Here is a 72089-nt window from a genome sequence, read left to right on the forward strand (position 1 = left end):
ATTATTCAAAAGTGTAATTCAGCTTTATGCATCATTTAGGAACGTACACATCAGTAGTTCTATGTTCTCCAAAGGAGACAAAATTACTACATTTTTAGTGTTTAATATAATCATATGGTTTGTTAGCAGCCATGAAAGAACTGCAAAATGTAGACAATATTTTATTTCTTTTTTTCTTCTTCTTCTCCTTCTCCTTCTTTCTCCTTTCTCCTTCTCCTTCTTTCTCCTTCTCCTTCTCCTTCTTTCTCCTCCTTCTCCTTCTCCTCCTTCTCCTCCTCTTCCTCCTCCACCTTCTTCTTCCTCTCCTTCCTCTCCTCCTCCTCCTCCTTCTCCTCCTCCTCCTCCTCCTCTTCTTCTTCTTCTTCTTCCAGGGATCTGGGTCTTTTGCTAGCAGAAGTCATTAAAACAATGATATATTCTTATATAGTAAAGAAATGCCTGAGGAGAAGCTTTAAAGACCGTAGATGTATTTAAAGTGTTATCGTTAGGTCAGCATGCTCGGTTTGGTGACGTTGTTCTGTGTAAATGCTTCCAACGATTACTCCCTGCTAACTCTTTGCATCACCTTTGTCAGAATGACCTTGTGAGTACAATTGGTGAAGCGGTTGCACTGGGGACCAGTGGAATTGTAATATGGGATTCTCTATATATAGCACAACGTGCACAGGTGAGTTATCGGTAGGAAAGAGAAAATAATTCTATCCTTAATGCTCGTCAGGACTTTGTGTTAAGAAAATAGCATTATGCCGGGCGGTGGTGGCGCACGCCTTTAATCCCAGCACTTGGGAGGCAGAGCCAGGCGGATCTCTGTGAGTTCGAGGCCATCCTGGGCTACCAAGTGAGTTCTAGGAAAAGGCGCAAAGCTACACAGAGAAACCCTGTCTCGAAACCCCCCCCCCCCCAAAAAAAAAAAAAAAAGAAAATAGCATTATACTTGGCAATAAGTAAATGCCTGGTATTTGCCAGATCCAGATATGCTGTATTTTTTTTTTGTTGTTGTTATGAAGTAGAAAATGTTGAACCTGTCTTCCAGTGAGGAATCAGATGCTCGATGAGATTAACTGAAGTCCTCTAGGCTCCATAGTTTGTAAGTAGCAAAACCAGGACCTACTATTTCAGTTTTCTGGCATGATGTTTAATGTCAGACAACAGGTCTCTATAATTGATCTCCCCTTATCAAGTCCTGTCCTCACTTTTACTAGTCTCTTGTATAAAAGAAAGAGTTTTGTGCATATATGTTGTGCGTCTGTGTATGTGTGTCAATGTATGTGAGTTTAACATGGCTACGCAGAGGCTGAAGGTTGTGTGTATGTGTGTGTGTGTGTGTGTGTGTGTGTGTGTGTGTGTGTGTATGTGAATACAAATGATGAATACATCATGGAGATTCTCAGAGAAGCTCATTGCCCAGGAGTCCTGTCCTGCTCTTGTAGAGAACAGATGTTATATTCTAAGGCTAAGACAGGCTGTTGAGTAGCATAACATTTGTCTTTTAGAGAACATAAATATGTCATGTAAAATCACTGAAACAGCTTCATTTGCTAGATTCTTTCAAGTCTTACTTTTCAAAAACCCATCTCATATAATATTATTGTCTTTAGTTTGATCATCAATAGAATGTAAGTAACGGAAAATGCAAGTCAGGGAATGGGATCTATCTCTTGGTAAAATCTTTTGAGTTGAAGAAAATTATCTTAAAATCATAACCTTCTGAGATATATTCCAAATTCTTGCTGTTGTTATTGGTGAAATTATTAAGGCCACTCCACGTAGTTAAAAGGGAGGTTTATTTTGTGGAGTATCTTACAAGTGAAGGGATAGGTTACAGGGTCTGGGAAAGGTGTAGCGCAGTCCAGCGGTGTTCTCTGGAGCACTCTGCTCAGTCTCCTCCAGCGTCCAGGGTCTAGGAACCAAGAGAGCCGGCACATCTGGATCTCAGGTCTTCAGGGTCCTTGTAGGCATGACAGTTACCAAAGCCTCAGTGGGGGTTGGAACTTCCAGGTCAAAGCTGGAATGGCTCCCCACTACATGTTGTTCTTCCAAAACTATAAATACCTTTCTCAAGGATATTAATTTGGTGGTGGGTCTGTTTATGATCTCTATATACTACCTCTTTTAAAAATAAAAGAATTGAGAACTCCTTCCTCTGAGGAGGAATCAATTAGGCATCCACAGTGAGTAGGTTGCGAGGGTCACTCTTCAGCTGTCACATTTGTTTTTAATGTCACTTTGATCTCAGCTGTCCATTGTTTTACCATTCCCTGCAAAGATCTACCATACGATTTATTCAAGGGTAGGCTTCAACTTCGATGTCAATATTTTCTATTTTAGGTACTGTTTTAGTATTGTCTCTTATAGACTCTCCATATTTCAGTGACTTTCCCCAGTTTATGATGAGCTTTACTTCCATCATCACACTCCTTTGTTTTGTGTCATTTCTGCTCAGGATTCTCATGAATCACTTTTCATGTTTCCTCAGATTCCCTGAGAAAATGATGATACCAAGTATAAAGTGTGTGTGTGTCTCTCTCTCTGTGTATGTAGACACAGAGGCAATATTGAGTCTTCCTCTGTTGCTCTCCACCTTATCTTTTAATGGAGGTCTCTCACTTAACCCAGAGTTTAGCAGTTCAGCTCTATTGACTGGCCAGAAAGCCTAAAATATTGACTTGTCTCTGTCTTTCTAGTGCTAGGCATATAATCAAATGACATTCTACTTGGTTTTTGGAAGTTAGTTATGACAATAAATTCCAGGTTCTTATACTTCCACATGAAGCATCTTTTTAGTCTTCCTGTTCATGGCCTTTCCCCAAGTTGTTAAAATTGATTCACAAAAAGTGTCAAGTAAGCCATCTCCTTCTACTCCACTTTATCTGATCCAGTGGTGTGATGAAGCCAATTCGACCAACCCTACTTAATGAGACATGCTTTTTTAATATTTGGGATCCTCATGAGCCAGTTATTAAACATGGTCATTAATAAAAATTGAAGGATAAATAAATTTCATCAAGTACAAAAATAACTAATGCTTAGAATACATGAGCTATTTTGCTTCATGTGCACCCCAGTACCTGAGATTGTATATGCACTGGGGGAACACCCTAGAATGGATGTTATTCACATCATACTCTTATACTGTGAAATAGTAGCTTGCTCATTCTCAACTTTGCATTCAGTGTTATTGATGGGCAACTTGAAGTTGGCCAGTGTGGGTTTAATTATACAGTATCTCTTAGGTTTCCAGCTTAAATCTTTCCATAGAGAAGATGAAAGATGATTCTCAAATCATTCTCATTCTTGTAATCTTCCTTTTGTCTAATCCTTGTCTCTGCAAACAACTTCAATACTCCTTAAACTTGGTATAATTTTTAATGTATCATTAATACTGAGAATGTAATATTAAAGAATATTGACACAATCCATAAACACTTAGAATATAATAGTGTTCAGGAAAAACTACATAGAAATTAAAATATAGGTGTTTTATAAGAAACTAATACAGAGATATGAGTCTACACAAAAGTATCTTGGATGGTTACTTTCTAATTAAATTACAACCAGAATGACAAGAAGTAAATCACATTTAAAATCTAAATATACAGCATTCCACATCAATGGAATATCAGAAGAGCTTCATATGAACCTGCTAAGTTAGTTGTTCTTAGTTTGGTTTCTATTGCAACAAAACACTCTGATCAAAAGTAACTTATAGGCGAAAGCATATATTTGGCTTATAGGTCCTGATCATAGTCCATTGTTGAGGGATTACAGGGCAGAAACTCAAGGCAGGAACTTGGAAGTTGGAACTGAAACAGAGCCATAGTGGAAGGTTACCTGGCAGCTGGCTTTCCAGGCTCAATTTCACCTACTTCCCTTTTGGGCCTTTGAACATGCTTCTAATCATATCTACAGTCTCCTCCACTGTAAACTCATTCAGTCACAGGCTTTGGGGACAGAAGGGCACATATTTTTGCCAGGCCATTATTGAACCAAAAATAGAGTCTCACCACAAGGAAAATAGCAAATAGACTCCAATCAGAGGTGCCAAGGTCCTTTGCTTTTCCTGCCAATGTGCTACCACAGTTGGCTCATCCAGTAGAACTGTTGATCATGACAGATCTTGATCAACAATGTTTTTTAATGGCCAGTGACCAAGTGTTAGAGCACAGTAATGTTAAGATGGACCACTTCTGCTCTTTCTCTCTCTGTCTACACAGTTTGTTAAAGAATTTTCATTGTGCACACCTTAAACTGTATATCACTTAGCTAAAACATACACAGTTGAACATATTTTATTACTTTGAGACATCAATTTTGAATCTGTTTAATTATGTTTAAATCATCTGACAAATGTGACTTTTATTAAAATTATTTATGATTTATGGAGGGTTAACTGAAGAAATGGTAGTTTCCATATACATCTTATCATTTGTCTTCACAATAAGCCTATGAGGCAGAATGCAACATTATCCCTAATTTTCAAGTGATGAAACTGAAGCATAATCAAATTAACCAACTTTCCTTATGTGATCCCAAGAGTAAACTCAGATTTACAAATTTGAGCTATCTTAGATTGGCAGACATGATTATTAACGAAAGTGATACTACTATTAGGCAAGTTAACCTCAAATCCCATAGTCTAACAGTTGTAAAATTCCATATTCTTGATTAATCCATTTATCATTGGGAAAGATGAAGTCTAGGATAGGTTAAGCCTCAACTAAACAATTCTTCGGTGGCATGAAATGGCCTACAAAATTTACAAATGTTAAAATACAGTTGGAATAACTTTGCTTGTTGAGTGAAAAAGAGTATTTCCTATCATTATTCAGTCTGATGCTTCCTTTTTCTTTAAGAGTTACTATAGTATATCTGTTCACATAGGAACTTGTACCTTGCTACACTGACTGTCTTATTATTTTACAGACAGGTTGTCAACCCTCCATAAATACATGAGGACTACCCTGAATCCGTACATAATCAACGTCACCCTAGCAGCCAAAATGTGCAGCCAAACACTTTGCAGTCATCGAGGCATCTGCACAAGGAAAGATGTGAATTCGGATCACTATATTCAGTTGAATCCAAAGAACTTAGAAATTAAACTTTTGAAAAATGGGAGTTTTGAAGTAGTTGGCAACCCCACGGTTGGAGACCTGAAGTACTTTTCTGAGCACTTTAAATGCAACTGTTTTACCAACATGGATTGTAAAGAGAGATCTGACATTGAAAATGTGGAAAATGTTAAAGTGTGCACTGCAAACGGTATTTGTATAGATACCCGTGTAGAACCAGACCAAGCATTCTGTCTCTTACCTGGAAAAAGCTTTCTCTTTTTCATAGCCATCACTCACATACTCTATCATCTGCTCTAGGGGCCCTTGAATTTCCTAGGGAAGCTATCTGTGGGTGCCCCTTAGTTATATCTGCTCCCAATATTTTTTTTTGTTATACTCTTGTGCTAACTCAAATGCAAAATGGGATTCTATTTTACAAAAGTAATTCTATTTTAATAATTGAGATTATATTTTGATATTTAAAGGCAAAATGTCTATTCTTCTAGGAAAGACTGGTAGCAAACAAGGCAGCCATACTTGGATATTAGTTTTTGTCTCAGGAGAATGAAGATTGAATAAAATCAAATTCCTGTAAATGAGTGCCTTTATTAGTAGTTTGTCATAGTTTAAAAAATGATCAAGGAAGTATTAAAAACTCCTTATGTAAAAAAGTATGCTAAAGTATTCTGAAGTGTGCTAGGCAGCCCAATTATAGAACTGTGAATTTTGTAACTTTTTAAATAAAATTTGTATATCTTTATTTTATAGTAAGATAAACTTTACAAATGACAATCTTACATATTTTTACGTTTTCAGAAACCACTTTTATACTGTAAGCTAATTATTTTTTCATTCCTAATTGTCAAGTTTAATTTATGTTTCCAAATGACCATTTTCATTTAATCACTCACATGATCATTCATTTGTTTCATAACACATTTATTGACTATTTATTTCTCTCAAGCTTGCTATTCAGTATTGCCAAATGTGACTTTGTTGTTTGAAGGTGAAAGAAACGGAGCAGGAATGGATCCGGGGGAGGGAGGGGGTTGCTGGGAAGAGTGGAGGGCGAGGAAACTGTGGTTAGGATGTATTGTATGAGAGAAAAATCTATTTTCAATAAAAAAAAAGAAAATGACAACAGTGTGTTTTAAATGCTCTAATAAGTTTAGCGTGGTCTGGCATGCAGATAAAAGTTTGAGGACATTAGAGATTTCTGAGAGAGATGAAGTGAAAGTTATTTATTTACTTATGTTTAATTTTATTGTTTAATTAAATTAAAATATAATTACATAATTTTCTCCCTTCTCTTTTCTACCTCAGACCCTACCAATGCCCTCCTTGCTTCCTCTTCAATTCAAGGCCTCTCTTCATTTAATTGCTATTGTAAACAGATTTGCAATTTCAAGCTGATTTTTTTATTTAGATTTATCTATATTTTACTTGTATGTATATAACTTTAGTACGGACCAGTTGGTAGTGGATAACTAGTTAGGAGGCTCATCCATGGGAAAGACTATTTCTCCACTCTCAGCATTCCTTGGTTGCCTGTAGTTATTTGTCTAAGGTTTGGGTTTTTTAGATGTGACTGTGTTACTTTCTCTTTCAGCTTTCAGTACTCTTTCTTTGTTCTTCATATTTAATGTTTTAAATTGTAATATACTAGAGTGAATTTGTTTTCTGGTCTTGTTCATCTGGTGTTCCATGAGCTTCTTGTGTCTGTTTGGCTTTGTTTTACTTTACTTGGGGAAGTTTCCTTCCATGAACTTGTTGAAGATATGGTCTATGCCATTGATGTGGAATTCTTCTCTCTCATCCATGCCAATAATATGAAGTTTTTGTCCTTTGATAGTGTCTCCCACTTCCTACATGTTCCTCTCCTGTGCTTTAAAAACTTTTCATATTATTTCTTGTGTGGTTTAATCCTCTACTTGATCTGAATCTTGGATATTCTTTCTTCTACATGGTCCATTCCAGTAGTATTTTCCTTGAATGCTTTAGTTGGGTTATTGATTTTCTCAGTCCCACACCCACTTCAGTTTGAATTCTCTTCAGTATTCACACCTTTTTATTTAATTACACTATCAAATCCTAGATTGTCTTCATTACTTCATTCAGTATTCTGCTTATGATTTCTTTGGCATCATTCAGACATTTATTCTCTTTAAGTGCTTATTTTTTTAAGTTCATTGAACTGTTTTGTTGCATTCTCTTTAAAGTCTTTGAATTCTTTGATGAAGCTTATGGTTGTGATTTTAAATTCTGTGTCTGGGGGCCATTCAAATAATTTGCACTGAAGAATATTTCTATAGTACTGGGTAATTGAAGGGTGCTGTGTAATTTGACCTTTCATATTATTTGTGTTTTTATAATTATACTTGGGCACGTGGACGTGGGCAGAGCACAGAATGAGTAGGTGGGGCTATGCCTGAAGGTTGGAAACGGCATAAGTGAGAGAAAATCAGGTGGACCTAAGTCTGAGCTCACATACAGGATGTGTTACGTGGTTTAAGCATGGAGGTTAGGGGTGGCATGGGCAGGGCTAACCAGAGTAGGTCAAGACACTGGGTGTGGGATTTGGTTAGATCTGAGGATCAAGGAGGACACATGGAAGGAAAAATCTGATGGGCTTACATGGCTTTGCCCTAGTACAAGATACACAGAACCAGATTGGACCTGGAAGTTGGATGAGGCATAGGAGGAATGAAATCAGGTGGTAAGAGGGGGAATCTGGGCTGCTATGCAAGGTGTGTATCCTGGCCAAAGCCTAGAGTTTGGGTATGGTACAGGCAGGGATGATAAAAACACCAGCGTAGGCTATGTGACCTGGGATAGTTGGGTGATATGTGGAGGGGAGGATCAGGTGGCTCAGCTCTGGTACATGATGTGTAGGACTGGAATGAATGAAGAGGTTGGATGTGTCTTGAGAGATGAAGTCATGTGGTAGGAGGAGTCCTGAGCTGACTTGAAGGATGCATATCCTGCCAAAACCTGTAGTTTGTTGACAGTGGCAGCACTGTTGACCAGACTAGGCTGGAGCACATGGAGGGGAGGATCAGGAGGACTTTCTTGCCTGGGCCCTGGTGGAACATGTGCTGGGCCTAGCTGTGCAGAAAAGTTGAATGTCTTGTTTTATGTTTTAATTAGTTTATTGATTAATTGTATTTTATTTATATATTTGTGTGTATGTATGCCTAACATGTGTTAAGAGTTTATAGAGGCTGGAAGAGGGTGTCAGATCTTACGGATTTGGAGTTATAAATGGCTATAAGTCAACCATATAGATTCTAGTAACTGAACTCCAGTCTTCTGCATGAGCATCCCAATGTTCCTAACCACTGAAGCATCTTTTCCCATCTGTGGAAGTTGTTTTACAGTGTGAATAGTTAATAAGTGGTATATGAGAGAAAGAACTTCAGAGAAGGAGATTATTGATTGTGCTTATTAGAGTGGTGTGAAGCAAAAGATAACCAAGTGATAAATCCTTTAATGACCCACCTTGAGAACTAGGAATTTGCAATAGAGACATTCACTCATCTTTAGGTCTGTTCTATTTTTCTCCACTCACAATATACGGTATCTGCTTTTGCTCCTCACTCAACCTAAAGTTTCAGCACCATGAAAATTGCTATTTGGTCTGTTTTATGCATAGTTGTATATATAAATGTGACAAAATGTACCTGGGATATAGGAAGAGCCCATTAAATATTTGTTGAATAAGGAAATCTAATGGGGATTCTGTACAGGCTTTTGATATTTACAAGTGGTAGTGGTCATTTTTGATAACTTTCATTATGGGCTATCATGTTGTAGTAAACCATATTATTTTATTTTCATGGATGGCATAACAGATTTGTGATGAAAGAATGCCAAGGTTTAAGGGCACTTACAGATCTAACAGAGGACCTGAGTTCAAAGTAAATCATCCGTATTGCATGGCTCACAACTGCTTGTAACTTAAGCTTCAGGGGATTGGAAAGCCTATTGTAGCTTCCAGAGAAACATCTATACAAATGTCTGACACACAGATATATGCATGAAAAAAATTCTGGAGACAGGCTAAACTTGTGCTTTGTCCTTTTTCTTGGAGGAGGCCTGGGGAGTAAAGAGGGATAAGGGGGAGGTAAGGTCGGGCAAAGAGAAAAGTGAAGGATCAAAGTCCAAATGTTGGGATAAGAGGTATGTATAGAGCGGCTGAATGTAAAGTTGTGGAGTTGGGGCAATGGATTAGGGCAATCAGAAAGAGGTTTAAGAGGAATGGTCGAAGAAGCAGAATTAGTCCAGGGGCAAAAGTTCATAATGGCCCAGACGACAGTGCTTAGTGGCCAGAATGGAAAGGGGAAGGGAAAGAGTCGGTTATTATTTACTAAAGACTTGGATCTGTAACCTGTCCTTGGTGAATATATTCTTCTTCAGTATACAGGGGAGACTTCATTATTTCTGTAGAAATATTTGCTTCCAATGTTGGGGGCCTCCTTGAGCTTACAATTCAGTTGGAGGCACTGGTTTACTTTTTTTTAAGATTCTACCTTTAGTGAACAGAAGGTATCAGTTTCTTCTTTTCTCACACTTGATTCAATTTTCTGCATGAGTTGGTATTCATATTTGATCTAGATCTTGCTGTTCTAACCTTCTACACCCTGTTTACTGAGTCAGTCTTCAATCCCAGGGCTTCCATGATGCCTTTTCAGCCCTTTCCAGGCTTCACCTGGTTTGTCTGTCTGACCTGGTATGTTTCCTTGTACTTCCTCTCTTCTCCCAAAAATCTATTTTGGTGTTTTCTTCTCCCCATTCTCTTTCTCTTTTACCTACAACTCCAACCCCAACATTGCCAAGATATGTGGACTCTTAAACTAATTTCTTCATTAGCCATACAGAAATCAACTTAATGAAACCATCTGCCTGCTTCCTGACATTTTATGTTTATCTGGGATACTGGGAGGTAAGAGAAGTTAACATGCACCCACACTATTCCTTGTTTTGGTGGCCTCTTCACTGTAGATGTAATTCAGTGTAGATGTAGCCAACGGTTTTATCAGACAGAAAACACAGAGCCGATTCAGAGAAGAAAGCCAAGAGGTCAGAGCCAAGAGCCTCACCCTTCCTGATTCAGGGATCCTCCTCAGCCAAGAGAGCTCTCCGAAAGAGGAGCCCTCCTTCCTGTGTGTCTGTCTCTATAGTCTCTCTGTTCTGGCTTCTGATTGGTTGTAAACCCAATCATGTGACTGCCTCGTCACTGCCTGTATGTACCGCCCTCCAGGTCCTTAAAGGCGTACACCACCACTGCCATGCACTTGCTATGGCTCTAATAGCTCTGACCCCAGGCAACTTTATTTATTAATATAAAATATCACCACACTTCACACTGTAAAATATTTCCAGGAATAGCTTAAGAAGGTTGACATTGTGATATAACTAAAGTTTGCATTTGATATATGCAAATGACACTTGAATTTGATATAACTAAACTTTTTTTTTAGCTAAAATGGGCAGTAACAAAAATGGAAAACTTTCATTATACATTTTCTATGCATCAGACACTATTCTGAGAATTTTCTATCATTTATATACCAATCCTCCAAATTATTCTATGGTGCCAGTACTATAATTAGCAACAATTAGAGGAAGAAGAACATCAGGTATAGAGAGCTAAGCAACTTACCTATGATATTTGAAAATAAGTCCTGTTCTGATCTCTGTTGTTCAATGTTGTTGTAGTTTGCTGCAAGTCGCAGGAAAATGTAATGGAATCCAGCTGCTATGACAAAATCTACTACTTGGAAAGGTCAAGGACTTTTCTGAAGGTCAAGCCATGGCTTAAGAAGTCTTGGTGATATTTTAGCTTTTAGCTGGTTCTTACAATGATTTTCTTATATGCTATGTGTGCTTCCAAGAACTCCTAACAGTGTATTTATCTAAAATACCTATCAAGCATCCAAGGCCAAACAATCTCCTGAACTAAGTAACACCCTTATGCAAATAACGCCTGTCCTCTAGGTCAGGTGGATTGCTTTATTTCTTGTGCAATTTAAGCTGAGACCCTCCTTTCTTATACAGCCTTACTAACATTATAGACTCCTAACATTTTACCTAACTACTTCTAGGAACGTAGTTTGAGCACACAAATTCCCTTTTTCTGATATATTAACTGATTTTAGCTTTCAGTTGACCTCTTCCTTTACCACTTCCTTTTTAATTAATTAGTTAATTAATTAAATGCTGAATGCCATTTATTGAAGGAGGGAGGAGGTCTTAAATACAGGCTTACAGTACAATGGGAGAACCCTGGAGGGCAGAAGTTCGCCACCGATGTTTTACAATCTTGCATCTAAGCTGTTAAGCCCATTAAACTGTTAAGCCCATTATGCAGGATACACAGACAAGGAACTTCCCTTAAGCATTCAGGAGGGTGGAACCCAGCAGGGAATTAGCATAGGGAGGATATCAAGATCAAGGTCAGCAAGCAAGGCAACAGTTACCCAAAACAGGGGCCAGGGCCCTACAGGTCCCCCTTTTACTAAAAAATGAGCTTCTGACTTAGGTTGCGTGAGACATTAGCAGGTCACCTTACTCATCATGGAGACACCTGCCCAGGTCACACAGGCGCTCTGTCTTAGGTTGCTGAGCGCCCCCCAGGCATTATCTGTCTCTGAATACTCATTATAATACAGGCTCAATTGTGTGTGAGCTGCAGAGTTAACTGCTGCCAAAGATCTCAAAGTGGCACTGGGCTTGCAATCTGTGTGTTCAACACAGAAAAGACCAACAGAAGTCCTATCCCACCCATAGCCAGTAGGCTAAAGGCAACTGAGCCATTACCTTCCTTAAATTACCTTCCACTTCCTTTTTGAGTTGTAAAAGAAAACCTGACAGTCATTGACTGAGGAAAACTCTTGTCTGCCTTTATGACCCTGTTAGAATTTAAGCCTGGTGACCTTGCTTTGGCTAGAACATTGCTATTGCATAGGTATATAGTTGTAAACCTCGGAGACTTAGAGAGGATTTTGACTGGAGAGGATTTTGACTGGAGAACTAGATGGGAACTAGATGAATGAGATGGAAGATGAGGAAAAGTCAGATGGGTAAGAACGAGAGAAAAAAGACCAAGATGGGGCAGAATTAAGATGAGAGACTTAAGATATAACTTAGAGGGGACAGCAGATAAAGTAGAGAGAAATCAGGTAAGAAAAAAGCTAGGCATGAGAACAGAACTGAAGCTGTGTCGATAGGATTTTATCCCAGAGGAATAGAGTAGATGGACTGAGAGCTCAGTGTACCTAGATTCTTTTCCTAAAAATATTTCTCGCCATTCAAAGCTTCTCTTCTGGGTCCCTAGGAAGAAGATTACTAAGGCAAGTCCTTAATAACATTTGAGAGTAGTTAAATAGGAATTATAGTAAGATATCACTACAGCCTCACAGTGTGGATAGGATAAAGTGTCCAGTGGCTGTTAAGGTATGGAACAACTTCTTTGTACAGATTTGCTTGTAGGAGTTTAATGCTACCACAACTGTGGAAAAGTGTCTGACCCTTTGTTATAAACACATTTCCAAGTGCTTACTCAAGAAAGAATAAAAATACATCCTCCTGCAAATAATTTTTAAATGTTCATAATAGCAATGCACACACACACACACACACACACACACACACACACACAAAACTAATAGGCCAAATGTGCATTAATTGATGAACATACAAATAAACTGAGATATAAATATACAATGGAATATTCTTTAGCAGCATGTAATATGGATAAATATCAACTGAATGACCTCACCACTGATTTTTTCCCTTGCCTTATTATAACTCTATTCCTCTCCCAGATCATAGCTTGGGATTGACAAAAACAATATACTTAATGTGTGCAATTTGATATTTTGAAATATGCCATTGTGAAATAGTTGCCATCAAGCTAATTAACATGCCCATCATCTCACATAGATTCCATTATCTTTATTTTTGTGTTCAGAACACTTAAGAACTAATCTTTTAGCAAATTTCAAGTATATCGCACAGTACAATACCAGCCATAGTCACTTTACTGTGCTGAAACTCATCTGCCATGATTGAAACATTGTACACTTGGAGCAGCATCTTTCCATTGTACCCCCACTGCTCAGCCCCAATTCTCAGAAACCACTATGCACATGAATTTAACCACTTGAGGTGTCTCATCTAAGTGAGATCATGGAGCATTTGTCTTTATGTGTCTGGCTTAGTACACTTAGCATAATGGTCAGGTTTCTCCATGCTGTTGGAAATGGTAAGATATTTCTGTTCTTTTCCTATTCTTTTGTCACAGGTCATTAAATTTGTTTTCATATCCTAGCTCTTGTGAATACTGCTGTAGTGTTCATAGGAATTCAGAGTTTTTTTAAAGATACTGATCTACTACATATTTTATACAACTAAGGATATATTTATCCAACAAGTGCATTCTTCATTGGAGAATGTAATTTTATTTTAAGACCTTTGGTTTCTTCTTTTATGTTTCTGTCAACTAAAATAGTACTTTGCAGCATTTTTTGTCTGGCTTGAACTATTATAACAAAATATAATATTAGGTGCCTTTTTAAAAACAGAAATTTTTCTGTTTCTAGAAGTTTGAAAGTCCAAGCTCAGGGGGACAGCTCTTTCTGCTCAAAAGCACTGACTATGTCATCATGTGGTGGAAAGATCATGCCTGATCTCTGGAATCTCTCTCATAAGAACACTAAAGCCATTTACTAGGGTTCTACCAGCGTGATATAATCATCTCCCAAAAGGCTTATTTACTAACACCACAGAATCACAACACAGGGATTGAGTGGCAACACTAACTAGGGAAATGAGATTTAAGAATTTTCTATAGCTGTTCAGCATTTGGTCTACTACATTCTTATTTTTTATGTCTAGAGAGAACTACATGATGTAATTCCTCCTAGTTATTAGGAAGTTATGTGATATCCACCCAAGAGTGAAAGTTGCTACTCAGTTAACTGCTCAGGATTAGTGTCTGTGGTTGAAATAAGTTTAATGAAAAGAAAGAGGGAAGACACAGACCATGGAGTCCTCAGCAGGAGAGGCAGCACAGAAGGATTCCAGTGTACTGAAGTGATCACAGCTAAAACCAGTTTCCCAGCTCATGTGCATTAGGAGTCAGCTCTTGTTGTTGTTTGGGGGTTTATACTCTTTTAAGGGGGTCCGCCACTTAGATACCAAACAAATCACACAAAGAGGCTTATTTTTAATTATGAATGCCTGGCCTTAGCTTGGCTTAGTTTCTAGCCAGCTTTTATTAACTTTAAATTAACCTGCCCATCTTTTGCCTCTGGGCTTTTCCCATTCTCTTCTGTAAATCTTACTCTTACTCCGTGGCTTGCTGTATAGTTGGGTGGCTGGCCCCTGGGTCCTCCTCCTTCTCTGGCTACTTCCTTCTCTTTACTCCTCCATCTCTTTTCTTCTCCTTCTATATCTTCTCTCTGTCTGCCAGCCCCGCCTATTCTTTCTCCTACCTTGCTATTGGCCATTCAGTTCTTTATTAGACCATCAGCTGTTTTAGACAGGCACAGTAACACAGCTTCACAGAGTTAAACAAATGCAACATAAATATAAGTAACAGACCTTAAAATAATATTCCCCAACAAGCTGTGGTTCTACCAGGTCCAGTTGGCCTGGCTGAGTAAGACATCATCAAAGCCATCTCTGAGAGCTGTGAGGAAGGCTTCTTTTGTATCATCAGTAACTTCATACCAAGCAATCTCCTTGGTATCCCTGAAGGCTAGAATGAGATGGATCCATGCTGCCTGGGACAGATACATTTGCTGCTTCTCACCCTGTCAATTCACTGAACCTGAGGTTTCAGAGGTACCCAGTGTCAAGTGACCATTGTTCTGTGACAGGAGACAGGCTGTTTTATTTCATTGTGTGATAGGGCCATTCCTGGATTGCATGAAGCAGGTGATGGGGGTTACTGTATGACCTACATGTAGGCATGGATGCCAGCCTGGTAGAAGATACTGAAGGGAATTGGGAATGCTAGTCCATCAAGACCCATGTAAACTCAGGTGAGCAGCTGTCAGTCATGTTGTCAACTTGAAGTGTGTTCTGCCCTTGGCAACCCTGTAAAGCACAATAAAATGGGCTTCCTCTCTTCTAAAATATTGTGAAAATATTATCAAGTTGTTAAAATCTTGATGATCAGAACAAGACTGTCAGCTTGGTGAAGTGGTATATGCCTGTAAGCTAGCAGTCAGGAAGCTGTAACAAGACAATGGTCATGACTTTGAGGCTAGTCAGGAGTACTTAATGAGTACACTGTCAGCCACAGTTATATAATAAAACTGTATTTTATACAGCAAATAAACATAATGGTCACAGCTAGTATTTATTTTTAAAAAGTATTTTTTTAGATGTTAGATGCCTAACATCTAATGTGTGTGTGTGTGTGTGTGTGTGTGTGTGTGTGTGTGTATGTGTGTGTGTGTGTGTAAAACAATTGATGAAAGAAGTGGTCATGAGGGGCATATGGGAAGTAGGTGGTTTGAATAAGAATGGCTTCCACAGGCTCATATATTTGAATGCTTATTCCCTACTTAGTAGAACTGTTTAGGAAGGGTTAGGAGGTGTGGCCTTGTTGGAGGAGGTGTGTCACTGGGGATGGGCTTCGAGGCTTCAAAGCCCACACCAGTTCCAGTGTCCTTCTCTCTATCCTATAACTTGCTGATCAGATGTGACCTCACAGCTACTGTTACAGCATCATGTCTGCCTGCCTGTAGCTTGCTTCCTGCCATGATGATCATGGACTAACACTCTTAAACTGTGAGCATTGCAGTTAAATGCTTCCTTCTATAAGTTTCCTTGGTCATGTGTCTCCTCATAGCAATAAAATAGTAACGGGGTTTGGAATGAGTAAAAGTAAGAGAGAAATGATATAATTATGTTATAATCTCAAAAAATAAAGCAGATAATTATACAAGTATTGCCCAGAGCAAACAAAAAAATCATCGTTGTCTTCACCATGTATTTTTATCTTTCCTTGTTCCCTCCTCCCTGCTTCAACCACACCCAGATATTGAAGGTGACACAAGACTTGAAATAGAAATGAATGAGATTTGTTTTGTACAAAAAAATAAAGGACACAGAGGGAAGAAACTTGAAAGAGCTACAGACAGCCAGATGTGGTAGCACATATCCATAATCTTAGCACTTAGGTATTAAAGGCAGGAAGATCAGGAGTTTAAGACCAGCCTCTGCTATATAGTGAGTACAAAGCTAGCTTGGGCTACCTGAGGCCAGTTCTCAAAACAAAAACAGAAATAAAAGACTAACTAAAATATCATGAAAGACCTTTCCTCCTTCACCCCTCCACAAACAAAAGTAAATCCATGGACAGTCTGTTGAGCATATAAGCAAAGTGATTACAAATTTCAAGGTGCCCTCTCTTGGTTCAGCATGGCCAACGGATGGTGCTCATGTCTCTGAGAAAACTGGGAGAAGCACTTTATCAGTCACCCTCTTGCTGAGGCTACAAGTACGGTACTTATGATGATTTGATACCTTACTGTGTGTAGAAAACTTCCAACCCTGACAGAAAAGACTGTCTAGCTGAATAATCTGTTCATGAAGAAAATAATCTCCAGTGTTGTGCTTCCCTGATTTCTACAAAATGAAAAGGTGTCATCTTCCACATTCCAGATTTCCTACCAGGTGACAAAGGAGCCTACATTCTTCATGGAAATTACAATCCCCAGGAAACACTGAGTCTTCCAGTCATGCCTGAAAGCACACCCTGAGTAGACTCTGCCCTATGACATTACAGCCCTGGCTTGGTTCTTCTCAGAATACAGACCAAGACCTAGGTCCCATCAAAACTTAACTCCCATGTGCTTCACCCATGACTCTCTTTGGTTCTGAAATTTAGTGTAACTCAACAGGTCTTTCTGGGGTAATTTTAAGAGGCCACATAGGCCTATGGCATGATGCGCTGTTGGCCTCTTTGGGGAGATGAAACCTCTCCTTTGCTAATTAGGCAGTCAAGTGGTTATCAAGACCTAGAAAGCTGGTCCCCCGGGCCAACAGGAAAGTTCCTATCACTGTTTTGCTTTCCACCCTCAGCAATTGTGATGCTTAGGCTCTCCAGCTGAATTGTTCATTCACAAGTCAAGTGTTACTCCCCTCCAGCAGACCCATAGAAGTCCCACCACAGTCCTCCAGGAACTGTGAACCCACAGAGGATTTAAAGTGCCTCATATAAAACAGATATGTGGCCCCCATTAAGAGTGGAATTCTCTACCACAGCATAAGTGAGCCTCAGTTCACGGCCTCTGTCTGCTTGTTGGGACCCTTGTGCTTCCCACTCAGCTGTCTTGTCTGCGTCAGGAGCTGACAGTGAGTTGCTACTTATTCATAATGTTCATCCTTCTGTCTGTGTTGTGGCTGTTATCAGGTTCATTTGAAACCCATGGCTTCCTTGGCCCTTTCATAAATGAAACTGCAGATTCTACAGGCCAGTAAAAGTGTTGGGCATATCCTTAAATAACCTCAAAGAGTATATGTGTTTATTGTTCTCATTGTCTCTATCAAAATTATGTCAAAAACTGAGTTCAGAATATTTAGGATTTTCATATACTTTGCAAACTGAAACAACCCAGTCAGTGATTGGAGGGGCCTAAGTCCCTACAGATGGTCAACTTTGCAGTCCCCCATCTAGTACTGATTATATAGCTCTGGCCAGGAGAATTGATGCCAAAGCCTACCTCTGTTTTTCCATTTAGAAGGTTCTAGAAATTTCAGGGATTTCTTGTGAGTCGTTTGATATGGGTCCTGGTATCTGAGTGCTAATCTAATGCTCTTAACCATTCATCCCTTTCTCAAGCTCCCAGAATAATTCAGATATTCTTGTAATTTTCCTTATGTAACTACCCTACTCTATAAAATTAAGTCATTTAAATTTAGGAGGCTTATAAGGACTCAAGTATTGACGTGTACAAAATGTACCATAGTTTTTTTTAATTATGATTTTTTATTAAGAAATCTTTTATTCATTTTACATACCAATCACAGATCCTCCTCTTATCCCTCCTCCTGTTCCCCACTCCCCAGCTTCCCCCCCAACCCATTCCCCATCCCCTCCTCAAAAAGGTAAGGCCTCTCAGAACCAAGCTAGTGGGAACTCACACACTTTAGACCAACAGCTGTGGAGCCTCCATGGGACTGGACTAGGCCCTCTGCATAAGTGAGACAGTTGTGTAGCTTGATCTGTTTGAAGGGTCCCTGGCAGTGGGATCAGGATCTATCTCTGGTGCATGAGCTGACTTTTTGGAGCCCATTACCTATAGTGGAACACCTTGGACCATAGTTTATAGCGGGTCCATAATAAAAGCAATGAAACTAAAATTACTTTCAAAATGTCTGCCCCCAAAGGAACTGTCTTTCTTGAGGGATGTAAGAGTAGGCTTAGAACTAGAATGTTCTATAATGTAACTGAAAATTTTACTCCACATGCTCAACCATATCTTCTAATGTAGCACATATTCATAAATTCCCCACACCTATAATTCATCTCTAAGAAATTTTACCTTTCTATGCATTGATGATTATGTTTTGGATACTCATATATCTTCATTTATTCTTTAGAGCCTCTGAGATCCTCCAGTGCTTCAGAAACTTACTGGTATTCTCAGCAGCCATGCCTATATTTGGCTCCACTAGGAAGTTTCTTACCTGAGACTATGTGATGTTTCTTAAATAGGAAGTTTTGCCTAAGCCTCACCACTTGTGAAGAGTAGCTACACTGTGGTCAGTATACTCCCAGATACTCAGGTTATTGACTTCATTGTTCTGCCTTCCTTGTGGAATATTTGCAAGCTGGATTATTTTTTTCAGTTGGGCCCTTAAGCATAAAAAGAAAATTTTTTCTTTTAACCAATACTTCCAAATTTTGGAATTTTACCTGTATATAACCCAATTCTGGACTTTGGATATAGCAAGACAAGATTTCCCAGAATTTAACCCCTTGCCTAGAAGATCTGGGCCCCCTTTTATTAGTAATCCAAGAGGGTAAGGCATCTTCACCCCTTCCTGACAGGGAATCCTTCAGGAGGAAGTTGTTATAGAACAAACTCAATGCTCTTACCCTCAAAGATTTGAATTGCAAATCTTTGAGAACAGAAATTCAGAGCAGGTAGGCAGGCAGGCATAAGCATGATAGTGTCATATATATCTACCCTTTCTACAGATAAGTACAGCCTGGTGTATGAGTTGGGAGTTGTACATGAGGTAACCAGGGAAACAACAGTTGTTTCATGACGGTTGTGTCTCTAGGTAGTTAAAATGCACTTCATGGTTAACATCCTTGAAACTGCAGTTAGATTGTTCCCACTGCATCAAAAATCAAGGTTCTCCAAACACTCTCAACAGCCATTCATGCACATCAATGAATATGCAGATTGAGAGCATGGAAAGAAAATCACACAGTCATCTTGGTCCGAAATCAAGTGCAGTACAATTGGACACAAAAGATGGGCAATTTAACAATGGCATCACAAGAGGGAAGGAACTGTAACAAACTTCTTAGGAGCTCAGAACACAGAACCCAGCAGGACACCCGACCCACACCATGATTCAACCTTCTTAAGCCTCTGGAGTACACTGTCACTTTGTTTTGCTAAATAAACTTCTGCTTAAACTGTCTCTGTCTCTGTATCTCTGGCTAGATTCTTTCCTTCCAGAATTAAGGAACCAAGAAAGACTTCTGTCCAGTTATAAGGTGTCACTGTCAATGGAAATTTACAGACTTGACCTTAAGTGATTAGTCAAACAAATATTGTGTGCAATTACTTTTAGCCTATGAGTATAAAGGACATATGAAATGAAATACATGAATTTCAAGTTTAGGTTTGGATTTCATTTAAAAGCATCACATTCTTTACACGCAAATATTTTAAAAAACAAAAGCATAAAATAAAATTTAGAAATATAAAATTTTATATATAGGCAGAAATGTATAAATTATTATTTCAGAAGAGTATGGAAGTAGATTATAGAATTGGAGTTAAGGAAAAAGTTGTTTTAACAAGGATCAAGAGGATATCAGAATCATAAAGTAGAATTTAATTAATTTCAAACTAATTATATATGAGACCTTGTCTCTAATGTTGGAAGTCCAACTTTGCTTATAGAGTGGCTAAAGGGATTATTAAGTAAAACTATAGAGAAGAAAACAGACTGCCAAACAAAATAGGAAGGGTAGTCACAGTACATCAGACCACTTGAAGCAGAGAAATGAAAACTATGCCACAGAATAAAACTGATATGAGAGGGGTAGAAATACAAGCAGACCAGCACATAGGCTGTGGGTGCAAGGTGATTTGTGGGAAATCGATAGCATCATTTCTGTGTGTGAGGAAGTAAGGCATTTGAGGTATCAGACCCTTTAAATAGTCATATGATTATATTATTCCTCATTTTCTATCAATAAGTAAATGAAAGGGACTCTTTCTGAGAATATTCTCTGTTGTGGATCACTGGCAACTGATTTTTTTTTTTTTTTTTTTACAATTACAATGAACCTCAGCTTTTGATAGATTTTGATGGTATAAGAAATCTAGAGTTCTTGGGCACATCTGGTTTTGGCTACAACTCTGATTCTGGTCTTTGGTGTCTATTTTTTTGGTGTCTCTAACAAGACTTCTTCATGTTTCTATCTTACCTGACTCCACTCTTCACTTTCATGATTTTTAAATTTCTCTCCCTCAGAGCTTAGACCTTTCTTTAAATCCTTAAAGCTAGCTACAAGACAGTCCACATATCACTCATCTATAGTAGCCCCCCACAACCCTTATTTTGAGATAATGTTTCTTCACATTGTATTAGCTGGTCTGGAATTCACTAGGTAGATCATACTTGCCTTGAAATTGATGCAGTCCACCTGTTTCTGAGTCCCAAATTTTGGGACTACAGGTATATGTCACTATGCATGATGAACCTAGCCTTTTGATGGTTCTGTTCTCTTGAAGTTCTGGCCTCACCCAAACTGGTTTGCTTTCCTCTCATGAAGTGCTGAACTAAATTCTTTCACCACCCCTACCCCAAGCTTTACCAATGGAGGAGATGTAGCTCTGAAGTTTGGAACCATGGGGTAATATAGATTAACTTGTCTTGAAATCAGAAGGAGTGAAGAGTCACCCGTAGAGGGGGAGATACACATAAAGAATTAAGTATTTTGATGTTTGTAAAAATGTGGGAGGAAAGAGAAAGTAGGAGAAAGAGAAGGAAGAAGAGAAGGAGGAAGTAAAAGAAAAAGTTAAAAGTCAGTGACTTGTCTTAGTTAAAGTTTCTATTGCTGTAAAGAGACACCATGACCACGAAAACTCTTATAAAGGAAAACATTTAATTGGGGCTGGCTTACAGTTTCAGAGGTTTAGTCCATTATTATCATGGCAGGAAGCATGACAATGTACAGGTAGACATGGTGCTTGAGAAGGAGCTGAGAGTCTTACATCTTGATCCACAAGCAACAGGAAGTGAACTGTCTTGCTGGGTGTAGCTTGAGCATAGGAGACTTTAAAGCCCACCTCCATAGTGACACACTTCCTCTAACAATGCCACACCTACTCTAACAAGGCCATACTTCCTAATATGTGACATTCCCTTTGGGGAACATTTTCTTTCAAATCACTATATTCTACTACTCCCTGGACCTCGAAGGCTTGTGGCCATATCATATTGCAAAAATGCATTCAGCTCAACTTCAAAGGTCTCCATATACTATAACAGTCTAAAGTTCAAAGTCTCTTCTGAGATTCATGCAATCTCTTAACTGTAATCACCTGTAAAATTAAAATAAAAAAGGCGGGTCACATACTTCCAACATATCATGGTATAGGATATACATTACCATTACAAAACACAGGGAAGGGAGCAAAGTGAAGAAAAAACAGACAAAGCAAGACAGAAAAGAAGCTGGGCAAACTCCAAACCTTGTATCTCCATATCTGATGTCAAAATGCTCTTCAGATCTCCAACTCTTTTTTTGTTTGTTTGTTTGTTTTTTGTTTTGTTTTGTTTTGTTCTTTGAGACAGGGTTTCTCTGTGTAGCTTTGTGCCTTTCCTGGAACTCACTCTGTAGCCCAGGCTGGCCTCAAACTCACAGAGATCCACCTGGCTTTGCCTCCCGAGTGCTGGGATTAAAGGCGTGCACCATCACAGCCCGGCCAGATCTCCAACTCTTATCAGCTTTGTTGACTGCAACACACTTCTCTCTCTTGAGCTGGTTCCACTCCCTGTTAGCAGATTTCCTTAGCAGGTATCCCACTGTTCTGGCATCTCTAATATCTTTGGGTCTCCAAAACAATCCAGGCTTCACCTCACAGCTTCATACAATGGCCTCTCTGGGCCTCCATTCAGGGACACCCCTGATATATGTTTGGACTCAGCAGCTTTCCTTAGACTTGTATGTTGCAGGATATTTATTTGCACTGCCACTCTGTGACTGACAATAAAATTTACCTTGAATCAGAGGGTGGAGTCAACAGTTGATTGACCTGAATTTGGTTTTGGGCACAGGAAGATATAGGAAGGGGATTAGAGAGATTCATGGTCCTTTTTGATCTGAGAACTGTGAAGAGTTAGGGTCAGCTGATTGTTCCTTCATTGCTCTTTGGATCTGTCAAGTTTTTACTCCAGTATCTGACTCGAGTTTTTGTCGATATTAGAATAATTTAGGTAAACACATCACTTAGAGGCAAATTCCATAATCCCTTTCTTTTATCATTAACTCTAAAGCCAGAATCATGTGGCCAAAGCTGCCAAGTTCTGCTGCTTCCTGGGGCTGGAACATGACCCCCCTTTTCAATTACATCTTCACCAGCTTTCTGTTTTCCATGGTGTCCTTCACTGCCTAAGACTGATTGTTCTGGAACTTGCTCTGTGGACCAGGCTGGCCTCAAACTCAGAGATCTGCCAGCTTCTGCCTCTAGAGTGCTAAGATTAAAGGCATGTTCCACTACATCCATCTCTAAGCTTTTCCTTAATTCCTTTTCACAAGCTGGAAATTTAGCTGGGTAGGATCTTGCCCTGAGGTCACCACTCCCTTTATTCCATTTCTTGATCTGTTTATCTCCTTGAACACAGGACTTAGCTCCATTCCACTTCCTGGTGCCTTTTTTCTCCTCAAAGTGTACACTTTATAGTTTTACTTGTTCAATTTGTTCTTTTTCATTTTAAATCTTCATTAGAGCTACCACTAATAACCACACGACAGAGTCTATACTAGGCTGTTTTGAGATTTCCTTTGCTAATGGAACTAATCTAAAACTCTTCAATTTGAACTCCAGCAGACTTTTAAGACAAGGGCAAAAAGCAGCCACATTTTCACCAAAGTATCATGAGAATGATCTCTAGGCAACATACTAAAATTCTTCTCTTCTGAAACCCCTTGAGCCAGGCCTGAACAGTTCAAATTACACCCAGCTACACTGTCTTCCATGCTCCTGTTAGGATGGCCCATTAAGCAGTGCTTAAGGTGTTCAACTGCTTTTCTAATCCACAGTACCAAGGTCCATATTCCTTCAAACAAAAGCACAGTCAGGCCTACTACAACAACACCTCAGTCCCTGACATCAACTTCTGTCTTAGCATTTCTATCGCTGTGAAGAGACACCGTGACCATGGAAACTCTTATAAAGGAAAACATTTCGTTGGAGTGGCTTACAGTTTCAGAGGTTTAGTCCATTATCATCATGATGGGACATGGAGGCATGCAGGCAGACATGGTACTGGAGAAGGAGCTGAGGATCCTACATTTTGATCCATAGGCGACAGGAAATGAACTGTCTTACTGGCAGTATCTGGAGCATGAGAGACCTCAAAGCCCACCCCCACAGTGACACACTTCCTCCAACAAGGCCACACCTACTCCAACAAAGCAACACCTCCTAATAGTGCTACTCCCATTGGGGGTCATTTTCTTTCAAACCACCACATGATTATTCAACTCAGATTTTGGAACTGAGGCTAGCCATAAGCTAATACCATTTGTCATGTTTCCTCATTGTGTTTTATATGACAAAAATGAATATGGTATTGGAATTTTTTGCTTGTTCTTTTCATTTATTTGTTTATTTTTTGAGACAGAGTTTCTCTGTGTAGCTCTGACTGTCCTGAATCTTGCTCTCTAGACCAGGCTGGGCATGAACTCAGAGATCAGCTTTCATCTGGATTCTGAGTTCTGGGATTAAAGGAGTGTGTCACCACACTCAGCAAGGTATTTTAATTATTCTTCAAATTTATGTGAGAAATTATATAATAAGGTTTGGCCTTACATAATTTTGCATCAATCACTTGGCCATAATAACTAGATAGCCAGGAGAGAAAAGATTCCTGTAAACAAATGAAATTTACCTACTCTATGTCTCCTCTGTCTCTCTATACCAGTGTTTGTGTGTCTGAATGTGGGTGTGTGGGCATACAGGTGTGGCCACCCAGGGAGGCATGTGTGGAGGCCACAGATTGCCATCCAGTCATCTTCCTCACTGTTTAAGGCAGGATCTCCACTGAACCCTGAACACTCCGTTTTATCTAGACTCCCAGGATTCTTTTGTTCTTCACCTCCCAGCTCTCAGATTAGCATGTGCACTGTGACACCTGGCTTTAAAGCTGGTGCTAGGGGTCCAAACTCAAGTCCTTATGCTTATGTAGCAAACACTTTACCCATTGTCCCATTTCCCTAGCCTTGAAATTTAATTTGATTAGGTAAAGTATTGGTCTCAGTGCAAAGGTCTTAATTCTGATTCTTAAGCCCCACCCACTGTAGGAACAGTGTGTGTGTGTGTGTGTGTGTGTGTGTGTGTGTGAATGTGAAATTCTATTTTTCTGATCATTAGTGGCAACTTAAAACACAAAATGTAACTTGATTGTTGTACTCAGACTTCTTATCATGTAGCTAAATAAAACCTATTGTTACGTGGAAATTCAAACGTAAGAGTACTATATTGGAGTCTAAATTGATATCTTTGAAGACATCTAGATATAGGCTTAATTTCTCTCCTCCCTACTCCCTTGCCCAAAACAACTAGATTCTAACTCCAAATTTTTTGGTTACTTGTACGAGCAGAAAGATTTCCATCATCTACATGCTGCACAAGACAAACCATCCAGTCTGAAATACGTTGGTTTCAGTGTTACCTCTGTAACAACAGAGACTCACCTAGGGAGATGTGGCTGGACCTAGATTTCTTAATTGAATTGGGAGGCAAATCACTGAAGTTTTTTCTAATGCTTATTACCCCACTTGGAAAAAAATGACAATGATAATTCTACCCTAGTTTTGTTGAAAATTCTTAAATGTTTCTATATTCATTTATACATGGTCTGTTTTTAGAGATTTGATACACTTACTCTGTTGTTAATAATGTTTCAATGAAATCTTATTAAAAAATTGCGGTATTTTCTCAATTTTTGAAATTATAACAAAAAATCTCAATTTTATTAAAAGTGTAGATTATCAGAAAGTATGACTTTTAGTAGTATTTATTTTACTTAGTATATTTTTGGAAATGTAATGATTGCATGCTAAGAAATAAAAGCAAATAAGCCATATGCAAGTAAATAAAAATATCTGTTGTGTCAACCATAACATTAATCATGCAGCTAAAGTACTAATTAGATGTGACTTCCAAGGCATTGGATGCTTTGTAATTATGTTTACAATGGAGTCTGTGCCTTTTGAAGTTTCTTTTTAAGTCTTCAGAGTTATCAATTTCTCTGCTCTGGGATATTTTCCTATGTTTTATAACGTTGTTACATTTGTTTTTTAATCAAAAGAGTAGGTTTTATGAAGGTCTTGTCTCTATCCCCAATCTAATTTTGGTTTAAACTCATCAAGCATTCTGAAACAGAACAGCCCCCACCTCCAGAAACATTCACGGGTATTTTTGCATCTGATTTCCCAGATTCTCTCAGAGTTCTTTTCTTTCCTGTACCTGAGACTCCCCTGGTCATTATGTAGCCATATTCTTGTTTTCTCAGTGGTGCTCTAGCACTGAGTTTCTGTTTCTTTGTCTCATATGAGATTGCTGGAAGTTTTCTGCTTTCCTTTGTCCTTGGTGATGAGACAAATACAACTGTCTGGTCTTCTCATCTGTAAGGGTAAATGTCTGCAGATGTCTATGGAGTACAGAGAGGCAGAGAGACTCTACTGACATATTTACATGTGTGGCATGCTGAGTTGAAGTTTTATTCCACTTTCCTGCCGTACACTTACACTATGCTGCAATAATGCTTATTGATGATTGCTGGTATTATATAGATGCAATGAACACACTAATAGCCAAAGAAAGACTATCATTGCTTTGATTTTTGATAACCATTCTTCCTCTTTTGTGGAATAAAAGCACAATCAGCTTGTTTAACTAGACTAAAATATAATCTCCTGACACTGGAAAAGTGTCTGGATTTTGTATTAATCATATAGTGCGTTACTATTTCATTTAAGTGTTACTTACTTATATATAATTTATTCTAATAATCTAATTCAAAGGAGTAAAATTTTCCAGGGAAGTTGCATTTTGCTGGTTAGAAAACCATTTCATTGGATTAAATGGAAGCAACTTAAAGCCTAACTTTGAATAGGGTGTTTTCTGATAATGCTCAGGATAATGCTCCCTCCCAAAGAGCTGAAGCCAGAGAAAGCAGCCCACAAAGAGGCTGAGTCCATTTGATATGTTGATAGAGTCATGGTCCATAAAGGTTTCCTTGTGCAGGTTGTCTCTCCGGCATCACAAAGTTTAGTTCCTGAGAATCATCACCAAGGCAGAGCATCACCAGATCTGTTGCAGCACAAATTCTGGGAGTGTTTCATTTCCACCAAAACAGTTTCTCCATGGTTTACATATTTAGATTCCTTTTTTGTTTTGGGGGATTTTTAGTGCCAATGGTTATACAAATCATTAAATGGGCTTGGGATTTATTTCTCTTTTCGTACCTGCTGCTACTGCATTAGTTATAAAAGGAGTGGGCAAGAATCAAAAGTATTAATGATAGTAATAGAAAAAACTTAATTTATTGTTTTCTTATTTTTTTATACGATGTGTTTTGATCATGTTTTCCCCTCTCCTGCTCTTCCCAGATCCTCCCTGCCTGCCTTCCTACCAGACCTTATGTTCTTTCTGTGAACTTAAAAAAAAAAGCCAAAACAAACAAAAAAAGCAAAACAATGGTACACACACACACACACACACACACACACACACACACACACACACACCCCAAACCATGGAATTCACTTTGCCTTGTGTTGGCTAACTATTCCTGGTCATGAGGCCTGTCCTGGAGTGTGGTTGGTATACTCCAATGACACTCCACTAGAGAAAAATGTTTTTTGGTTTTTTTTTTAATGTATCAAGTATAAAGGAAAACAAACAAAAAACCAAACCAAAACAACCAAATCTTATCTTTACTCTTTTTAAGTTCTGTGTATCTGACTGAATAAACCAAAAGGCAGATTAACAGAGAACATACATTTTTATTTAATAATTTTACAGATACAAAGGAGACTTTGTGAGTTAAGGAAGACCAAAAGAAGTAACTAGTCCTAAGAACTTCGAAATTTTAGAGGTAAAGAATACTAAACTGTGAAAATTGATAGTACAAAGGGAAAAGTTAGTTTTAGCTTGTAAGGTATAATAATTTTTGAGAAAGTAAAATATATGTTGGAAATTAATTAAGGGTTCAGGTCACATTACCAGGCTTGCTTATACTGATCCATTTCAGTGTCCACTCAAGCGTCAAGTGTTCAGAATAGTCTCATCTCCCTACTTTGGGGATGGTTTTGCATACATGAGGGATTTGCTATATTGTGGAAAGTTGGAGAGTCCTTTCTACACTTATTGTTCCTTCATCATCATTAGCTCAAATGCCTAATATGCCTAAATGACATATTTTGTGGTAGAGTGTTCTGAAGCCATTCATTTCCTCTGTCTAAAACTTCAGTGTAAGTTATTTTAAAGTAAAAGCAGAATTGGTATCTGTTGGGGAAAGAATTTGGCCAGTATCTGAGTAGTGAGAGCTCTGCAAAGGAAGCAGAGAAGGTACATTAGGAGAAAATACATGGAAAAGAACAAATGGAAGCACACTGCTGTAGCTGTAGAATTTTTCTACAGCTCCCACTGCCAAGTCCCGCCAGTCCTGGAGCCCACTTATAAAATAAACACACATACTCTTACATTATTTAAACTGCTTGGCCATTAGCTCAGGCCTATCATTGTCTAGCTCTCACTCTTATATTCAGCCCATTTCTATTCATCTTTACTTTGCTACGTGGCTCATGGCTTACCGGTACTTTACATCTTCCTTGTCTTGGTGGTGGCTCCAGCTGGTCTCCCTTTCCTTCCTCCTTCCTCAATTCTCCTCTCTCCTTGTCTCGCCTATACTTCCTGCCTGGTCACTGGCCAATCAGTGCTTTATTTATATAGAGCGATATCCACAGCACACTGCCTCAAATTCAATTAAATTTATCTTCTAACCTTGTGAATATGCCAGTCCAATCAAATGGTTGAATCTGATGGGTAGTGCTGGTGTCTTCTGTTCACGTGTAAAATAGACACTCTATGTCATATAATTCTTAGTAAGCAGCATTTTCTCACAGTGACTAGAAACACTTCTCTTTGTACAGTAGTTGTGTATTTACAGGGTGATAACTTTGAAGAATAATAGACTATAAACAAGAAACACTCCATGAGTTTTTTCTTAGGTGTTAGGGTCTCACCTGCAGGGAGGACAGCAGGATGTTCTTGTCTGGTTGTAGATGTTATCCCTTCACTTATCCATCTGCTACCATGAGTCTACTTGATGATCATACTGGCAGAGACTAATGTAATTCAGATTTTTGATATTAACTAGATACTGACATTACTAAAAATCAGACCGATTAGTTAACACGACAATTTTGGACAGCTGTTGTAAGGCACTATAAAAATTATGCCTCACTTAGGAAAACAGTACGGCTGATAGGAAAGACAAGTTTGAAACCAAGCCCTCCCAGAAGACCAGAGGTTGAGCAGGATAGATTGAGGAGAGAGGAAGATTTGTATTAAGAATATTTTCTCCCTCAGGCAAGTGAGAGGCTAAAAGAGGCAAAAGAGAGACAGTAAAGTTTGTGGATTTGTGGTCTTGGGGAACAATCTGTCTACTTTGTGATGTCATCAGCTTCTAGGACCTTGAACTGACTCTGAAATCCTTTCTATGAGGTCACCTGTGGAGATGGTACTCCAGCTGTTCTGGGAATGTTGGTGAGTCTAGTTAGGCCATGGTTCACTTGAATGTAGGAGGAGTGTCTGTTATTATAATGGAAGTGCAGGTGGTGAGGCGTTCCTCATAAGGCCCTTCCAAGCAAGGTAACAATGCATGATATTTCCTAAGCTTCTTGATATACACTTGACTTCTTGACTGAAAGTGATGAAAGGAATTGTTGTTCAATGGAGGCCATCCTATGTTCATATATATATATATATATATATATATATATATATATATAATTTTTTTTCTTTTTTCTTTTTTCTTTTTTGGGGGACCGTGCTAAGTATAAAGTCACCAGAAGCATTTCTGCTCAAAACCGAAGTTTTTATTATTATAAAGGCAGGTCCATTTTAGTTATTTAAGCCCAATTGCTTGACTGAAATTTGTCCCTAAGTATTTTTTTAACTTTTATGTCTTACTTGTCGTGATTATTAAGGATGTTATCAATTATAAAATTATTTTGAGTATAAATACTTATTGTGAACAAATAGCTTATTTATAGTGAAAAATGAGTTTCCTGATCAAATCCAGTCTATCACGGAATGTCAAGGTGAGGAATAATCTCAGTTACTAATATCTTTGCACTGTCATAGTGTCGGCACAAAGACTCGGATTACATTCAGTCCATCCACTGAACACGTGGTGTATAACTTAGCAGTGTGAACAGCTGAGGGCAGGAGACAGGTCTGGAAGATCACATGGAGTGTCATCAGAGCACTGTGAGACCTCATAAGGGCAGAATGGTTTCTTCCTGAAAGTTTGTAATATTTATAGTTAGTGAAACAGGAAAGAATTTGCTCAGGGTTCTAATGCTCGGGTGGAGTCAATTCCATTTTGGTTCCTTACTTCTCACTCCTTGTGTGTGTATCTTATCCGGTGGGAAGTAAGTGCAAACCAGTGAAGAAAACAAAACAGACCACAAGAACAGTTTCCGGCCCAGGGTAAGAACCACCTGCTAATTGTTCAGTAACCTTATATATTTCCCCCCAATTTCCTGAATGTAAATAATATTAATCAGTATAAAGTAAGTGTGCAAACGGGGTGGAGGAAGGAAACCAAGGGTCAGTTTTCCAGCTGCGTATAATAGCAAATATGTCAGTTTATTTATCCTCAAGAGATTTCATCTTCCCAGGGGCAGGCTTGATGGTGGATAAATTGTGATGGTAGATAAACTGTTTCGAAGGAAAAGGGATAGTTTGAAACACCAGCATTATATTCCCATTTGTAACAGGAATAGCAGAGAAAAACGAAAAATCCCTAGATTTCAAATGCTATTATCAGCACGACAGTCTCCAAAATCCTATACAGAAAAGTGAATTGGGGCAATTTTCTTGTTTCCCAGTATTCATGGTCCAGCGATAATTTTATTTAATTGACCACACTTTGCAGGCAGATATTTGGGAGGCTGATCTAAAAATTTCTAGCCGTTGACTGACTCTAATACCTCCAAGATGCCAATGGTAGCTTCAGGAGTAAGCAGGGTATCCTGGGCAATGATGATGAACCATCCTGGTAAAATCAAACTTCTCTGAAGTTCTGTGACTCGGGCCGATAAATTGAACGAATAGGCAAATAAGAGCAAAACAAACAAAATTTATTTAATATTTTCATGCACACAGGAAAAATTCAAAGAAGAAACATGTTAAACAAAGAATTTTAGGAAAAACTAACAAGACATAGGAAAGGCCTCTAGAGGGAGTAACTTATAGAGAAGTGACTAGGATGTATGTGGGGCAAACTCACTGTCAATAAAGAACACACCGAAATTTTGATTGCACAAATTCATTTTAGCATCTGCTCCCAGTCTCCAGCTGTAGGATATTCTCCTCTTTCATGTACAGGAGAGGGTATCCAGTATGTGGTTCATATTATCTCCTGGGGGAGATGAGAGAGCCCTTCCCTCATCGGCTTTTGTTCAGTCCTTTTTAGTCCCTTTAAAACGGCAAACATTGTGTTTAAGGGTGGTGTGTTCTGAACCCCTCCAGAAGTGTTATGCCCACGTTTTTTATGCACACTATTTTGCTGCACTATCGCAAAGAAACCTGTGTACTAGTTATTTATCACTCACATTTTGTAGTTAAACACATAAGAGCTCTAAAGTAAACTGAAGTAAAATATTTGGACAAGGTAATTTGAGATTTGGTCTTATCTCAATGTTGATACTATTGGTCCTAACCTAGAATATTTAATTGGTAGTGAAGACATTCACTGACATTACTTATATGTTCTTCAAGTAGGTAAGAGTTTTCTTCTGGTTGTTGAGAGAACAAATTAAAGAGAGGAAGTAATTTGCCTATGGCCAATTAATTAGAACATAGCCACTCTTATAATTCAAACCTGTGTGTTGAACTATAAAATTTTTGTCTATTAAAGTGATTTGATCAACTCTTCAGTAACAATATGTATTTTGTACTTAATACACAAACATATTATTATGTAACCAGGATTTTTTAATATTCAAGTGTTTCCCATCTGTAGGTCCTGATTCCTAATTTCCTCCCTGATGTGAGACTTTTCTTTTCCCAGACATGCTGTGGAAACTTTAACTATCTCTGAACTTTGTATTTGAATTGTCCATAAATTCTCTGACTTCTCTGTGTCTGATAAGAGGTCATAAGACTCCTTTTTCCAGAGACTGCCTGCCTAACACTGTGCATGCTGGAAGTGTGCACAAAGTATCCAAAGAACAACAACAGGCCTTGCCCGGAACTCCCAGTTCACAATCACCAGAACACATTCTATTTGTCTAATCTCATTTTGATGTATTAATCAATGCTTCTATCACGCCAATGCAATGAAATCACTATTGAAATCAGAAAGGACAGACTTTTGGAATTTCTATGTGGAAAGTCCTGGATGGAGGTTTACCCAGGGAGAGTGTGAAGCTGTGGATGCTTCACCTACACAACCTATGGTTCTCTCCATTCCTGTCCTTGGTAGCACTTGTATGACAGACTGTTAAGCCTGATTCCTTTAGTTCTGGGAATTGCTTAAGTAGATTAGCTAAACCCAAGGAGAAGGCTGGGAGAAACTTGATATACAGGCAGTTGGCCAAAAGCACAGGCAAAACTCCCTGTATGTTGAGACTGCCATTTTGAAGTAGGTAGGGATAGTCCTGTGGACCTGGGCTCGGCTGTCAGCCAAGAGCTCTAACTCTGGAGAGATTTTCTAGCTGCTGCTTCTTCTCTTTCTCACTGACTCACAGTCTGTGATAGAGTGTGTGTGTGTGCTGCTGTCATTCTTGACAACTGCATCCTCTAAATCAGTGCTTCTCAACATGTGGGCTTCGACCTTTCTCGAGGTTGTATATCAGATATCCTGCACGTCATATACTTATATTACAATTCATAATAGCAGCAAAATTACAGTTATGAAGTAGCAACAATAATAATTTTATGGTTGGGGTCACCACAACATGAGGAACTGTATTAAAGGGTCGCAGCATTAGGAAGGTTGAGAACCACTGCTCTAAATACAGATTCCTGATAAATATACTTTGGTATCTCAGCCTAGGAGCTTCCAACCTTCTAGCATTACCCCCAATCTAATCACATACATTGGGTTTTATTGTTCACAAATGTTAAATATCATTCATAACCTCCTTTCCTGTACAGTGGCATCAGCAGTAAGTGTTTCTAGTTCCATTTCATGACACAAGCATTCTAATATTATATCACAACATATCATTAGTGATGGGAAATAATGGCAGTTGGGACAGCTATTATAGTATATAGGATTAGGTTAGTATAAATATTCTCTAAATTCTCTTCTAAGTTTGTGTCTTCTAAGAAGCAAGTTCATGTCTAAGGTCAAAAGCAACTATTATTAAGGAATATAATATTGCTTGTTTAAGTTAAAATCTATTTAATGTTTAAGATATTGGTATGAAAGCTTATGTCCCACCTCATATATACATATATGTATGAATGTATGTATGTATGGACCTGCTGAAACTTAACCTCAAGGAGATAGTTAGATGTGGTGCCATTTGAGAAGTGATGACATGAAATCTGTAGATGAGCAGTCTTATGAAATAAGAAACACGGAGCCAATTGCAGAGTTAAAAGCTCAAGAGGTCAGAGCAGTAGCTGGGAGCTGAGACTTAAAGCTGCCTTTCTTATGCTTAGCTGCTGCTGTTGTCCTTCCCCTCAGAAAGAGCCCTACTTCCTGTGTGTCTGTCCTTTTGTTGACTTTCTGTTCTGCCTTCTCATTGGTTGTAAACCCAACCACATGACCTCCTTGTCACTGCCTGTCTATACAGACCTCCAGGTCTTCTATGGTTGGTATTGAGATTAAAGGCCTGTGTCTCCATGCTGGCTGTATCCTTGAACACATAGAGATCCGCCTGGCTCTGCCACCCAAGTGCTGGGATTAAAGGTGTGCACCACCACCGCCCAGCTTCTGCTATGGCTTGCTATTAGCTCTGACCCCCAGGCAACTTTATTTATTAACATACAAATAAAATCACATTTCAGTACAAATAAAATATCACCATATGAAATCAGAGCTCTCATGAACGGGTTGAGTGTGACTGTCTCAGATGGGCCACAGAGAGCTTGCTTATTCCTACTATCATGTGGGAGTGGCTTTCATTTTGATCTTACAATTCCATTATATGAAATCAAATTCTCTTGTTTTTCTTACCAAGTCTATAATTCTTAAGATTTATTTTTTTATTTGTGTGTGTGTGTGTGTGTGTGTGTGTGTGTGTGTGTGTGTGTGTGTATGTGTTTGTGGATGTATGCTACATGTGTGCAGGTGCCTGTAGATTCCAGAGAAGGTGTGGAATTGTGCGGAGTGCTGGCTGTAAGGCAACATGGTGGGGCTAGGAACTGAAATCAGGTGCTCCAGAGAAGTAAGATGTGCCTTAACTCTTGAAACACCTTTCCAGTCTGAAAGCTATAACACTTTAGTGTAACAGCCCCCAACGGACTAATTTAGAAATAATAATTTAGATGTCAAGCAAGAGAAGAGCTTGTGCTTTGGTGTGAGATTGAAACAATTAAGTGACATAAAAAAAAAGAAGTGTTATTTTGTGCAAGTAAGAGACAGGAAGTATTTCAAGACACAGGAAGGGAAGAAAACCCATCTACCCAGAATCCATTTGAAGCATCTCACCCCTGAGGTGAGAATTTGAGCACAATTAACATTTACTGTGAAGGCTGATGATATAAAGACAGTGTTCCTTTGCACTGGAACTCTAAGTTGGTATCTTTGGTCACTGATATTTGCCTCTACCACCACCTCAAGGAAAGGAACATGACTCAGAATACTATTCTTTTCCTATGACAAGAAGTCAAGCACTACTTTTCTTAACATTTTGAAAACTTTGATTCTAACATTTTAAAAGAAATCACATTTGCAGTGCATGCTGATTTGTCTTAAGGTTAACTGTAATATAATGCAGACATGTGTCTATCAGTACCTTAAAATGCTTACTCATTAAAAAAAAAAACAGCCAATGGGAGCCGCCTTTACCACTGGACCCTGGAACTCATTTCAAACGCTAATAAAAACATTTACAACATTCTTTTGTTAATGTACCCTTCTTGCTAATCTTCCCTGCCACCAAACACAAATGGCAACTCACATGCCACACACAGAAATACTGGTCTTTCTGCCCCATCATAAACATTGCAAAACATTTTTTCTTTGGTCAAAGGGCTACCTTTTTCTTACTCAGAGTGTTAAATACTGCATAACCAATAGACTGGAAGCACTTCTGACCTACAGAGACCCTATATGAAAACTCACTTACTTCAGTAGTAAGTTGCTTATTTTTCTTCTATGTCATAATCAAATAGAGAAAAGGCTGTCCTAGCTTTGGGGAAGATGATTATCAAGTTCTGTATCTGTAATGTTCCACATCGTTTTTCCTGTAACTCACTTAATTGTGTGAGAGGTGCTTCTGCCATAATAGTCCCTGGTAGATGTAGAAGTAAAACTTCTCGTGCTTTGAGGGCCTCCAGACTTTCCAAACGTATTTGGGGCAACATTCTGAAAGCTAAGGCAAAGGTACAAGGTGCCAAGGATGAGGAAGAAAAATGAGAACCTGAAAAGGGAAGAAAGGAGAAATGCAACATTATACTAAATTTTCCTGTTGAAGCAAGTTTGTGTAATCTAGTTCTGGCCAAATTATCTATAAAATATAGTTCAAGAAAAAATTGTTAGAAAATATCCTTGCTTTAAGAGAAGAAATGTTCACTTTTTCTGTTTTTTTTTAAATGCTTATCTTTTTAAAAGATTTAGTGTGTGTGTGTGTGTGTGTGTGTGTGTGTGTGTGTGTGTGTGTGTGTGTGTATGTGAGTATGTACACGTGAATACAGTGTTCATGGAGGTCAGAAGAGAGTTTTGGATCCCGTGAACCCAAAGTTACAGGTAGTTGTGAGCCACCCAAAGTGAGTGCTGAGAACAGAACTCAGGTCTTCTGTAAGAGCCATCTTTCTGGTCCTTTTAATCTTACCTTTTAAAAGTTTGTCTGAAACTCAGTTTAGAATCCCTGTAGTGTTTAACTGGCAGTAGGCATCCATCTTTGTTTTGACATGAAGAACTTTAGTACTCTGTACCCAATGTCATTAGTGTACAAGGACAATAAAACTGGAGTCTATTCTCAAATGGATCTATCTATCTATCTATCTATCTATCTATCTATCTATCTATCTATCTATCTATCTATCTAGTTATTTGTTTATTTTTATTTTAAAGAATGAGTCTTTAGATATTTGTGGATATGATCCAAATACGGTAAAAGTTGACTTCGGTAGTGTGAGGCTCCAAAGGCTACCAGCTGTTTGCTCAGTCCTGTGATGGACTTTATCATGCTCAGGTGTTCTAACTTAACAGCAATGGAGAATGAAGGAATGGCCAGAGAATGACCTAATTCTTTGTGTTCTTTTCTATGCCCCACCAATTCCTAGGTTCTTTTTATCACCAAAAACATCATCTTTGTATATCAATACTTACCAATGTTTCTGAAAGTTCTCTGTTTATATTTACAGTAACAGTTTATCTTTAAAAATCTATAATTTTAATGGTAAAATGACTATAGCTGCATGCAGTTCCTAATATCATCAAGCTGATGGTTACATGGATGAGGAATATCATAACAAAGTCCTAGACACAGCAGTGTGATGGTTTCTATTTCATAATTATGTCTGTATTTTCTGTACTTTTAACTATGATGTACTAGAGCAAAGCATTCATTATGAAAGAAAGCATTTGCTGTAAAGAGAGCAGAAATCAATACAAGAAATTTGGTCCCTTTTGTTTGGCCTATCCTATCGTAACTTGCCTGTTTTGATCTCAACAACTTGTACCTTCTAGTAAAATCATTTTGTACATTTCAAATATACACAACAAAATTGAAAAAACAAAACAAAAAGCAATAACCAATTTCTTTGCCATAAAATAACACAGAAGTCCTGATCAGCCTTGCAATGAACGAGAAACTTTGTGGTCATTTTTCTTTCTTCAGTGAAGAGAAGCAACTACTTCAAATCTATTCTGGCAGATTCATTTTTAGCTTTACACTTTATGTTACTTTCATTTCTTATTTGAAAAACTGTATGATAGTTGGATCCAAGAGTAGCTAAAAAATATTTAAAAGATAGAAAAAAATGAGCATTCATAGAGCTGAAATTTAATTCTTTAATCACCTACTTACATGCTTTTGTGTACCTCAACTTTTAGTTGTGTATTTTACTTTAATTAGCAAGCATTTAAGACAATTTACATGTTGCTTCACTAGGATTATAACTGGTTCTGATATTTGCATAAATTCTATCAAAATAAAATAAGGTTTTAAAGTGTCACAGTGACTTACTCTAGATAGTTTCTCATTTTAGAGATTTTTGAATATATAGTGGTAAGTACTATATTGGTAAGTGTGTACAGATGGCTTTACAATTTTATTACAAAATTATTTTGGGATTTCTCAGACAAGTGATGCCTAACTCTAAGGATTTAATAAGCAGGCATGTATTCCATTGATAAAGTTTCCTTACAACAAGAATAAGAGTTTAACTAGGATTTCAAATGTATTTCATTCTCTTACTTCTAAAATTATTTTGAAAGAAAATTGTTTGTAAAGGGATGCAATCAACATGCCACTACTTGAGAAGACATTGAGACTAACAGATTTCTTGCCATAAAACCACTAAAGAGTGGTCTAGTGGCTGGTTTTAGAAACAGGGTGAGTCTCCCCATTGGAGTCTGAGGGGCTATCAGGACCTAGCTGCTGTGTATTGAGAAAACTGTTCCCAAGTTGAACAAGAAGACATGTAGGAGCCAACTGTAGTCGAATACAGGTGACATAGTCCTTACCTGAAATGCATGGAATCGGAAGCGCTTCAGATCACAGCCTTCATATAGATTTAGAATATTTGAATATACACAGGGAGCTATCTTAGGCATGGGACCAAAGAAAACTGAACTGCTGTTATTTTATATATACCCAGTTGAAAGTAATTTTATACAACACTTTCTAATGTTTTAATTCACAGAACACAGTTGAATGGTGTAGGATTTTCCACTTGTGCTTTCATGTTGGTGCTCAGAAAGTTGTAGATTTTGGAGTATTTTGAATTTTGTTTCTTCTTTTTTCAAGTAGGAATGTTTTGCCTATAGTTGAAAGGAGGGATAAGGCCACTTGCTCCGTGGTGTTAAATTAGTTAATCCTTTAAAAATTATTTTTATTTTTAAAATATTTCTAGTTGAAATAAAATTATGTCACTTTATGTGTTCCCCTTCTTTCCCCCGGGCCCTTCCACTCACCCACTCTCAAACCCTCCCATGAGTTCTACTCTGAAGCTGGTAGCCTCATTACCTTTTATATGTAACATATATGTGTGTGTGTGTGTGTGTGTGTGTGTGTGTGTGTGTACATACATATATACATCTCATATAGACATCTATATGTATGTATGTGTGCATACAAATATATAAACCCAACCTGATGAGTCAATATTTTACTTGGATATGGTTTCAAGGTTGATAGCTTTGCATTGAATAATCAATCTAGGGACTTATCCTTAGTGGAGGGTAATTCTTCTCCCACTAGTTAGTAGTTGCTGTAGTTCTTTATCTAAGGGTGGGGCCCTGTGAACTTTTTCCTTTCCACAATTACATATTCATTGATATTGTAATTGTTCTGGTCTTGTTTACAAAGACATTTCTAGAAAAGACTTTTTATACTAGACTTCCTGGTATCCAAGAGCCGTATATATGGCTCTAACAACCTTTTTGCCTCGTGATGATCCTTGAGTAGGAGGGATACAGGAGCTGTTGATGTAAATGTATCTATTGGGGTTGAATGGTCCACAATTTGTTGATCTCTGCATTGTACCCAGTTGAGGTTTTCTGTGATGGTCTCTGTTTTCTGTAAAGGGAGACGTTGTTGCTGAAGGATGGCAGCTACCCTTATCTGTGGGTATAATGATGAGATCTAGAGTGTAGTAAAGAATTATATTTGTCTAGAAAAGTGGCAGTCGTAGGTTCTTCTAAGGTTCATAACCTCACTAGCCCCGGGGAGGCTGGCTAGGTTTCCAGGACCAGACCTGATTCCCCTCCTGTTGAGTGGCTCTTAAATCCCATTTGACAACTGTTGTTGGCACTGACATGTGAATGCCATGTATTACACCTTCATGCATATCTTGCCATGCTGGTAATTGTCATGATTTCTAAGTGTGCAGCTGCATAGGACTGTTAATTGCCTTTTTTCCCTTGACAGATTGCATAATATTTTCTGGAACCATGGAAGATAGACTGTATGAAAGAGGCTTTTAGGTCAGACCCAGCTCAAATAATTTGAGTCTTGTTGCCTAAATGTGCAGCGTGTTCAGCATTAGGGACCCACCCCAACCCCTGAGAGGCAACCAAGAGCTACATCTATAATGTATATTGGAATCACTTAGTAAGTAGAGAAATACAAATTAAAATATCCAATATTTCATCTCACCCCAGTCAGAATAGCTAAGGTCAACAAGAGACAACAAATGTTGGCGAGATTGTGGAAAAAGAGGAACTCTCATTCCCTGTTAGTGGGTATGCACTTTGGTTCATACACTCTGGAAATCAGAATGGAGAATCTTCAAAAAACTAAAACTAAATCTGCCATATGACCCAGCTATACCACTCCTTGACACATGACCAAAGGATTTGGCATCCTACTTCAGATGGTTGCTCAACAATGTTACTAGCCACTCTATTAACAATAGGTAGGAAATGGAAACTACCTAAATGTCTTTCAACACATGAATGGATAGTGAAACTGTGATTAACATACAAAATGCAATACTATTCAGTTGTAAAGAAAAATGAAATTTAAGGTAAATGGATGGACCAGGAAAATATTATATTGAGTGGTGTGAACCAGACCCAGAAAGACAAAAGCCTAGTGTCTCTCTCATCTGGCATTTATAGAAAGCTAAGCCTATATTCTATTTCCTTGTCCCATCTATCAGTCAGTCATTGATGTTGACACTTGATATTTGAAAAGAATTATTTTGTCCTCCTTTATTTTAGATTAAAACTTTCTACATTTTACAATATGGCGGTATATATGAGTTTAAACAATGAACTTCTTGGCGCTTTCACTTGTTCTAAACATTAGGAGAGTATAATTTATTATGTTTAAAACATGAGACTAACAAAGGTTAGGATTTCCTTTTATTTTGACTATGCCATTCTTTCGAGGTTATTTTTCAACAACGAGAATGAGTGAATAGTTTGCTATAAGGACAACATTCCTACAAGAAGGATATAATTATTACTCTACCATCACATGGCAACATAATTACAGAAAGGCCATATTTTCCTTTTGAACGTAAAACATTTAAACATGTGTTAGAGGTGGTAGGTTTTGCATACTGATCCATGGAATTTAATCTCTGATTCTTGGTTCATTCATTATATGACAAATTTATTAATCATCCTTCAGTTTACCTCAGAATAACAATGCAATTTTGCTTATCAAACACTATTTAATCTCCAAAATCTATATCTTGTTTTTATTAAAGGTAGGCTAGAGCCAATTGCTTTTGTAAAGATATAAAGTAGCTTGTGAATTTTAACTACGTGTGGGCATTGCTGTAAGATTTGGTCCCTCAGGGTTCTAAGCGCCTCTTGAACTTTTTTAACTTGTTGCAAATATAAAAACTGCCCTTTTCTTTCTCCCTTGTTGTTGCTAAGAAAACAAGTATAGGTGGATAAAATGAAAAAATTATGAGCCAGAATTATGGCACACAGCCATATAACCCCAAATGCTCAGGAGGCTGAGAAAGAACAATCCCAAGTTCCAGGTCAGCTAGGCGAGCTTAGCAAGACCTTGTTCAAACATACATTGACTGAGAATGTAACTTAGTAGTAGCAGTATTTGTTTCATGGGCAAGACCTTGGGCTTAGTTCCTAAAATTGTTCCTACAGTCACACATACAAATGAATCTGAAAAGGCAAAAATTTTCAACTGTATGAGAAGTTGTTTTCAAAATTTGGCATTTAGTGACAGAGTGGTCTTTCAACCCTGCTAAGCAAGAGTTTATTTTCTTTTAACTTGTCCTTGCTAAGGCATCTGAGGATATAAGAAGGAAAACGGAAACATAGTTATGGCCAGTTATCTATGAGATAAGATGAGATTTGGGGAGGCAAACTTAGCTGTTACAGAATTTGTATCATATATAAGAGTAAAAAACCTTATTGATTTAAACACAGTAGGAGATTCTGTCTTCTGAAATTGAATTAAAGTGCCTATAATCAATGCTGAAGACTTAGTAAACCTTCAAATCCAGTGGTAATAAATTTTGCCTTTACTGTTTTTTTTTTCCTTTTCTTAGTTATAGATTATACAACTTGTCACAAAACATTCCTGAAACACGATGCGAGAAGAATAATAGTTCACTGTAAGTCAGTCATCAAACTTTCATCCCTCAGAGAGGCCTCATGTCACTATCTTTCTCACCGTTTGCACCAAATATTGGAGAGACCAAAGTGTGTAAGAAGAAATAAGAGTTTGCATACTAATTAATTCTCTGCAATGCGAGTGTTGGATTTGAAGCACTCCTTTTCTGGGAGCTTTTTTGAGTTTAATGGAGCACTCCAGGCAGTATTAACCTTCCTTTTGCTTCCATGTTGCTTGACTGCAGATTTTAGAGCACCCCCACTTATACCTAATGTACCTTTCCTCTGGGCCTGGAATGCCCCAACTGAAGCTTGTCTCACAAAGTTTAATGAGCCACTAGATCTTAGTTTGTTCTCTTTAGTAGGAAGTCCCAAAAAAACTGCCACGGGTCAGCCTGTCACAATATTTTACACTGATCGACTTGGCCTCTATCCTCATATAGATGACACACAAACAAGTATTCATGGAGGGATACCCCAGTTGGGATCTCTAAAAAGTCATTTGGCGAAATCTAAGAGTGACATCGAGCATTACATGCCAATAGACAATGTGGGCTTGGCTATCATTGACTGGGAAGACTGGAGGCCCACCTGGTCAAGAAACTGGAAACCCAAGGATATTTACAGGAATAAGTCTATTGAATTGGTCCACCAACAAAATAAACAACTTAATTTAACAGAAGTCACCAGGAGGGCCAAAAAAGAATTTGAACATGCAGCAAGAAATTTTATGGAAGAGACTTTAAAATTGGGGAAATCACTTCGGCCAAATCACTTATGGGGTTTTTATCTTTTTCCTGATTGTTATAACAATAAATTTCAAGACCCCAACTACAATGGACATTGCCCTGATATAGAAAAGAGAAGAAACGACGCTCTCTCCTGGATATGGAAGGAAAGCACAGCCCTTTACCCATCTATATATTTGAAAAGTGACTTGAAGTCATCTCCACAGGCAGCACTCTATGTCAGAAATCGGGTACGAGAGGCCATTAGGGTGTCCAAGACAAGGGACCCTCATAATCCAGTTCCCGTTTTTGTTTATTCTCGCATTGTGTTTATTGATCTGACTTCCCAATACCTGCATCAGGTAAGTAAAACAAGCACGGCAGCTAAGAGATCATTTTTACAAACCGCGCTGAACGGAATTTTATGTTTTCAAAATTTATGAATATGTACATCAAGAAAGTGCTGTTTGTCATGGAGGCAAAATGAGAACACTTTAAATAATTTAAAATGAACAACAAAATTTTTGGTGTGGGAGAGGGTTCATTCATCTCAAGTGTCATTCCTTTGTGTCTCCCTTGATTTTTGAATCAGATCCTCTTGCTGTGACCTGAAGTTTGCCTGTTAGGTTAGTCTACCTGGCTAGTGAGCCCCAGAGATCTGCCTGACTGCCCCCCAGCACTGGCTTTGCAAGCTGGCAAGCTTGCCTCTCCATGCCCCATTCCTTTTTATAGAGCATGGGTCCTAGGGGTGGAGCTTGGGTTCTCATGCTTACACAGAATCCACTTTACCAACCAATCTATCTCCCCAGCCCAGCACTTGAATCCTGATTTTAATCCTATGAGATGCTAGTATCCATGAATAATTATATGTAGTGTAGACTATACCTTAACTGTTCCTCTTTTTTATTTAATGAATGTGTTCTTTTGCCAGAAGAAGTAATTAAAGCAATGATAGTCTCCATTTTAAAACAGTAACAAAATGCTTGTGTAGAGTGTATAAAGAGTATAGAAGTATTTAAATTGTTGGGTCATCATGTTTAACTTTGGTATTACTGTCAAATGTTTAATACTTTCTCTTCATCCCCATGGGATAACTCTTTCTTCCTGTCATATTTTCTAGGATGACCTTGTGAATACAGTTGGTGAAACAGTTGCTCTGGGTGCCTCTGGAATGGTAATGTGGGGAACTCTTGGTTTAGCACGAAGTATGGTAAGTTGAATTAGTAGGAAATAGATGAAGATATTTCTATAGTTTTAATGTTTGAATAATCATACATATATATATATATACATATGTATGTATACACACACACAACAAAGTGCAGTCATAAATGTTCCCCATTTTCCCTTCACTGCCACAATAGGCCCAATGCATAATGAATAAGGTGGGAAATGTAGTATCAAGCTGTGGAGGGGGGTCATGCAGAGTGTTTTGCAGTCCTAGCTCTCTGGAAAAGGTTGAAATACTGTGTGTGTGTGTGTGTGTGTGTGTGTGTGTGTGTGTGTGTGTGTGTACCAGGAAAGAGAGTAGATGGTAAGCCACTGGTCTTTCACCTGTATAGTTCCTCAAATAACATGGCTTCCTCACATTGAGTGTAGAGATCTACCAAGAATGATCTAGCTACCCCTTACTTCTGTCATCCTTATCAGTAAGAGACAAACAGTGCAAGTTAGAGTGTTATGAGAGAGTGGGGAAAGTCTCCTATCACCTCAGAGGACTTAAGGGTCAGCAGTAGAGGGTCCCGGGAGGTCTTATTCGCTTAGCCTCTCTTGTTCAGATTCACATCAAGGGCAGGAAGAATGCATTCTTAGCTGTCACCTCCCAAGAGAAGGCTGACCCTGTACAGTCTCAGTACAGCATTTTGTGTGTTTGGTTGTTTTGGGCAGGAAGGGATTTCCTGTCTTATGCAAGTGGGTACAGGTCTCGAGTACTAACTTGTAATAAGATTCTGTCTCTTCCTCTATTTGAAGGAACACATTTCACTGTAATGTCTGTGAATAAAAAATAGACACAGGTTGATGTTCTACCATGTCTCTGAAGGCTCTTCAGTATGATTCACTCAGAGATAGCCTTCAACTTTGATGACACTGCTTTCTATTTAAGGTGCTGTCTTAACATTATCTCTTGTGGACTCTTTCAATATGTTTCTGCTAAATTTCCCCAATCCATGATCAGTTTAATTTTATCTTTGTTATTCATCATTTCTGATCTGTATTTCCATGAATCACTGTCACGTTTCCTCTGATTTCCAAGAACTTGAGAAACTGGTGATTGCACAGTTTTGTGTTTGTTGGCAGATACTAGAACTGAATTAAAACAAGTATAAAGAAAACAGTTTCCCTCCACTCTACTGTATCAGGTCCAATGATGTGATGAAGCCAATTCTACCAGTCTGACCTTATGAGACTTGATTGTTTATTGTTCAGGAATTTGTGAGTTGTTAACCATAGCCGTTATTAAAAGTAAAATTATAGGAAGATACAGTATATTAGATGAAAAGATATAAAATTAATGTTAAAACAATAACTAATATAAATTAAATATAAACATGTTTTCATAATAAAAATAAAAGTAATAACTAATACTCAAAATATACCAGTTGTTACTTTGTGTTCACTTCAGTGCACAAGGTTGGGTAGATCTAGCTGTTAGGTATATGTAGGTGCATACATCCTAGAATGGATGCTACCCACATCATATGTTTATACTGTGTAATGGTGGTATGCTCAGTTCCCAACTCTGCATTCAATACTGTTAGATTGGTAACTTGAAGCTGGCTAATGTGGGTATATTTACATTATATCTCTTATACAGCCAGTTTAAATCTTTCCATAGAGTACATATAAGGTGATCCTCAAATCATACTCATTCCACTTATCTATCTTTTGGCTAACCTTTGTCTCTGAATGCATCTGCAACATCACTTGAACTTGGTATAACTTTTCATATATTTGGCGTTGAGAATATAGCATTAAAGAATACTGACAATCTGTGCACACTTGAAACGGGAGGAGACCAAGGAAACAAAACCCTGTAAATCAACGTGATCAAACCTCATATGAACTCACAGAGACTGAAACAGTATTCACAGGGCCTGTACGGGTCTGTACTAGGTCCTCTGCATACATGTTATGACTTACAGTTTAGTGTTTTTGTGGGATTCATAAGTGTGCAAATGAGTGGGTCTCTTGTGCCTTCTCTTGGGCTCTTTTCCTTCTGTTGGTTTATTCTTTCCAACATCAATGTGATAATTTTTAGTTTGGCTTATTATATTTTATTTTGTTATATTTTAACACTATCTTTTAGGAGACTGTTCTTTTCTAATGTGAGACAGAAAGAGAGTGGAGCCAGGTGGGAGGGGAAGTGGGGAGAAACTGGGAGGAGTAGAGGAAGGAAAAAACTGTAATCAGGATGCATTTTCTGAGAAAAGCATCTATTTTCAATAAAATGGAAAATTAAATAAAAATAAAAATAAATAAAAACACTACTTTGGGGACACTAAAAAAAGAAAATGTGCTTGAAGAAAATATTTGATATTAGAAGTGCTTTACTGGCAATTAGTATATGCATGTGAATCCTACCATATAATATATTTTGATAATATATTTCCCTCTCCTAACTTCTCCCAGATCCTCTCACTTCCTTACCCATCCAACTTCATATTTTTTCTTACTCTCTCCTCCTCCCTTTCCCACCCCCTCCCTCTCCTTCTCCTACCTCTCTCAAACTAAAAATAAAAAGCAAAAAAAAAAAAAATCAAAACTAACAAACTGAAACCTAATAAGATACAACGAATACAAAAACAACCCAAAATGTAACATACAGCATTCCTCCAGCACACACATGCTGATTGGAGTCGGTTTGTGTTGGTCAACTCCTGAGCATCAGGCTTGCCTAGGAGTAACTTTTAAAGGAAGAAACAATGGTATGTAATATTGAATCTTTGGAATAGATCAGAATGCCATGTCTTTACCCAGGGCTAGAGAGAAGGTCCCTCCTCAATGACCTTTATGGATCTTATAACATTCCCTCCTTGAATAGGGATCTTAAATCATGTAGGAGATAAGCTGAAATTGGGGAATATATAATAAACCATTTCCACATAGAAGGGATTGGTGTATGGGCTAGAGTTTCAGTCATATCCTAATGGGTAGCAGGTTGTTGTTGTTGTTCTCCTCCTCCTCCTCCTTCTCTTCTTCCTCCTCCTTTCTTCTAATGAAAATAAAGTCTTTTTTTGTACAATAAATTCCTGATCATGGTTTCTCCTCCCTCATCTCCCAGATCCTCCTCACTACCTCACCCTTCCAACTCCATGCCTTCTTTCTCTCTCTTAAGAAAACAGGCAAATAAAATAGACAAAAGTAAAACAAAAACAAACAAAAATAAACTAAGAAAGAACACAGACAGACCCTATGCATGCTGCCACAGTCTCTGTGAGTTCCTATGTGTGTAAGTCCTATTGTGTTTTAATGACACTGTTTTCTTGGTATCCTTCATCTCCTCTGGCTTTTATCTGCCTCCTCTTCCTCATGATTCCCTGAGCCCTGTAGTAAGGGATTTGATAAAGACATCCCATTTAAGATTGAGTGTTAAAAGATGGTTACAAGATGTTCCACTCTGTTCACATTGTCCAGTTGTGGATCTTTTTGCTAGTTCCCATCTAGTGCAGAAGAAAGCTTCTCTAATTATGATGGAGTGAGACACTGATCTATGAATACAGCAGAATATCATTAGGAGTCATTTTATTGCTATGTTCCTTTAGCAGAATAGTAGTATTTGACGTTCCCCTAGGTCCATGGACTATCCAGTTTCAAACTCTTGGCCCCTTGAACAGTGTCAGGCATAGGTTCCATCTTATGGAGTGGGCCTTAAAGCTTATCAGACGGTGGTTAGCTCCAAAGTGTTTAATATCACTATTGCACTAGTAACGCATAGCTTCTAAGCAGAGTGTTCCTTTAGAGGAGATAACAAGGAATTAGGAACCAGAACTGTTCTGGAATTCTATAACTCCAGCAAAGATTCCTAAGCTGCCTAATCAGTTTTTATCGGCAGTCCTCATTTATACCAGTATTAAGATGCTCAACACTCAAACTCTGCAAAATTTGCCAAAGGACTGACTGTCATGAATACCCAATTATGTAATATATGAACTATGCAGGTTGAAGCCATTTGTTCTGAGCCATCACTTTGGGAACGATTTTTGATGCTGTTTAAACTTGTCTGACAATTGTAATTTTTACTATGATTTTTATGGTTAATTGAAGAAATCATAGGCCTCATGTTAAGCATGTATATATGTATCTTTCTTTTTGTCTTTAGAATAGTCCCATGTATCAGGCTTTAAAAACATCCTTTTCTTACAGGTGATAAAACTCAAGCATAATCTTATCAACTAATTCAATTAATAAATTTGACTTGGGGTCATCCAAATAGGAAACTAAAACTTACAAGGTTTGATATATTCCCAAGTCATACAGAAGGTTATTTATGAAGGCGTTAACTCCAACTTTCTGAGCAAGTGAGATTCAAAGCCCATATTCTAAAAGCTGAAACATTCCATCCCTTAGATTAATTCTTTAATAATTGTGGAAGTTCAAGGATAAATTGTGCCTCAACTAAATAATTATTCAGTGCCATGAAATGGCACATAAAACTCAGGAACGTTTTGTAAATAATTGGTTAAATAATATTGCTTGTTAAAGTGAAAAAGAGTACTTCCTAAGAATGTGGTATGTCTGTTGCTTTGTTTTCTAAGAGTTGCTTGATGCAGTATATTGTCACACAGAACTTATGCCTTGGTATTCTATCTTATGACTTTACAGAAATCTTGTCTGACCTTACGTGATTACTTGGAGAACATACTGAATCCTTACTTAATCAACGTCACCCTGGCAGCCAAAATGTGTAGCCAAACACTTTGCCGGGGTCAAGGCATTTGTTCGAGAAAAGACTGGAATTCAGATGACTATCTTCACTTGAGCCCCCAAAATTTTCAGATTCAATTTGTGAAAAGTGGAAAGTATGAAATCCGTGGCAGTCCAACCTTTGATGACTTACAGTACTTTTCCAAAAACTTCCGTTGCAACTGTTATGCCAACCTGAACTGCAAGGAGAGAGATGACATGGAAAGTGTGAACACTATCAGTGTGTGTGCTGTTGAAGACGTTTGCATTAATTCCTTTGTAATTGAAGAACCTAGCGCTCTACCTGTCAACTGGAAACGCCCTAATTTTGCCAATAGCAGTCAGTCAGATATTACATCATCTGCCACAAGAGGTCCATGTGTGCTGAGGAAAGATGTCAGTGGATATCTCTTTATTCTTTCTATCTACTCACAGCATTTGAAATATTTGCTATAGGTTTTTCGATCACTCAAAAATTGGACATCGTCTTTCAGAAACAATTCTATAGAAATAATAAAGATTCTACTTTGAATTTCAGAGACAAAATATATTCTCATATCAAAAACTGAGTGCAAGGCTATCATAGTTACAGGATTAACAGTCTGAGAAGAGTGGAGATTAAATAAAATCAAGTTTCTATAAACGAATGTCTTTTAGTAATTTGTTTTTAGTAATTTGCTGTTGGCTAAAATTCAGTAATGTTTTAGTAATTTATCATTGGTTAAAATGTTCAAGAAAATGAAAATTTATATCTTTTAAAATGGAAGTGCTCTAACCTGCCATAACTGTAATTTTTAGCTATTGTATCTTGAAAAATATTTATATTTAGGCTTTATGGAAAAGTAAACTTTAAAAAATGATAATCTTATTTTTATATGACTTACTATATTTTTAAAAACTCATATTTTAAAGTATTCAAATTAACTTTTTATTTCTGATTGTCAAGTTTAATTTGTGTACCTAAAATGGCTTTTTTTTTTTAAAATCTAAGCACCTACTTGTATATTAACCTGCATCATAAAGCATGTATTGAGTTTTACTTCTTTCGGGCTTGGTATTCAATGTCACTAAATCCTTGTGAAGTAGCATATTTCTTTCCTTCAGTGAGTCTGGTGTATGTTTGAAATGAAATAAATGAATGTTGAGAATGACCACATAGTGTGTTTTCAGTGCTATAGTGTGTTTACAGTGCTCTGGAATGCACATAAGAAGCTGAGAGGTCAGAATGTCCTGAAAGGAATGAGTGAACGTTTTTGAAAGGATGAGTACAAGTTAGTATGAGAGAGAAAAACTTCAGATGGAGGAAAAACTGAGCATGCTTGCTAGAAGAGCATAGAGTAGAAAATGATCAAATGATGTAATCTTTGTGACCCAAACTGAGAAGTCAGGACTTTACAGTGAAGACACTCCAACATCTTTAAGCCTGCCCTGTTTTTCTTCACTCACCCACAACATGATGTGTCTATATTTCTATAATTATAATAGTCCTGTAATATATACACCATGAGGACAGTTATTTGGTGACTTGTATTATAAATGTCTCTAGTATGTGACAACCAACCTCTGGGACTTAGGATGAGTCCACTGAATAATTGTTGAGTACAAAATACGAGGACTCAGTACAAGGTTTTGAACTTGGAGATGGTCATAGGCACTTTTGACCTTAAGATCTAGGGTCAATGCTTGCTTTCCCTTAAACTGCATCTTTCACACTCCAACCCTGTTAAGATTTTTGTCAAAGCTATGTCTTCAAAAGTTAGTCATTGAAAAGAAATGATCTGATAACATTCTGAAATAGATGCAATATGCGGGCTACCTTACAGAGATGAGTGTCGTAATAACTAATGTTCAGGAGTTAGAAAGAATGGAGGTCGCAAAAATTGAAGAGATTTTGTAACAGCAATTTGAAAAACAAAATCCAAATTCCATGGAGAGAGGTAACCAGGTTCACGTCGGCTTCCACAATTCCAGTTAAGATTTACTTTTTAAGGTCTTGAAAAGATTGAGTGATATGATACATTAAAAACAGTTGACTTTAAACATAGTTCAGTAAAGATCTGCAAGGAAATGGGTATGTTTTGTTGATCATGGAAACACTCTCACATTGGTATTGCTGGATGGAATGTTGAAACAAACTTATCTACCTTGAAAGGACTTTCACGGTTATGCACCTGATAAAAAATATGCCAAGTTGAAAATTAGTCTCACCGGTAATATTTTGCATAAAATATAACTTTGTTTATGATGATGTTTACAGAAGCAAATTGCATTTCCATTTCCATCAAATATATTTTTATCAAGTATCACATTAATATTTGAGTTACATAGAAAATGATAGGGAGTTTCTGCTCATCTTCATTGATAGAGCCATAAATAACAATGTCCATGGAATATGGTACAAATATATACAGTTAAATTGCAGAGGTGAAAAAAACAGACGTTCACCCAATTAATCAACAGAGCATTAAAAATAATAAAGTAACGGGCTTCCTACTGACTCAGTATTAGTTTGCCTGCATGCAGACTACCTTTAAACATCAGATTTCATACAAAACATTCTCCCTGACAGGGAGGGAAAGAGTTTTCTTCAGGAATGTGACCCTGGAGAGGCTATCCATGATCCAATACATGATCCTACAGCCATGTACGTTCAGGCAGTATTGAATGGAATCAGGGTTTTTTTTTTTTTTCCACAAGAAGGTGAGAATTAAAAGTGATAATAATGGGTTTATGGAGGGAAATTGGAAGGAAGAGAATGAAGGTGGTGCTTGATCAAAACATTTTATGGAGGTATGACATCCTCAACAAAAAAACGATGTGTTTTTTAGAAAGGAGTTAGATATTTACTGAGCTGTAATCGACACACAAAAAGGGATGATTTTCTACAGACAAATCACAAGGGTCAGGTTACATAGCTCAGTAGAAGACTACTTTGCTAGGGTGTTTAAATTTCTTTTTTTTTTTTTTTTTTTTTTTTTTTTTTTTTTTTTTTTTTTTTTTTTTTTTTGGTTTTTCAAGACAGGGTTTCTCTGTGTAGCTTTGCGCCTCTCCTGGAACTCACTTGGTAGCCCAGGCTGGCCTCGAACTCACAGAAATCCGCCTGGCTCTGCCTCCCGAGTGCTGGGATTAAAGGCGTGCGCCACCACCGCCTGGCGGGTGTTTAAATTTCTGAGTTAAGTTCCAGATACCATAGAGACAAAAAAGGAAGTAAAGAAGGATGGGAGAGAGAAAGAAAAGACGAAAGACACAAAGAAGAAAGGAAGGAAAGAAAGAATAACCTTGGAAGTGAATTTTGGGTGGGAATGTGAGAGGCTTGTGTGTGTGTGTGTGTGTGTGTGTGTGTGTGTGTGTGTGTGTGTGTGTGTTCACTTAGGATAATTGCTAGGTTCTAAATACATGCAAATACTGTGCTAACCTTATGATGCATAATTGAAAAATCATAGTCATTAGAAAATATAATACAAAATGAAGAGGAAAAGGCCATAACAGAAATTCTTGCAAAATAATGATTTGCATTTGGCAATGAAGTAATAAATTTCTGAAAATTTCTGTATCAGTAGCTGGCAAACTAATAGTGTTCTTTAGCATCTAATCTACTTGTAAGGAAGTGAACAAATAGAAATACAATAAAGAGTGATGAGGACATTTGAAAAAAATCTGATTCCCAGGCTGTATCTTGTCTACTTGACACCTAGATACTTTTAAGGCAAAACTGTGAGCTTGATATTGTACAACAAAGTGCCATGAAGCCTGAAAAGATTTTGATGTGTGCTGAGTATAACTGCAATTGATTGAAAGCAGATTGGGTTAGTTTCCGATTCTGTTGATCAGATACTATGGGTTAATTACTTCTCCTTTGTCAGATGAACATTTGTTTAGATACACATCACAGAAACATCAGACTTTGGAAACACTCTGTCATCTTCTGTTTCTCTAGGTGCATATCAGAAATAGTTTTATACCTACATTTTTGCCTTGTGGATTCATAGTAGTGGAAAAACAATGTTTTTTTTTCTTCATTAATATTTGTTTCTTACCAAGGTTATTCTGTAGTGATTCTATATATTAGTTGAAAGGAATAATATGTGCATTTTGTGCATGTGTTTGTGTGTGTATGTGTGTGTGTGGTACGTGCATGTTTGTACAAGTGTGTGCATGTGTAACAGGTGTTAGTGGTCATCTAGGGATTGCCAAGCTTGTTACCAGGGAAGAACAAAGAATTGAATGTCAGAGAAAGACAGAAAGAAGTCCAAGTTTCAAGAACAGTGAAAGTAATAGCTTTATTCCTTCTGGATAGGATGTTCTGCTCTGGCTTGGATATTTAATAGGGCACGTGGGTCTTCCCCTTCCCCTACCTGTCCTGTTTATATACTGGCCCCTGTACCTTTCTGCTGTTCCTTCTCACATTTTGGTAATGAGTTCTGGGAACATGAAGCCACCATGTCAGGGAGCTTGCTTTTATATTCCTTGTCTACCTTTATATCTCCAATTCTCCTTCACCTGCACACTTACTTGCAGGTGTGTGTGTAGGCCAGAAATCAATACTGCTGCTTTCAGTTGCTTCTCTATTTTATTTTCTGAGACAGTGTATCTCACTAAAGCAGGAGCTCACTTTGGGGATATGTTGTCTAGCCATCAAGCCCCCAAGATCCACCTATGTCTGACTCCCATTGCTTGGGTTACAGTTATATTGCTTAGGTTATAGATACATGTCATCACACGCAGCTTCTCCCTGAGCTCTAGGGCTCAGAACTCATATGTTCACACTTACACAGGAAGTACTTCACTCTCTTAGTCATCCCAAAGCCTCAATATGTGCACTTAAAAGTCTGTCTTTATATTAGTGAACTAGCAGATAGTAATAAACTCTATCTGAAAAGGTAATTTTAGAAAATTAATTCTAAATTTCTTTATCCTGTGAATACTGGTTTCCTTTGAACTTGATGCCTGTTCTAGTTAGGGCTATTATTGCTATGATGGAATACCATGACCAAAAGCAAGTGGGGGAAGAAAGGGCTTATTGGCTTATACTTTCACATCGTAGTCTATCACTGAAGGAATTCAGGAAAGGAAATCCAGCAGGATTGGAACCTAGAGGCAGGAATTGATGCAGAGGCCATGGAAGGGTGCTGTTTACTTGCTTGCTCCAAAACCCCAAAAGATCTCTGTAGCATGAATCTTAAAGAGTCTTTATTAATAAAACAAACACGGAGCCAAGTATTGGAGTGAACACTGGAAGATCAGAGAGACAGAACAAGCCACAGCTAACCTCACCTGGCCAACTTCTCTGCTGGTCTTGTTTCCTCAGACTGGAAGCTTCTGTGTGCTCAACCCAATGGCTCTCAGCTGAACTGCTGCTCAAAAGCCTAAAAGTTTAACCAGGCCAAATGCTTAACCAGCCAAATGCTTCTAGTTTCTGGTCCTCATGCCTTATATACCTTTCTGCTTTCTACCATCACTCCCTGGGATTAAAGGCGTGAGTCACCATGCTTGGCTGTATCCTTGAACACATGGATTTCTGCCTCTGGAATGCTAGGATTAAAGGCGTGTGCTACCACTGCCTAACTTCTATGTTTAATATTGTGGCTGTTCTGTCTCTGACCCCAGATAAACCCCAGTTTATTAGGGTGCACAATATTTTGGGGAACACAATACCACCACAGATCTCTTCTGTGATTCATCTATAGGGGCCTCCCCAAGGCTGCAAACATTGTCCCTATCTGTCACTGCCACCAAAAGTTCTGTATAGTCAATTGGATCATATTGTCCAAGTGGTAGAATAGCTTGCACAGCAGCCCGTACTGTTGAAAAGCTGTCCCCTATTGCAGGCCACACTCAAAGCTGGCAGTTTTCCTAGTCCCTAGGTATATGACTTAGAGTAACACACCCAAGAGAGGAATGTGCTGTTTACAGGATCCAAATAGGTCCATTAAACACTGTGCTTCTCTCTTGGTGATGGGAGGTGCCAGGTGCAATAACTTATTCTTCACCTTAGAAGGAATATCTGCATGACTCACAACACAGGACTCCTAAGAATTTTACTGAGGTAGAAGGACCTTGAGCTTTAGGTAGATTTATTTATCATCCTCTGAGGCTTATTCCTATTACCCACAAGTCCAAAACGGTTGCTGCCACCTGCACACTTGATCCGATAAGCATAATTCATCAATATGGTGAACCAATGTCATATTTTGTGGGAGAAACAGATAATTAAGACCCCTTTTAACTAAGTTATGACACAGTGCTGGAGAGTTAATATTTCCTTGAAGTGAAACTGTAAAGTTTGACTGCTGGCCTTGGCAACTGAAAGCTAAATGCTTCTTGTGGTCCTTATGGACAGGTACCCAGAAAAAGGCATTTGCTAGATCAATAGCTACATGCCATGTATCAGGAAATGTGTCAATCTACTCAGGCTGAGGACACCATGTCTGGTACAGCAGCTGCAGCTGGAGACACAATTTGGTTGAGTTTTCCATGGTCAACTGTCATTCTCTACTATCCATCTGTCTTTTACACTGGCCAGATAGGAGAATTAAAGGGATGTGGTGGGAACCATGATCGCTGCATCTTTCAAATCCCTGAGGGTTGGTGCTAATGCCTTCAGTTCCTCCAGGGATGTGATACTGTTTTTGATTCACTATTTTCCTTGGCAGAGGCACCTCTAAAGGCTTCCAGTTAGCCTTTCTAACTTTAATAGCCCCCACTCCACAGGTCAAGGAACCAATGTGAGATTTATGCCAACTTCTGAGCATATCTATCCCAATTTTACATTCCAGGTTTAGGAAAATAACCATGGGATGAATTTGGGAAATCACTGGACCTATGGTGAGTTGGGCTTCATCAAAAACTCCATTAATCACCTGACCTCCATCAGCCCCTACTTTAATTGGAGGGTCACAATGTTTCTTGGGGGTCTCCAGGAATCAGCATCAATTAAGAATCAGTATCCAATAGACCCCAGAAATTTTGGTTGTCTCCTTTCCCCCAATGTACAATTACCCTTGTAAAAGGCTGTAGATCCCTCTGGGGTTAGAAAGGACTAACAGTAAAACTCCCGTATTTTATCAAGGTCTTTGCTCCGAGGCAACTAGCCGTTCCTTAATTCAAAGGGTCTGGGTCTGCAAACTGGCTCAAATCTGGAAATTGGTCCACAGGCTGAGATTCCTTTTTGCCATGCTCCATTGTAGACCTTCTTTCATTTGTTTGAGTTTTTCTATTTACACAGATCAAAAAAAAAAAAAAAAAAACATGCAGTAGGCTTATCTATTTCATGCCTGGACACACCATGATTGATTAGCAGTACTAAAAATCCATAGAAGTCATGCCATCATAATAATTGCTTTGTCTGTGCTGCCCATTACAGATTAGGCCATTATGGACATTGCTTCGTCAGTGCTGCCCATTACAATAACTATGATTACGTTGCCTTTGGTAATTCACCTGCTACCTGATCCCTGCTAATTTGGGGCTCAACAAATCCACTGCATTTAATTTGTCCAACTGAGCAGCAGCATCTCCCACCATAAGGTCTGGAACAAGGGAAAAGACTACTACAAAACCCTTGACATGTGCAGGTGCCTCTCTCACCATGTGGCATCTTGTAGGATTAGTGAAGGGCATGTCTTCTGGACCTTCTCATTGTGGAGGATTGGGTTTTACACAGTGTACCCACTCTAGCACTGAAATTTCTCCAAGCCCTAAATCTCTTCATCAACACTAAGGCAAGGAATATTAGGCATCTCTAACTCCTTTCCAGTAGGCCATCTTTTGACAAATGCTTTAGCCAACCACTCAAACAAACTTTTAACACTGTAAAAAGAAAACTCTATGAGATTTCATACTACACTTAAATTTCCTCTCAATGTGTCCATATCAATAAACTCAGCCTGATCCAAATTTGTGTTCCTTCCCCCATGATCCCACACCCTTAACATCCATTCCCACAATTATCTCCAGACTTCTGCTTGAATGAATTGGCAAACTCATTAAGGTCATTACTAGTATAGTGAATCTCCTCATAGACTACACTTTCTATGTCTTCTCTAAGGAGCCTACTTAGCCTTAAACGTCTAGAGCCCAGAGGTACATTAGCATTGTCTTGTCTGGTATCTACTTCAGAGGTAGTCAATGCTGTCTTAGCAGACAATGAAAGATTAATTTCCTCAGTCAATGGTGGAAAAGGCAATATTTCAGGGGTTGGGAGCGGGAGTACATCTTCTGCTGATGGGGGAAAGACTATGTCTTCAGGTGAGGTAAACTCTTGAGAATCTGAAGGCTCAAAGTTCTCAGCATCCATAGAGTCCTCCCACACATCCCCATCTCAGGTTATAGGACCCCATTCTTCACCAATTAATGCCCTTACTTTAACTGCCAACAACCTCCAAGTCTAGAGCTTGAATTTTCACTGTAATTGAGCCAACCTTATAATGAGTCTTTCAGTTTGATTTCCCACAACTTTAGCTCTGTAGCTGCTAGAGAGAAAATTCGCTTCCGGGATACACTTTAAAATGTTTAGATTGCTTATGTACATCTGGATCCAGGCAATTTTATCAGAGTTCATTGCTGTCCTTCACCATATTCAGAGATGCTAGAGGTTGGTTAATTTGATCATGGAGCTTATTCTTTTTTTTTCAAATTTATCCAGAGATACTAGGAGCTACCAATCATCATCATCATCATCATCATCATTATTTCAAATTGTCAAAAGTTTTATATACAGAGTCACCAAATCCTTTGCCTTTCACAACTAGTGAATCAAGATAGTCAAATTAGATGAGGACATCATGGGAATAGGAAGAGGCAGGGTGCTGGGGAGGCTCTCAGGAATCCACAAGATTGACCCCACCTTGGTCTGCTGGCAGTGGTCCAGAGGGTGCCTGGACTAGTCTATTCTGGTGACCAGCCTAGCAAATAACCTAGTTGTCATCATAGAGCTTTTGTCCAGTGACAGATGGAGGCAGATACAGAGATGCAGATACAGAGATCCATGGCCAGGCACCAGAATGAGCTCCAGGAATCCAATTGATGAGAGAGAGGAGAGATACTGCAGGCGAGGGATGTCGAGATCATGATGGGAGGACATGCAGAGATGACTGGCCACACTAGTGGAAACCCATGAACTGTGGACTGGTGGCTGTGGAGCCCCCATGGGACTGGACTAGACCCTCTGAATACAGAAGATGGTTGTTTGGCTCAAACTGTTTGGGGGGCACCAAGGCAGGGGGATCAAGATCTGTCACTGGTCTATGGGCAGTCTTCTAGAATCCGGTGCCTGTGGTGTGACACCTTGCACAGCCTTGGTGCAGTGGGAAGAGGCTTGGACCTGCCTAGGCTCAGTGTGCTGGCCTCTGCTGACTCCCCTTGATTTGGGAGACCTCGATTTTGGGGGATGTGCGGTTTCGGGGTGGCTTGGGAAAGAGGGCTGGGGGTGGGAGGAGGAAGGAGGGGGGGTCTGTGGATAGCATGTGGAGTGAGTAGAAAATTTCTTAAGAAAAATGAGAAAAATAAGATAGTCAAATTCATCTGTCTCCTGAAGTTTCAAAATAGTTTACACCTTGGATTTTCAGTACTTTCTGAACTTATAGGAGAAATTTTAGTAATTCTAGAGGTTTCATTTACTTTAGGTGTTGGTAAGTTGAAAAGCCTATGCCAGACACTTAAATAATTCATTTTTATATTTCTGTTGCTCTAGAACGACTTCTGGTACTAAACTCTGTATTAGTCAGGTTTCTTTTGAGGAACAGATCCAGTTAGTCCAATAATGGCTCTCTACCAACAGAAGGCCCAAGGATCCAGCAGTTGTTCAGGCCATGAGCCTAGAGGTCTCAGCTGGTCTTTGGTATATGCCTCTGATTCAAGTCAATGGGAAACTACAACAACCTAATATAGGCAGGATGGCAAGGGGCACAGACCCTCCAGGAATGAAGGTATGGGTCAGTCCTCCAGGAAAAGAAGCAAGACGTGTTGAGATGCTTACTGAAGGTGGAGGAAATACAGAATGGGTAGTAGAGGAAGGTAGTTATACACACCAGCTAAGGCCATGTGATTAGTTGCAGAAATTAGGATTATTATCGACATGAGTGTTTCTGTCATATTTTGTTATAAATGTATTTATACAGATATTTGTGTTTTCCTTCCTTAATTTCTTTATATGGAATATAACTTCAATAAGGAAGGTATCAATGGTTATCGTATTTAAGTTTGAGATACTAAAAAAAATTCCCTGAAGGGACTTTGTCCCTTGTTTTAAAATTTGTAATGCATTTGTGGTTGTATAAGGGATAGTTATAGCATAGTAGGCATAATTATGATCTGGGTAAATATGTAATGTGTTCATATGTGGGATATAGTAGGCATAATTATGGCATGGTTATTGTTTTCATTTGAACATCAAGCAAGACATAAGAAGATATTATTGTGTGTCAAGTTGACAAGAGATGGAGTTGTGGTGACCACTTTTGGTTTTCAACTTGACTGCATCTGAATTAACTAAAACCCAAGTGTCTGGGTACCCCTGTGAGGGATTTTTTTTCTCAATTAAATCATTTGAAGGGGGAAGAGCTGTAGCTAGAGTTTTCCTGCCTGGCCCACCTCAGGACAAATCTCTCTCACCTGCCAGACCCACAGCTGCTCAGACCCGACCAAGTAAACACAGAGACTTTTATTGGTTACAAACTGTATGGCCGTGGCAGGCTTCTTGCTAACTGTTCTTACAGCTTAAATTAATCCATTTCTATAAATCTATACCTTGCCTCGTGGCTTGTGGCTTACTGGTACTTTACATCTTCCTTGTCCTGACGGCGGCGGCTGGCAGTGTCTCCTTCTGCCTTCCTGTTCTCTCAATTCTCCTCTCTGTTAGTCCCACCTATACTTCCTGCCTGGCCACTGGCCAATCAGTGATTTATTTATTGACCAATCAGCAACACATTTGACATACAGACCATCCCACAGCAAAGAGCTATTTTTAGACCTTATCTTTTGAGGTGGGAAGATATTCCTTTAATCTAGATCTTTTGAGGTTGTAAGATCCACCTTTGATCTGAGCCACACCTTCTGCTGGCAGCCTATATAAAGAACATGGGAGAAGGAAGTTAGCTTTCTTTGCCTGCTTGCTTTTGCTCTTTCTGGAAAGTTCATTCCTTCATTGGCCTTACAGCCTACTTCTTCAGGATTCTGGTGTGTACTGAAGATCAGATGAAACATCCAGCCTTGTGTACTGAAAAGTTCTGTTCCTCTAGTGAACCCTGAAGCCAGGCCATTATGGCTTTAATCCTAGCACTTGAAAGGCAGAGGCAGGCGGATCTCTGTGAGTTCAAGGCCAGCCTGGTCTACAGAGTGAGTTCTAGGACAGGCTCCAATGCTACACAAAGAAACCCTGTCTTGGAAAACAAACAAACAAATAAATAAAAAAAAGAGAGAACCCTGAATAATACAATAACTACAGCAATTTTGTATGAACTATGAGTCCTGAACTCATGATTGGTATTCCTGGGCTCAACAGCATAACTGCCAGTATTCTATTTCTAAGAGTGTGTGAGCTCATTTTCACTCATAAAACTGCCAAGATTGCTTTAACATGATTATTCTGCACAATGTTATGACATTTTGATAAAATTAGTATTTTACATAGAGTGATTAAGAATATGAAAGTGAAACCTCATCAATAAAACTGAAGACAACCTGACTATTTCCTCTACCTACATGAGAGAGAAAGAAGGGGTGTGTGTGGGAGTGATGAGGGTGGGAGGGGAGGTTGGAGAGGGAAGGAGGGAGAGGGAAGTGAGAAGAATTGGCAGTCTTTGCTTTCACTGGTCCTGTTGAGAACATAGATTTACACAGGATCATGAAGAACATTTGACTTGGACATAGTCAACTTTCAACTTCTTGTGGAGCCAAGATCAGTTACATTGAACGCCTGGTGGCTTCCCAGAAGAGTTACTGCCAACTTCTTCCTCTCATTAAGAGAATTGGCTCTTTTAGAACTGGAGTTACAGGCAGTTGTGAGTTATCCAGTGTGAGTGCTGGAAACAGAACTCAGGTCCTCAAGAAGAGCAGTTCTTAACCTCTGAGACATCTCTCTAGCCTTCTCAATTCTTTTCAGAAACAAAACGAAGTGACAGAGTGATAGTACAGTATGAGATATACCATATGTATAGTTTTTTTTTTTTAAAAAACTAACAGATTCAGTTAAAGGCAATATGATATTAAAGTTAATTCTTTGGTCATTAAACTTTCCATTAGGAAAAAAGATATTTTTAACGTGTTGTAGATTTTAGGTTTTTATGTGTAACTTAAAAAATATTTGTATTGAGTTATAATTGCAAAAGCAATAAAATTTTAATTATGCATTCTTGAGCTCAATATTTTCAATTGAAATTTTTTGCATAATCCTTTATATTATCTTACTCTGAACTTCTCTAGCATTGTAAACAAAATATTGCTCATGCCTACATGATGAAAAGTCAAAGTCAAATATTTCCTTTGGTGTTATTTACTTTTCCATTGATGCTGTATAACACCATGGTGAAGACACCTTACAGAAGGAAGGAATAGAGTCTGGTATGGCAGGGAGACATGAGAGCTGGCAAGCATAATAGCTAGAATAGGAAGCTGAGAGCTCACATTCACAGCCACAAGCACAAAGTAGAGAGAGTGAATTGGAAGTAAGGTGAGGCTATATACTTTTAAAGCCTGCCTCCACTGTCATTCTCCCTCCAACAGTGCCCCATCCTGATGCACTGCCCTAAATGGTGCCACCAACTGAGAACCTGAGCCCATAGGGAATGTTTCTTGCTCAAATCACCACACCCTCCTGCACTCTACCACTATTAGTTTCTGGTTAGTTTTATAGCATAAAATTTTTCACGATTATGGATGCAAATGTGTGTATGTAGATTTACCACAATTTGAACTGTATTGCCCATAATTTTCTACAACACACCGTTATACATACTCATACATACATATACATACAACATACTCTTCCTATGCATTATCTATTTTGAGTGCCCATTTCAGCATATCTTGCTGGGACCACATCATATTCCAGTATACCATTTTGGTATTTTTTATAGAAAGGTCTTATTAACAGAAATACTGTTTTCTGGAAATGTTTTTCTGTTCGAAAATCTTGCAGTTAGTACCATGGACATCAATATCTTGGCACAGTATATGCAAGGAAATGGAATTGCTGATGCATAGGGTAAATCCAAAAGAATGTAGAACGTTATATATATTCATCCTATAAAGTCTGTCCTTCCAGAGAACCATGACTAATACCAATACAACAGTGAATAACAGGTGTTCCCTCACTAACTGGACTTTGTCAAATTCTGTAGCCGCTGTTCATCTGATAGCTGAAATGACATCTCAAAAATTTCTTAAATAGACACACACATATACATCATGTAACTACAGGTTTTTTAATACAGAAAAACTATTCATCAATAAGAGCTTTAGAATAAATCACAAATCTAAATCTTTGTGGGAATTCCTGTCCTAAGTAGCAAAAATCAAGGAAAGCCAGCCAACTCTAGTCTAGCCATTAGTAAGCTGCTGGCTTGGGATAATTATTCCTCTTCTCTGTATGCTTCATCAACTACAAAAGATCAGTTGTTGAGAAGATGAGAGATCAGCCAAAGTCAGCTGGCACACTAGGCACACATAGTAGCTACCCAATAAGCAGCAGCAGTTTAAAAGGCTTAACCTGCTTCCCAATGTTCTTCTCATTGATGAGCTGAGGTTTACATTGGGAATACAGAAATGGATTGATGACTTCATTTAGACAGGTAGGATACAAAGTGAAAAGCATTTCTAGTATGAACATGTTTAATTTGACTAAAAATACAAACTACTATTAGCACTGTGCTATTTACTCATGTCAAATATTAAATGTGTAAATCAGTTATCTGAAAAAAATAGCATCCTCAGGGAATCTAATGACTGCTTATGGATCATTATACCCCAAGGTACTAAATCTACGTAAGAGATATAGATACAAGAAAGAGATTGGTTTTTAAGCCAGTACCAAGCTGTTTTTATTACTATAGCTCTATAGTAGAGCTTGAGGTCAGGGATCATAATGCCTCCAGAGGTTGCTTTATTGTACAGGATTCTTTTAGCTGCCCTAGATTTTTTGTTTTTCCATAAAGTTAAGTACTGTTCTTTCCAAGTCTGCGAAGAATTGTGTTGGGATTTTGATGGGGGTTGCATTGAATCTGTAGATTGCTTTTAGTAAGATTGTCATTTTTACTATGTTAGTTCTATCTATCCATGAGTATAGGAGATCTTTCCATTTTCTGATATCTTCTTCGATTTCTTTCTTCAGAGACTTAAAGTTTTTATCATACAGGTCTTTCACTTGCTTAGAGTTACCCCAAGGTATTTTATATTATTTGTGGCTATTGTAAAGGGTGAGGTTTCTCTGATTTCTTTCTCAGCCCAAGAGGCAGGGTGCTGGGGAGGCTCTTAGGAAACTATAAGGATGACACCACCTTGGACTGCTGGCAGTGGTCCAGAGGGTGCCTGGTCTGGTCTACTCTGGTGACCAGTCTAGTGAATACCCTTAACTGTCATCATAGAGCCTTTGTCCAGTGACTGACAGAGGCAGATGCAGAGATCCATGGCTAGGCACCAGGCTGAGCTCCGGGAATCCAATCGATGAGAGAGAGGGGAGGGATTCTGCAGGCGGGGGATGTCAAGATCATGATGGGAGGACTTGCAGAGATGACCGGCCACACTAGAGGAAGCCCATGAACTGTAGACTAACTGTAGGCTGTGGAGCCCCCATGGGACTGGACTAGGCCCTCTGGATATGGAAGACAGTTGTTTGGCTCTAACTGTTTGGGGGGCCACTTAGGCAGGGGGATAGGGATCCGTCCCTGGTGCATGGGCAGGCTTTTGGGAATCTGGTGCCTGTGGTGTGATGCCTTGCGCAGCCTTAGTGCAATGTGAAGGGGCTTGGACCTGCCTATGCTCAGTGTGCCAGGCTCTGCTGACTCCCCATGGGAGACCTCGATTTGGGAGATGTGAGGATGTGGGGTGGCTTGGGAGAGAGGACTCGGGGGTGGAAGGAGGGAGGAGGTGGGATCTGTGGGTGGTATGTAGAGTGAGTAGAAAATTTCTTAATAAAGAAAAAAGAAATGAAAAAAAAAAGCCAGGCAGGAGTGGCAGCTGTGATCCCAGCACTGGAGAAGCAGAAACAAGAGCATCACTGTTATTCACTATGATGATTTCTGATCACAGTTGGTTTTCTGCAGAAAGTTTTACAGTAATATAATCCAAATTTGACTACTTAATAAAGTATTGTTTCTAACTCTCAGATGCAACCATTATAAGGGTTTGTCCTTTCTGTTTTATATGAAATTTTTACCAAGCAGCAAAAATTTCTCATTGTATATGAAAATACAGAAAAAAATGAACATAAAAAGAAAGAGATTGGAATAACATAGCTATATAACTTTTATAGTGTAAGTTATTATAAATTATTTTGTTGTTGTTTTCTAATTTTGAAACAATGAAAAGTAAAAAAGGCTTCTGTTTGCTATTTATTTTCTGGGAACCTGGAATATTAGCTCATTTTACTGTCACTGGGACAAAATTCTTGGCACGAATAACTTATGGGAAGGGGTATAATTTCATTCAGAATGTCAATGTTTAATGCTATCAAGCTGGAGAGTGTATGGCTGCTAACGTGGCTCTGTGATAAAGGCTGATGTATCCTCATATGGCCCAGCCTAGGAGATCAGACCCAAAAGATAATAACTTTGAATGACCAACCTCAGGAGACTGACCTTTTCCAGCTAGCCTCCATACTAGGAAGGTTTCACAACTTTCAAAACAATATTACCTGCTGGGGAACAAGTGTTCAGATACATCAGTCTGTAGAGGCTATTTTATGTTCAAACTGTAACACTTCTTAAGAACATATATGAAAACCTACAACTGCAGAAGCTACACACACACACACACACACACACACACACACACACACACACACACACGAGCTAAAATGGAGTTACCCTATAATGGAGAACAGTGCCCCTATTAGATGCCACAGGATAGCAAATAAAAAGCACAGTGCCAGGGATGGGTTACTTCTTTTATAGTTGTTAGCCAGAGAGGTCCCACAGATGACTAAACATTACAGGCTATTGCCAGTATTCTTGATTGCTTTCTAGAACTTGATGGTAAGTAAACCCTATGCCTGAAGACATACATACTTGAGTCATAGAATATGGAAAATCAAGCTGGTGCTAACTGTATGCTCCACCCACACAGACTAGCTTTCCTAGTGCTGGAAGGTGTTACATATGTCACTGGATAAGAAAAGTAATTGTCAGTCTTACTCATCCGTGAGCCCTGGGAACTACAATAATGACTGTCCTGTTAAGATATGGCTACTGGTGCAATAGTAGCATGAACATCATGTGAGTAACCATTCACTTTCTGATTTGATTTAACTCCTACCCCTCAAGATGAAATCCATATCTGGCACAATGATTGAGTCAAAGACCTATGGATAAATAGACCATAAACTCTAGAAGAAAATGTACTACTATTATTCTGCTAAATGAACATGGTATTAAACTGATTTCTAATAACTTACCATTATACCCATAGATTAGTGTATCTCTCAACTTCCACCTGAAAAGATTTTATTTGTGGTAGATGTGATTAACCCAAAGACCCACAAATAGCCAAGTTGCAAAGAATATGACACTACAGAATATTCAGCCCTAAATGGAACTGTGCTGGATAGTTTTATGTCAACTTGAATCAACAATCTAGAGTTACCTGAAAGGAGGGAGCCTCAATCGAAAAAAAAATGTCTCTATTAAATCTGGCTGTAGGGCATTTTCTTAATTACTAATCAATGTGGCAGGGCCTTAGGCCATTTTGGGTGGTGTCATCCCTGAGCTAGTAGTCCTGGGTTCTATAAGAAAGCAGGTTGAACAAGCCATGAAGAGCAAGCCAGTAAGCAGCACTCCTCTACAGCATTTGCAATAGCCTCTGCCTCCAAAATCCTGCCCTGTTTGGGTTCCTGTCCTGACTTCTTTCTATGATGAACAGTACTGTGAAAGTGTAAGCCAAATAAACTCTTTCCTCCCCAACTTGCTTTTTGGTCATGGGGTTTGGATGCAGCAATAGAAACCCTAACTAAGACAGGAACTTTTCACCCCATCTCCTAAGGCTTGGGGACCAGTGTAACAGAAGGGTAGAAAGTTTAAGAGACAGATGCAGTGGATGACTACAAGGAGACAGTGTCTTCTGTATACAGCAGAGCATCTGCACAAATGGACTAACGGAAGTTGTGATAACACGCAAAAGACCATCCAAGTCCACACCAGACCAAGTTCTCACGTGGTAAGGGGAGCAAGGCATGAAGTCACACCCTAATTGAGTAGCTATTGGCAATGGTTAGTTTCTCAGAGAAGGAGAATCCATTCTGTTAAAGAGCATAGCCTTGGGTAACCTGACCACGCTTCGGTGAAAGCTGCACATTCAAGAAAGAAATTTGGGCGGCAGGAGTTGGTCTTGACGGAAAAAGCAGAAATGACACAAGGTAGCATGGATAGGGAAGGGGTTAGATTTGGGAAGAGTTTTGGGAAGGGAGTGTATATAATAAGAGCATGTTGTACAAAATTCCCAAAGAACTAATGAAATACTGAAAACAATAAGAATAAAAACAGTGATTCATTGCTAAACAATAACAAACAAAAAGCAGAAAATCTGTCCTAGGTAGTACACATTTGTGAGAATCGAGCAGTTACGAGTAGTCTATAGAAAACTTGGGTTTCTCAACTTCAGCTATCACTAGTGCAGTGAAGTATTGCTCCCAGAGACACTGGAATCTGCGGGGACGAAGTGCCAGTCGCTGCTCGCTGATTTCTCAGAACTAAGAGTTTCTGTCTCTTCTTGAACACTGTGTGCTTTATCTTCCATCTCTCCTTAAATATTTTCCTCCCTCAGATGAAATGCATCAGTTTTAGATTGATCTTGACTCTCAAGCCCTTGTTGTCCACCATTAACACAATGATGCCCCCATGAGACTATGTTGTAAAATACAATGAAGCCTAAAACAATTCGTATTCTTTTCATTCCAGGTTCAGAACCACATCTAAAAATCTGCCTAACCTGTTTTCTAAGTGCTGGACCATTGAGTCCAAGTGATCAAAATGCCATTTAGGTTTATATATATATATTCATTTTTTGTTTTTGTATATTAAAGGAAAAACTGGCAACTGAAGACAGGGGAAACTCTTTGCCTCATCTTCATCTCTCTTGGCCTGATTTTTGACACACAATGATGAGCACAGGAGCTAATCACAGAGGTACAGAGACACGAAGACAGTGACATCAGGTCCCCTGAGCTCCTTTAACAGTAATGGGTCTGTACTCTTGAAGGCATTTTGTTTCAGGAAACAGAAATGATAGCCAGTTATCTCCAGAAGAGATTTAGTCATCTTATCTTTTGGTTAAAAATCATTCATGATAATGCATTTCTAGGCACTATAAGTGCCCTCTGAGATTCATCTGTAGAGTTCTCTACTGAGATGAGGCGGATGGGTTTGTAGTTACAGGAAGGACTTGGCACCTAGGAACTCACTTTTCATGGCATCAGGTTCTCCATCACATGTCTCAAAATAATTTTTTAAAAAATAACTGCCCTGAAACAGTTGATTTCAGTTCGTAGGGACACTGGAGTCCCCTATTCCATCTGTTAACTTGACCCATGCTGGGCTATCTGGATTTTACCTTATCACTATTTAAAAACCAGGTTACTCGGCAAGAGAAAACCAAAGTTTGATAATCCCACTTTTGCTTTCTTAGAATAAAAAATTCAATGCTGCTGTCGTTTTGGAAGAAAAATGCACTGCTACATCTGCATTTTTGGCTTCCACTGGCAAGAGCATTGTTTGTTACACAAAAAGTACTTAGGGTTGTCATTTACGGCAGAAAGCAAAGCCTTTATCTTTCTTCTCTATTAGCTTTCTAGACATTTTCTAGCTCAAGCTCATCTTGAAGTAAATAAAGACAGGTCTTCATCCAGCAGGACACATATTCATGCTTTCTTATGTGAGATGGCATGTTGTATATGTGTGTATGTGCTTGTGTGCAAGTGTAAGTACGTGTGCAGAAGTGTGTTTGTGCAGGCGTACGTTTAGGTCAAAAGTCAACATTAATTGTTTTCCCAATTGCTCTGCACCTTTGTGTTTTTTAAGAGTGTTTCTTTGATCTTGAATGGATCTCACTGATTTGGGAAGATTGGCTTCTCAGCTTCAGTCCCCAAGAATGGTCCTGTCTGCTTTCCTAGCACTGGGTTTACAGGAGTGTGTGTGGGCACACACAGTTTTTTTATGTGGATGCTAGGGTTCTAGATTCATGTCCTCATGTTTGAGTGGTGAGCATTTTACCATTGTAGCCATCTCCCAGCCCTTAGGCCACATCTCATATGCTTTAATCCCTCCTAGTGATGAGCTGTTTTGTCATATGCTGTCACTGATGAGTACTCAGTACCTGTACAGGTCCTAGTAGGCATAAAAATTATTTATATACCCAAATTACTTGGTAAAACAAGAAAATGACCTCACACTTCTTTTTGTTTTCTTTGTCTTTCATAATAAACATTGTCATGTGCATGGTTCCCAGAGCATCCTGGAATACCTATTTGTGGACATCCAATTAATATCCCTTGTATAATGGAGTGCCTAAAAGCTTCAGCCAGACCTGAAAATCTAATGAGATAACAAGGGTAGTGTGACTCCAGTGTTGGGAGGAAGCTGACAAGGGTAGTGTGACTCCAGTCACAGGAGAAAGCTGATTTCTTGGTGACTGTAGGAAAAATCTCATAAATGCTCTGATGATAATTTTTGAACTGCAACTTCAAGGACTGCAGTTTATTAGGTTGAGAAGAGGAGAAAGGACAGCTGAGTTCGGTTCTGCGGTAAAATACTCCGATGAAGTTTAAGGAGGAAGTCTGAGAACCATATGCTGGTTTTTATATCAACTTGACACAAACTAGAGTCATCAGATAGGAGGAAGCCTCAGCTGAGAAAAAGCCTCCGTAAGACAGAATGGTTTTAGGCAAGCCTGTTGGGCATTTTCTTAATTGGTGACTAACTGGGGTGTCATTCCATTGTGGGTGGAGACATTCCTGGGCTGGGTAAGCAAGCCATGGGGGCAAGACAGTAAGCAGCATTCTCTACATCAGCTCCTGCCTCCAGGTTCCTGCCCAGTTTGAGTTCTTGCCCTGATTTCCTCCAATGATAGACTGTGATATGGAAGTGTAAGCAGATAAATCATTTCCTCTTCAACTTGCGTTCGGTCATGGTGTTTCGTCACAGCAACAATAACCCTCCCTAATTAAGATGAACCAAGTGGTCAGGTTTGTCATAGTTACTTATGATAACAATTTTTTTTTCAGTTATTTCTCCTATGGTTGTGATAAAATACTCTAACAAAAGCAACATACAGAAGAAAGGATTTATTTCAGATCATAGTTGGAGGGTAGAGTCCAGCATGATGGGGAAATCTTGGTCGCAGGAGCTTAAGGTATCTGAGTACATTGCAACCATAGCCAGGAAACAAAGAGTGAGGAATGCTGGCACTCAGTTCACTCTCCCTTTTATAAAGCCCAGGACCCCAGCCCATGCACTGATGCTACCTACATTTAAGGTGTAGCTTTCTATCTTAATTAACCTAATCCTAAGCATGCCCACAGGCTTGTTTCCTAGGTGATTTTGGGTCCTGTCAACTTGACAATCAATATTAATGATCACAATAATCTAAATAAAATTGAAAAATAAGATGTTGCAATGTGGTATTGTAAATAAGTCTAAGAAACTGAGTTATATTGGAATTGCTCAACTATCATGACAGAGTAAGCTGCTCAGGTTTGATTTTAAAGCCTGCTGTTTATCTATATAACTGCAGATAAACATTTATTTTTCCTTTTTAACCTTTACTACCTACTTTTGGATAAGGAGTGAGCAGTTGGATTTCAGCCTGTGCCTGCTGTCTTGCGTTGTCCAGAATTCCATAACAAAGTATGTGAAACACTCCACAAGCTAGATACAGTTCTCTCCCTTTTATTCAAGGTAAATAGTAAATAGCCATAGCAATACTAACCAAGAGGCCACCAGCAGAACTCCCGGGAGACTCTAATTACACCCAGTGCTCTAGTCTTTGCTTCACTACACCTGAGGAAGAAGCTGTAACTGTTTCCATGATGAGAAGACCGAGGCTGGGGGAGGTTACGTGGCGTAGCCAAGATAACACAGACAATTACAAGTGGGTCAGGAATGAAATCAGATTCCTTTCCTCTTTATTTTCTTGTCTTTATTTTTTGAGACAGGATCTCAGACATTTCAGTCTTACCTAAACTCACTAAGTAGCTGGGGGTGACCTTGCAGTTCTGCTTCTCCTGCCTTTATCTGCTGATACCTCCCAAGTGTTGGATTCTAGGCATACATCACCACTTCTGATGTTTTGGTTTGGGAAATCAAACTCAGGGTTTTTTGCATTCAAGGCAAGCACTCTACCAACCAAAATACATTTACCAGCCCTATAATCTGTTTTAACTTTCCCCTGGTGACTGGCCAACATCTAGTTGTGTCAAATGAGTTCTATGTACAGGTTCCTTTTTGGCCAGCCCCTCCAGCTGATTCTTCCTAGCATGGTCAGCTCACTTTGATTGGCTTCTATCTATAAGCTGCTTCTCAGAGCATCTTCTTGATACCCATACCTCAGGCTGTGTGCAGGGTAAACTTGTCCCTATTGGACCTTCATTGACAGCCACTGGCTTCCCTTGGTCGAGAGCTGTAGGACACCACTTACTTGGAGAGTTGGAGGCGTAAGTGAGCCATTGTTAGGTCCAAAGACAAATACTTTTTCCTGAAATATGATGCAAATGAGTATTATGAAACTGAGTTAAGCAAAGGCTATTCTTACTTCACTGTGTCTTGTTTGTATGTTCAGGACACCAAGCATAGAGAGGTGACAGAACATGAATAAAACAGAAAATATGGAGCCTGATTTTTGTAAAGGTGCCAATGGAATGGAAGCCAAGTGCCTGCCTGGAATCTAGATAAAATGTATCATGTTGTTTTTCATTCCATCAGAGGTATTTTATCAGGTGTATCAACAGATAAGCCTGTTCTGCTGGAAATGACTGACTCTAACTTGGTTAAACTGTTGTTTATCCCTCAGAATTTCCTTCTTCCTAGCATTTCCTGCAAATTTATCTTATCTATCTATCTCTAAGTCATAGAAAATTAATTTTTAAGGTTCATTCTGTGAGTCAACGTGGTAAAGGATAAAATGGAGCAGAAGCCAAAGATTAGGCTCTTGAGCTTACTGATGTAAATTTCCTGCCCACTTGCTACTCTTGAGAAGATGTGGGGTGGTGCTGTGGTCACCAACACCCTTACAAGTACCCTGGACTCCTTTATGATTCCAAGTCTAAAACAGAGTTTTGTGCAGCCTGCCACAGTGGGTAGAATCATTTATCTGCTTAAAGTAGCTATGCTGCTTGCAGATCTGAGCAGAGAAGTTTCTTTGGGCAATGGGGAGCAGTGATTAAAATACGCAGATGGTTGAAGTATAGGGAATAAGTGTTTGTGGTTTTTCACCTACAAATGGGATCACATCCCATCTTCCCAAGGCTCAGTAGACATGTCGGCCATAGGGTTATAAGGATTATAAAAGCCAGTAGTCTGGTAGGATCAAAGTGAAACAGTGTTTTCTGACATGACAGGGCAACTGAGCTCAGTGACTCATAGCAACTGTAATTGCTGACAGAAGACATGAACAAGATTAAGCCAGTCAGAAAACTATTAGGGATCTTGAAGGGATTCACAAGCTCCTAGGTGAGGAGCTGTTGATGGTTGATAGCTTTTAGGGGAAGGGTAAGTCTGCTTTTAGCCTCTGTGAGGTCAGCCACATCCTTGGGTATACAGCCAGCACAAATTGGACTCAGTAGATTGAGTGAGTAGGTTGTTTAAAAAAGAAAGGAACCCATGGCTGATATGTAGAACTGAATTGTATTGTAAAATAAAATTAAATTAAATAAAAAAAACAGATATGAAATTGAGAAGGGAAGGGTAGTGGACCTGGAAGAAGTTAGGGGAGGAGGAGGGGTGAATATGATTAAGATACATTGTATCCAGGTTTGAAATTCCCAGAAGTAATAAATATTAAATATGAATAAGCTGAAAGTCACGAAGATGGACATTCTGTGTGTCATCAATGGCTTTTCTTGGTATCTCTCACTCATCTTTCAATTACACATAAATTTAAAGTACTTTGTTTCTTTAAAAGCATGTATATGCACACATAAATTAGCAAATGTTTCATTCAGCCAGATAATAAGAGAAAACTTTGTCTGAAACCTCTTTCCAAGCTTGTATTCTTGACCACAGCTAGCCTTACTACACTCTTCTGTGTATTAACCACTGGTCTCCTGTATGTATACATGATGAAAGCAGATCCTGAAAATGTTAGATCTACTCCTGAAGACAGCCAGTATTCACCACCGCTTCCTAAAGGGCCATGAGAAGTGATGGGTCCACCCAACTTCGTAGAGGGTCATATGAAGTGGTGGCCGGCTCCCTACACTGCAGTTTTATTTCCATCCATTTCAGCCTAGAGGAACATGCTTCTAGAGCTCAGATGTGCGAGCTACTTTGAGCTGCCATGTTTATTGCAAAAACAGAGCCACACTGGCAAGAACTTGGCATTTTGTGGGAATCAGTCAAGTTCTCAAAACACTTCTGGAGTGCCACAACCCCCCTGTGAAGTGGGATGTTTTTGTCTGCCACTAAGACATGGGGAACACATCTATTTGACTTGTTTAGGGTCACAGAGACACAGTGCCAGGGAAGACAGAAACAGATAAGCTGGTTAGCTCAACAGCTTCAAATTTACAATGTGACCTAACAGCAAACATTTCAAAATCTTTAGAGCTAAAACAATCACAACAAAATAGCAAACTTGCATTTATCATTTACCAACCCTCGGACATTGTTCTTTCATATACTTAACTCATCTTCAAAATTATTCTATATCGGAACTTCTGTTAGCTACAGTTTAAGAATGATGAACTTCAAACACAGAGAATTTAAACAAACTTATCCATAATTTTGGAAAATAAGTTCCAATACTTCTAATCTCCACTGTTCACCATGTTTTGAATGGTTAAGTAGAAATAATAAAATGGATATATAAAGCCCAA

General features: G+C 38.7%; 2 protein-coding genes across 2 annotated transcripts in view; both read left to right on the forward strand.

The window, feature by feature from the left end:
- The window catches only part of LOC131906719 (hyaluronidase PH-20-like), an 11519-nt gene extending 6096 nt beyond the window's left edge, over positions 1 to 5423 (forward strand). Inside the window, exons 3-4 of the mRNA XM_059257440.1 lie at positions 575 to 671; positions 4924 to 5423. Of these exons, the coding sequence (XP_059113423.1) occupies positions 575 to 671; positions 4924 to 5372 (546 nt within the window). The 3' untranslated portion in view covers positions 5373 to 5423. The remainder of the gene's footprint in view (positions 1 to 574; positions 672 to 4923) is intronic.
- Positions 5424 to 29316: 23893 nt separating this feature from the next.
- Positions 29317 to 48500, forward strand: LOC131906720 (hyaluronidase-5-like). The gene is given in 5 exon segments (XM_059257441.1): positions 29317 to 29431; positions 41162 to 42315; positions 43074 to 43163; positions 47777 to 48151; positions 48153 to 48500. Coding segments are annotated over 4 exon segments (1512 nt in total). The 5' UTR covers positions 29317 to 29431; positions 41162 to 41361; the 3' UTR covers positions 48246 to 48500.
- The last annotated feature ends 23589 nt before the right edge of the window (positions 48501 to 72089 follow it).

The sequence above is a fragment of the Peromyscus eremicus genome, chromosome 3, assembly GCF_949786415.1.
Source record: "Peromyscus eremicus chromosome 3, PerEre_H2_v1, whole genome shotgun sequence".
Taxonomy (NCBI): domain Eukaryota; kingdom Metazoa; phylum Chordata; class Mammalia; order Rodentia; family Cricetidae; genus Peromyscus; species Peromyscus eremicus.